Source organism: Ylistrum balloti, unplaced genomic scaffold, assembly GCF_031769215.1.
Source record: "Ylistrum balloti isolate Yb309-2 unplaced genomic scaffold, AGI_CSIRO_Ybal_v1 Utg369986, whole genome shotgun sequence".
In the NCBI taxonomy this organism is placed as follows: domain Eukaryota; kingdom Metazoa; phylum Mollusca; class Bivalvia; order Pectinida; family Pectinidae; genus Ylistrum; species Ylistrum balloti.
The window spans coordinates 64,908-136,996 of record NW_026782071.1 but is presented as its reverse complement, the minus strand read 5'-3'; the positions used below and the strand labels follow the sequence as shown (position 1 = coordinate 136,996).

The 72,089-nt window shown below is 35.9% G+C and overlaps 1 protein-coding gene across 2 annotated transcripts; it reads left to right on the top strand.

Annotated features, from left to right (window-relative positions):
* The first annotated feature begins 24,217 nt into the window (after window positions 1-24,217).
* Window positions 24,218-61,830, top strand: LOC132547870 (transcriptional regulator ATRX-like). 2 transcript variants are annotated; one of them, XM_060211677.1, is made up of 31 exons: window positions 24,218-24,298; window positions 26,922-26,950; window positions 27,568-27,701; window positions 28,036-28,125; window positions 29,053-29,180; window positions 31,041-31,221; window positions 31,703-33,445; window positions 34,274-34,630; window positions 35,562-35,698; window positions 36,053-36,110; window positions 36,391-36,583; window positions 36,847-37,069; window positions 37,321-37,515; window positions 38,882-39,035; window positions 40,020-40,129; window positions 41,778-41,927; window positions 42,570-42,747; window positions 43,231-43,368; window positions 43,958-44,133; window positions 45,417-45,650; window positions 46,622-46,815; window positions 47,286-47,350; window positions 48,027-48,201; window positions 49,218-49,431; window positions 50,054-50,178; window positions 50,499-50,676; window positions 51,136-51,321; window positions 53,126-53,309; window positions 54,425-54,591; window positions 55,949-56,053; window positions 59,532-61,830. In XM_060211677.1, the coding sequence occupies exons 2-31, from the start codon at window positions 26,922-26,924 to the stop codon at window positions 59,661-59,663; spliced, it is 6,333 nt and encodes a 2,110-aa protein (XP_060067660.1). In that variant the 5' UTR covers window positions 24,218-24,298; the 3' UTR covers window positions 59,664-61,830. The 2 variants fall into 2 exon arrangements, with proteins under 2 accessions (XP_060067660.1, XP_060067661.1); XM_060211678.1 differs by having other exon boundaries at window positions 24,277-24,298; window positions 26,903-26,950.
* Window positions 61,831-72,089: the final 10,259 nt, after the last annotated feature.

Sequence of the window (72,089 nt, the reverse complement as noted above, 5' to 3'; positions counted from 1 at the left end):
TGACGAGTCCTAGAAGGACGAAACAGCTGTATGATGTAACATCACTGACGAGACCTTGAAAGACGAAACAGCTGCATGATGTAACATCACTGACGAGTCCTAGAAGGACGAAACAGCTGTATGATGTAGCATCACTGACGAGTCCTAGAAGGACGAAACAGCTGTACGATGTAGTTTGTTTCATTATCTTACTCTACTGTGTCTAAGTCTATATTTGTATTGAAAAATGCAAGTCACGTGTGGCTTTTGTTTAACCTTTTCCCCGATTATTTTTGTTACATTAAAAGTTTAACAGACGTACAGGGGCGTTTTACAGATTCTATGAACCAACATTTTAACAATAAGAAAACTGCAATAGGCTCCAAACTGAAACAAAGAGGAAATTGTGCTTCAGAGACCAAAAATGAAATAATTGATATTAAGAGGAATTCTATGTCATCCTTCAATGGTTTTCATTTATTCATTTAAGTCGTTAATATTACAATAACAATTTGATTGATTTTCAGTTGAAGCTAAAGGATTGCTAGTGATATTATTTTGAGCTTGAAGGCATTGAACCTCTATTGTTTACCGAAGTGTATAACTTGGTTGTTTAAATACTTAGTTCTCATGAGCCTTACAAACAGCATTGTAGAAGCGGTATTAAGGCGACAACACTAAACAAGACAGGAAAGTATAAGACTATCGAACAAGAGACCCGATCTGTAACACGACTGCCAAGTCCAATCGGACAGCAAATATCAAACAGTTCAGTACATCATAGTAATAAATAAGCTTTATTTATTTTACAACAATTGCGAAGCAATTTTTTCCAACTTATATTTATCACTCTTGTTGGCTCGGATGGAAGCGCGTGAGGGGTCTTAGTGTGGAGGAAAACCCACGTGGTCGGGCAGGTGACCCCATACCTTTTCACATCCATTCCGGGAATTGAACCCCGTTCACACAAAACGCAAATACCAAAAAGTTCTTGTCGGAGAAATCTAGAGTACCCCGAGAAAACCCACGATTATACACTAAGATTATAACATTTTGACCTACCTAAAAAACTGAATTGATGAATAATGTTCCTAATTTTGTTTAATTCAGATTTTTCGCTAATCACTGGCCATTTCTAACCAGCTGTTGACCAACCGGGTCGAGAACGCTAAATTATCTCATGTTACTGGTTTTATCGGTGTGTGTTGATTTCATTAAATTTCATTAACAGTTACAAATAAATATATTAGAGACAAGTCCTAGCAACTTAGGACCTCTTCTCCATAAATACATTACAAATAAAATACTGCACGTGGCACATATTTATACTATAAACATGAAAATATGTCACTCGTAGTCGTACAGTTGTACGTTCAAATCATTTTGTCAAAGGGAGTAGAAGAAAGGATTATAGAAAGAACATAATTAGAAATGAAATATTGTTGCCATGAAAGTTGATAAGTGATCAGTTATTAGTTTCTAAGTACACTTGTCACTTGAAACAAGAATTATCGCCAAGATTAGCATCTGTGTAATCGGATGTCTTGGAAGACAGGATGTTAAATTCCACCCACATTGTAAAATGTTGTCAGCTTGCGTCACAGAAAGCGTGAGAATTGGCTGATGAACCGGGAAGGTTTGTTTGTCACAAGCTAACTGTTAGACTGTCAACAATGTGTCGAGACGCATGTACTTTAATCTACATACCGGATCGTATGTTCTGTGAAAATAAATTCTTTTCGTTGCATAAAATCTTAAGTAGAATCGCGAAAATTTGGGTCGTCGATTTTTTTTCTTTAACAATACGAACAGACAACATCACGACCCAGAAGAGAAATTTTATTAAGTTTTATTTTTCGTTCCAGCAAAACATATATTTTTCGGAGGCTCAATATTTGTTTGTTTGTTTGTTTGTTGTTGTTTTTTAAATCTTTTTTCGTGTACATGTAAATCGGTGGATTAAGATTACCATGTAATCACGAAAATACCTCTCTTAGAAAAAAAATCTACGAAAAAAACTGATTGAATACCTAAAATACAAATATGCACACTCCACAAGTATCATGTAAACAAGTCCCGAGTTGTGAGGTGCTAGCAAATAGTTCACATTCTTTCTTACACTGTTTCGTCAGTGCCATTAACCACAAGGTTAAACAACAATGCAATGTTGCACAGCTGCAGAAATATATGACATCATTCCTTGTGGTTTTGTACATCTGACTGACATGTCGTTCAGAAGCAGTTGTCCTCGAAATTAATTAAGACAGACGTAACAGATTACATGCTTGCGTGTGACCATCATATTTCTGTTAGCGTCATTACTTAACATGCTTCTACCACTGTTTATCAGTGTGTTATGTGAAATGTAAATAAATTGTAACGTTTACGTTAGAACGATCATGTCGGATTCTCACACGAAACACATTCGTCAGCAGAGTGACCTTTGTTCCAACTTTGTGAAGATGACCTCGAAAGTAAACAAGACCGGTACAATGTTTTTTAGAGCATAACCATGGCAGTATCCGCTGTGGCTTTGACGAAGTAGTACAAATGGGACAAATTCTGCTACAGATGTATTTATTCATCTGTCACACTCTGTTTACTTAGTTTGTGACGAGACAATGAGAAACCACTGACAGAAAATGATGGATTCATCAGGAAGTCTGTTTACATCTAAATAATCTATAAATCACGTCAGACATTGACTCAATATTCGTTAGAACTGTTCGTCAAGTTTACGAAATTTAGATATTAAGCATTATGGCTCATAGTAACGTAACAGATGTAACGTACTACGTAATATGGGCATATATTATCGCGCGAGATGTGTTCACTAGCCCGGCGGTCTACATAAATTGTATGTACATGATATATGTCACCTATCAACAAGTTGATATACAAACACTTCAGTAGACATCAGAATAAGTTTCCACCTGTTGTGGACTATTTACCTGTATGAATAGTAAATAATAACAGCGCACCTTCGAATGACGTCATCAATAGATAAATCGATATGCCTTCCCTATAAATAAATCATTGAAATTAACAATTTCTTTGGGAGGAATAAAATTACATAGAATCACATTGATATTATATAAGATTAATAGAATCTTTGACCATCTTTGGGGTGAGACAGGGGGATCTCAACCCTCGGGGAGATAATTAAGCTGTCAAACACTCGGCTTCTTAATAATCCCCCGAGGGTTGAGATCCCCCTGTCTCATCCCAAAGGGGGTGAATGATTATTTTTGTCTTATCCTGTTCCCCTGCTGATTGTAAAATACGAAATAGAATGTTCGTAAACAAAAACTCGTAGACAACGTATGAATATAGTGGTGAGGCCGTCTCAACCGCGTCACGCTTAATTGTGATATCCCGCACAAAATATAAAGCCCATTAACGGTACAGTAAACCATAAAAAGGCATAATATTAATTATAAAAAACAATATTAATGTGAAAGTATGGATGAGATGACTTCAATATATACACAAAATCAACACATATTATTAAATCGTTATTTTACAATGACGTCATTTATTACATGTCAAGTTCCACTTCCGGGTCAAGATAATGACGTCACATTATTGTTGAGAACGCGCAAGGAGCGTGTGTAGCTTGTCTCAACCCTAGGGTGAGATAGAAAATTCTCACATCGGTAAAAACTGTGGATATCCCAGTCCGGGGTAAGAGAATGGTTTATCTAAAGAATATCCTATGTACCTGCATTGTGCATGGTATAACTGACACTCGTTAAGACTCGCCTATCACCTAGCCGTCCGCGGTTCGATTCCCAGAACGGACGTGAAAAGTAAGGTGTCACCTGCCCGACCAAGCAAGTTTTCCCCGGGTACTCCGGTTTCCTTCCATATTAAGACTCCTCGCGCGCTTACATCCTTGCCAACAAGAGTGATTAGTAAAAGCTGAAATAACTTGTTTCGCAATTTTTGTAAAATATTTTTTTATATCTAAGCAAATTTAATATCTACTTTCGAATATGATATATCGTCTAGTAATTGTACGTAAATATGGTTTGCCACAAGTACAACACACGTGACAAGTTCAATTTAACAGTGACACATTTTTCCTGCCATAGTAATCTACGTTAATACATGTGTACACCTACGCAAACTCAACTGTTACAATAGGAAAAACCAGCTTAAATCAAACGTCTCTTGTTAAATCACTGACTTGAGATTCAAAGACAAATGATAATAGATAAAATATTTAGTTTGCATGTCACATGTATACAATCATTCACCAATCCTACACCATATAACGATTCCAAGAAAAGAGATGACTTCATAATTGTATGGTTTTTTTCTTTCTATCTGTGCGGACATTTAATAGCTGGTATTTTCGCGGTGACGTAACTTTCATTATTTGGCCATACATTAAAGTGACCGCGAAAGTCAAGCCCGTGAAATAATGCGACACCTGTGTAGAAGACATCCTTATACATCAGATCATGGACTTTTCATCCTTTGTTATATAAGAGAGATTTTCGCTACACTAAGATCGTTACTGATTTATTCTTCTCATTTTAAAAAGTCAGAATACGAAGACAAATAAAATGACATCCAATGCGATAACAACTTTTCGTAAATTTAAAAATTAATCCTATTTACGTGAAAGAATTTTTATTTTCTTCAATAAAGGAAGTCAGTTGCAAAGCGAAGTAGTTTGGTGTTGAGACCGTTTTGTGAAACAAAATGTCCTTCAAAATTTTAACGAAACCTGTTACTTTAATTCACAGCCATGTTAATTATGATACTGGTATCTAAGAATTATAACATTATGATACTGGTATCTAAGATTTATTACATTATGATACTGGTATCTAAGATTTATTACATTATGATACTGGTATCTATTACATTATGATTTATTACATTATGATACTGGTATCTAAGATTATTACATTATGATACTGGTTATCAAAGAATTATTACATTATGATACTGGTATCTAAGATTTATTACATCCTGATACTGGTATCTAAGATTATTACATTATGATACTGGTATCTAAGAATTATTACATTATGATACTGGTATCTAAGATTATTACATTATGATACAGGTATCTAAGATTTATTACATTATGATACTGGTATCTAAGATTTATTACATTCTGATACTGGTATCTAAGAATTATTACATTATGATACTGGTATCTAAGATTATTACATTATGATACAGGTTTATAAGTTACGCGGTAATCATTAACATTTCTCAAAGTGAACAAGAGGAGCTTTTGTTCGAGAAGAATACAATCACAAACATCCGCGGTATAAAATTATACCTGTAAATTGGTTTATTGGTGGGTTTAACGCCCTATGAATAACTAGGGTCAGTTTCAGGTGTGGTCTCCTTGTAGCAGCTGATGGCTACCTGACTGAACAGCATAGAGAACTTCCATTGCATGCCGGCTACCTGACTGAACAACATACAGAAGTTCCATCGCATGCCGGCTACCTGACTGAACAAAATACAGAAGTTCCATTTCATAACATCCAAACGCAACCGCGATAGACCGTTCCTTTTTCAGTTTCCTGTTGATCGTCAAACAACGCACCATAAATCTTCAGCTGAAGTTACGTTGACCATCGCTTTAACTGACTGAGCTATCGTGGCCCATGTGGAAAACACATCTGGTATATATATTGATGAAAAGTTTTTACTTCTGAAACATTCATAACTCGTGTCAGGTTTATAATTGGTATTGGTAGCTGTGGTGTTTTTTCGACTGGTTTCAATTTACCTGTTATTGAATTACAAGGCCCTTTACTGTGTGTTACAAACAACTTAGAGATCAAAACATTGATGTCTGTTCAAAACAATACCCCAGGTATACTTATAAAAGTCTTTGTATAATAGTAACGAATTAGGTCGGCTTTTATATAACGATGACAGGTTACAAATAGAACTCAGATTCTTCATCAAACCATATTACCAAAATGTCTGGTTCAGCTTTATTTAATCACAGACAGGTGGTGATACAAAGAAAGATATCACAGCGAGACCATAGAAATGTTGTACGTGTGTGTTGTGTAAGGTGAAGGTTGTTTTCTGTGAAGCACTGAAGATTTGTCTGTACTAAAACTACGGTGAGTTCAAACGGCACTGGCTACACGCCGTGAATATGGAACCGGTCAATGTATGTACATTACAGTATCTTATTTGACAGGTGCCGTATGCTAACATTAAATGTTTACTTCTCCAAGGCACGATATAATGGCGAAAGTCTCAGAAGTAGACCATCAGTTTTCGATGTAAATTTACCATCAGTATCCGGCACTATACAAACATATTTCCAATTGTCATTATTACCAGAATTTAAAATATTCTACCTCGACGTGTTACTGGTTATGTTCTCTGGAAAAAGTGATTTCGTTGTCGCAGTACTTACTTTTGAACGTGACATTTTTATCACATTAGAGATGACTGTCCATTCGAAAATGTAATTACGTGTCGATATAGTTAAAGCTACGTTGTGGTAACTTACATGCCTTTTACCTAGCCGTCCGGGGTTCGATACCCGAAACGGACGTGAAAAGCTATAGGGTCACCTGTCTGACACCATGGGTATTCCCCGGGTCTCTATTTTTTACGTTACTGCTTTGCACAAATTCCCAATTCCTATCAAATATTTATTGTACAATTCTAAATACAAAAGTAATTTGATGGTAATATAGATACGATACAAACATACATGACGCTTTCACAAAATAAGTAGAGGACGAGATTATACTGCATGTAAGCCCGACTCTCCCTAATTCTAATGTTTTATGAATTGACAATTTCTTCATATCGTCCTAAAGTTATTAATTGACAGAGTTTTCTTCTTCCATTAATTTAGTTTCATTTTATCGAGATACATTTCTCTATAATTATCATGTAGAGGCAGGTTATAGAAAACGAACATTTCGTTATCAAAAACATCGCATTTGTGTTGGTATGTTATGTATTCGACCAAGAGCTAGTACCGTGTTAACTTTCAATGGGAAATATCGTTTATTTAAAACAGCAGTTTTGCTATTGAATATCATAAATTCATAAATTCACCCATAAAATATTCACGTTTGGTGCTTTTAATGAGTATTTCGTCAGCTTTTTAATGTTTATATTATCGTTTACTTAAAAAATCTTCCACTACATTTGGTTAAGAGAAATCATGATGATGTTGTAGAAAATCGCATGGTTCAAGGAAAAAATAAGCCGATTATTCACGTAAAGTGATTCTCTGATTAAGTGTATGTCTCCTCTAGACATCCGTACAGTAAACATGTACACAAAAAATGGAGTTGAACGGGAGGAGCATTGTCTGAAACAGGTAGTATAGCAACACGACCGCCAGGGGGCGCTCCGTGTTCTTACAAAATTTTACAAACAGGTGAGTCATAAAAGTGCGCTGTAGCACGTTATGATTGGAAGATAACGGCTGATTAACCGATTTCTTACAGAAATTTATTTAAACGATATATATTGAATCTACAAATAAACATCTTAATGGCCCCTGTGATGTTACCATCACGTTTCCTAATACTTTTTCCAAATTACGTAATCATGAACTAACGATGATTTATAACAGTCATATGACAATATGATTAATACATCACATAATACTACACCACAGAGGGACTCGGTAAACAAACAAAAAATACACACAAAAAAAAACCAAAAAAAAAACCAAAGTAAATTATCATTTAACTAATATCACCTGATGTAAGTACAAGCAAGTACACACGATAAATTTAAACATAAATCATTCTGTATCCATATCACGGACATGCCTTTTAATGCAAACATTCGTAAAACTTTTTCTTTCTTTCATTATTTTCTTTCTTTCTTTCATTTAAAAAAATATATATCATACTTTTACCTCAGTAGGTTTGATTTTTTAACTACATGTATTTCTACAACTATCATGAAAGTTGTATCTCCTTCCACTGGTCATTCTGTGTTTTTTATTTGATTTTTTAAAATTTTCATGGTTTCTCCACAAACCATAAATGCACTGTTTAAATTGCAAGATGGAATTATTGCCAACATTGAAAAATATATATCAGCATTGTAAAAGTCATTTGGAGTGAATTATAATGTTAATTATAACAAACAGTGTTGGTGAATATTCGTCACGTTCGTAATGTCAGTAGAATAAAAAAAATAAGTGTGACGTTTCGATGACAGCATGGATAGAAGAACGTAATGTGCGAGATAGTAAGGAGTGTGACGAGATGAAAAGAAACCAAACTACTGAATGGTTGTATTGTAATCCTATGTACAGAAAGGATAGAAAAAAGTGTGACGAGATGGTAAATAGTGTGACGAGATGGTAAATAGTGTGACGAGATGGTAAATAGTGTGACGAGATGGTAAGGAATCAAACGACTTTAATTGGCTTTACTGTACTCCTGTGTACACTAAGATAGAAAACAGTGTGAGTGTGACGAGATGGTAAGGAATCAAACGACAGAATGGCTTTACCGTACTCCTGTGTACACTAAGATAGAAAATAGTGTGACGAGATGGTAAGGAGTGTGACGAGATGGTGAGGAATCAAACGACTGAATGGCTGTACTGTAATTCTATTTACAATAAAAATAGAAAATAGTGTGACGAGATCTTAAGGAGTGTGACGAGATGGTAAATAGTGTGACGAGATGGTAAACATATTATAGAAAAAGGTATAAAAGATTGTAAAAATGTGTTCTTGTCTATTAATACTTGGTTATAGATAATATTCTAATAACTCTTGTGAAGATTAAACATGATTAAATATGTCAAATTAATGAATAATGTCAAAATAGTAAGGAAATATTGTACTTTTATCATAAATATTACGGAAATATTGTACTTTTATCATAAATATTACGGAAATATTGTACTTTTATCATAAACATTACGGAAATATTGTACTTTTATCATAAATATTACGGAAATATTGTGCTTTTATCATGAATATTACGGAAATATTGTACTATGTTATAAATATTACGGAAATATTGTACTTTTATCATAATATTGTGCTTTCATCATAAATATTACGGAAATATTGTACTATGTTATAAATATTACGGAAATATTGTAATTCTGTTAGAAATATTACAGAAATGTTGTACTTCTACAAAATATGAACAAACCAATGATATACAAGGAAACCATTAAAATCAAGCACATTGACATAAAACCACGTGTTTCGGATATTTGATTCTTGTCAGCGCGACCCCATGACATTATTCTTCGAAAAAATCTCCGTCATTATGGAAACATTAATTCTGAGTAATAAAGCTGATACACGATGTACAACTAGTTTTGTTTACTTATACCGAGTTATAAAATCTATGGAGTAGTTAAGACAAACAGACGTTATATATCAGGGCAATTACCAAATAGATTCTAGTGATGTTACAGCTCTTCAAAATCATACATACATCTCGTTTTCACATTCAGTTCCAGCTGGTGAAACATTTAAGCTTAGGTCCATTACTCATTGGATGACAGAACACTTTTGTGTAAATATCATGTCTATTTCCTGACGAAGGAATTAGTCACGTGTCTGACTTCTGGTATCAGGATGAGTACATGTAACATTTATCAACAATTATCTACGACATCAGCAAAATGAATTTTGTTGTAAAATTGTTGATGATGGTATTATGAAATATCTGAATGTTTATCTGTTCTAGAGTTAATAACTACGTCGGCGGCATTTTAATATTTGAGTTCTGTGTTTTCACCTCCCTGAAAAATAGTTTATACGAAAAATAGGTAAATAAGACCAAACTCATCAGTCAACAATGATACTATATATTTTAGTAGATGTTCTTTTTACACAAAATGATCAAATATAGAAAGGTTTCAAATTAAAGATGAAACGATAAAGTACTTTGAGTCATACTGGACTCTGTAACTGGAGGCACTTATCAGATAGATGTAATTATTGGCACTTGTTAAATCACGAGCAATCTTTACTGTGTGCTAAGAACCAAATTTTGTCGAGTTCTACAAACTTGTGATATGCCGCTGAGTCAGAAGACTTTCACCTGTTATCGTCACTGTTAACACATCTCTCCTACGTTAGACTGGCTGTGAAAAGGGTGCGTTAACTGTGTATATAATGAAAACTTTCGTGAGGATGATAGTATTCTCACCACAACCACCACCTGAAGAGAATAGATCTGAAGACGTGTCTGTGACAGGCAAACATTTGAATTTTTAATTCAAGCTGATATAAGTATACATAAACGTATTTATATTCTTATTATCAAGATCAAGTGGGCAGTCAAAGAATGAAGATCAAACAGCCTTTCAGTTGTTGTCGTGTCAGTGTTAATGGCGAGAAGTTGAAAACGAAATCCGGCCATCTCTTCATGCAGACGAACATAAATGGGGAAATGGAAAACATGCCTGTATTCGTTCAGGTGTACAGAAACAGTTCAGAACATTATGCTGTAGTTTGTGAAAGTCAAGATAATTCTAAAAACTCTTTGTATCAAAGTCTTAAAAACTGCCAAGTGATGGTCAGTGAGGAAAGTGACCGAGACATTACGGTGGCCAGTGAGGACAGACAGGTAACATTTCGGACTTTGACATCCAAAGACGTGACGGACTGGAAGTCACTTCTCCTACCAGTATCACAGACTGGTGAACAAAGTACATAGACAACGATTTCCCAAAGTGCATGTGCCTCTTCTTAAGGAGATGTTGACGAGTAGGAATATTCAGTTTGTCGTCTTCGTGGTCGAAGGAGGACAGGTCCAAGGATTACCTGTGTAACCAGGTTACGTTGCTATGGTTATTGAAATTCCATAATTACAGAAATACCGAGCTTAAGTGATACCTTCCCAGAAAGACACAACAGGCGATAATTAATAGACTTCTTGTTTCATCAATTATTGTAAATACAGAAGGACGAAAGACTGTGTTTATAGAATTTGTATTTAAATTTGCCTTTGAGACTGTTGTGATGTTTTGCTGAAAGCTAGTGAACTTTGATAATTTCATGAGGTTTGCCGTAACCATGCATACTAGATATAAATCATAATGAATGATTATCAATTCTGAGAATTGTATGGAATTATGTTGTAAGGAAACTGCCAGTTTTTTTTATATTGATATAAGATTTTGCTATATTGTACTAGATTTATGATGAAAATTGTTATCTAAGAGGGTAGCTTTTTATAGCATCATCTGATTATAATGCATTTTTAAATTTGAATACTTTATGAAATAAAATTCTTTGAGTTATCATCTAAGTTTTGCCTGAGTTTGTGATGATATTCATCGTAAATGGAAAATTGATTTCCTTATTATTACTGGAAACATTTTATCATGGCGGTCTTGTACAGTCAGCTTAAAATTGTTTTTTATTCTGTGTTGCATATATTTGTTGCCAATACTAGAATTTGTGTCAATATGAAAAAAGTTGCGTATGTTGACACGTTAAAAATTTCCTGAAATGTAAATATTTCTAATTTAATCAAATATACAAAATTGCCATCAGAGGAGGTTGAAATATTAGCACTAGCACTGATCGCCAGTAAAAAAATCAATTTGCGAAAATGTTTTTTTCATTTTCAATTTTTTCAGTAACATTTCAGTGCAATCGCAAAAACTAAAAATTACCCGTAGCGCTGATATCATTTCGTTATATATTGCAGTTAGCACGCCCACCAAGTTATTGTAATCCAATAAGTAGGATAATCTGCGAATTATTACAACATACTTCAAATATGGCACCAAGTCTTGAGAGTGATTCACTACTTTAGTATCAGAACTTGATGTATGGGTGAACCCGACAAGCGTCATCAGCACCAACAAAGAAGACACACGTTACAAAGCACTGACAAGGAAGACAAGCGTCACAAAGCATAGACAAGCGTCACAAAGCATCAACAATGAAGACAAGCGTCACAAAGCACCAACAATGAAGACAAGCGTCACAAAGCACCAACAATGAATACAAGCGTCACAAAGCATTAACAATGAAAACAAGCGTCACAAAGCAACAACAATGAAGACAAGCGCCACAAAGCATCAACAATGAATACAAGCATCACAAAGCACCAACAATGAATACAAGCGTCACAAAGCACCAACAATGAAGACAAGCGTCACAAAACATAAACAATGCAGACAAGCGTCACAAAGCATCAACAATGAAGACAAGCGTCACAAAGCATCAACAATGCAGACAAGCGTCACAAAGCATCAACAATGAAGACAAGCGTCACAAAGCACCAACAATGAATACAAGCGTCACAAAGCATCAATAATGAAGACAAGCGTCACAAAACATCAACAATGCAGACAAGCGTCACAAAGCATCAACAATGAAGACAAGCGTCACAAAGCATCAATAATGAAAACAAGCGTCACAAAGCAACAACAATGAAGACAAGCGTCACAAAGCACCAACAATGATGACAAGCGTCACAAAGCAACAACAATGAATACAAGCGTCACAAACACCAACAATGAAGACAAGCGTCACAAAACATCAACAATGATGACAAGCGTCACAAAGCACCAACAATTTCATGAAGTATGAGGTATCCACACATCTGTGAAATCAAGTATTTATGTAATGTTAGGGATTTTTAGACCATAATCAATCAATATTGCATTGGTTCCAGACTAGACCTGACCTGGGTTTTTAGAAATGTTACTCCTTAACCAATTTCACTTGTAATAATTTCCCTTGGTCTTCACGGAGTAAGTACAAAGAGGGCGAATTTGCCATGACTCAGATGAAGAACGTCAACTTGCATAAACATTATCAATAGGTGAAGGGAAGCAACTCTTAAAATTATCAGAGAATTGCAAGTTCCTGGACTGACAAACGTTCTCGTTCTGTGAATACATATACTGGACAAAATAAGTTAAGGATCATAAATTGTGACCATAATATCTTTAAAAATTCAAATCATGTATTGCCGGTAATTGCACTCGTAGTTTCTCCAATATGTACCTAAAGTCATGTCAAAGGTGAAAGCACGTGCATCTGAAGGTCTTGCCGTTCCGCTCTAGTTAACTATGGTGGTGTGAAAAACTGACTGGTCTATTACTACAGAGGAATCTTGCAGGTTTTGATTCTGTTACTTCTAAGCTAAAAAAAGTTGAATTTGGAAACATTTAATCAATTTGTAACGAAAACTTGAAAAACTAATCATGCGAAGACATTTAAATGATATGGAAGCCGCGCGAGCTATAGGGCTCCTTCAAGCTGGTCAAACTCAACGAAATGTGGCGGCACAGCTTCATGTTTCTCAGAGCGTGATTAGTAGGCTATGGAATCGCTATCAACAGACAAATAACGTCCGTCAACGCCCCAGATCTGGACGACCACGCTGTACGACAGCCCGACAGGACAGATTAATTTGCATCACGGCACGACGTCAGCGGTTTTTGAGTGCTCCTGTCTTGAATCTTCAGTTTCAGCGTGCTACAAATCTAAGGATTTCATCCCAGACAATCAGAAACAGACTCCATGCCTCTAATTTACGAGCTAGAAGACCAGCAGTCCGACCAATTTTATCCAGAGGTCATCGACAATCCAGACATCAATGGGCCACTCATCATTTGAATTGGCAATTACGTCATTGGAGAAATGTTATGTTCACAGATGAGTCTAGGTTTTGTGTTGACTTCCATGACGGTAGGAGGAGGGTATGGAGAACCCAAGGAGAGCGCTATGCAGACTGCTGTGTTGTCCAGCATGATCGCTTTGGTGGTGGGTCAGTGATGGTTTGGGCAGGGATCAGTGTTGACTTCCATACAGACCTCTACATCATAGACAATGGATCTTTAACAGCTGTTCGATACAGGGACGAGATTCTACACCCTATAGTAAGGCCCATTGCAGGAGTTGTTGGCCATGATTTTATTCTGATGGATGATAATGCTCGTCCTCACCGTGCTCGTGTGGTCAACGACTATCTTCAACGTGAAGCAATCGTTCGCATGGACTGGCCAAGTCGTTCTCCTGATCTGAACCCTATCGAGCATGCTTGGGACACCTTGCAACGCCGGGTTTCAGCTCGACCTAATCCGCCACAGAACCGCCAACAGCTTATGATTGCTCTGCAAGAGGAATGGCAACGCATCCCACAGATCAGCCACCGACGACTAATAAGGAGCATGTGCAGATGTTGCAGGGCAGTTATTGATGTCAACGGAGGTCATACTGCCTATTAAACTGCCAATTGCAGTTTGATGAGTTTTCCTTGTCTACATGATTAACTTGCTCTACTTCCTCTTACACTTTGATTTCAAGGGTGCTGTTACTCAGGGTTATCTGCTCTTGGTAGCAATTACCACAAATGAATTTGTTTTGTGTAATTAAAGACTAAAATGAATGTTCTGTCATTAAAATTTAAAATATAATCATATTATTATTTGTATGTAAAACTGCACTGTTTCAAGTTTATGATCCTTAACTTATTTTGTTCAGTATATTTTCCATACTAAAAGAAATTCTTCAGAACTGGATAAAGCCACTGGAACCTATTGACTTATTTTCTTATATATCCTTCATGTGTATGTAAAAAAATTAAATTTTACCGTATATCACATGCACATCATGTAACAAAAGAGCTACAGGTAAAAAAGAATAGATCTATACAGGTAAGTAATCCAAGGATCACTTGCTGTAACCTGTAACACACATACCTTCACACCTCTCTTTCACATAAAAAAACCCAGTTAGCTTGCGGACAAAATAACATGTATACAATTAAATAAAACATATTAATGACCTTATTACATGTATTTGGATTTGTTAACGGAATGTTTCATACTGTTTGTGTACATATTCTGTGAAATACATCTTTTTTTCTACCCGCTGGATTGACGGTACTGGGAAACTGATACATGGATGATGTTTGTCCGATTCCTTACCATGTGAATGGATTATACACAATGAGTATTAATTACATAATTATCAATACCCCTGTGGTGACTACATAGTCACCACTTAATACCACACATGGTGTCTTGAAGTTTGATGATATGACAGTTAGTTGAGGATCAATTTTTTTGGGGGTTGAAGTTATCGGTAATAACCGTACAAAATAGTAAGATAATCCTTATATTTAAATTTTTTTTCTTTCCATTCCAAAGTTTACAGACACAGAACTTACAAACAATTGAGTTTGTCGGCTTAAAAATTACCATCGTGATACATCCGATTGGTTTCAATCTTTCTGGCACCACAATAACAAAACAAAAAAAATTCAGATTAATACTTTAATTATATTCATATATCCCTTTCAAAACCCTCGTATTTAGTATGTTGAAATATCGGGAAAAACATGAAAAATTTGACAAAGAATGGCATAAAGACTAAATTTCAAACGGAATTCCTTTCGCGTAGGCATTTTAGGTCCAGTCGATGCGTTGACTTTATGCGTGGATCCTTCATTCATAACTTCATATCACTACGCGCGAGAGAGAATATCATTATCGATGTATAATGATAATGACAAAGGTTATAGAGTCAGCTTCAACGGAAGCTCTTCATATCTCGGTTAATACGTGGAACGTGTCTATTTCTACACCTTGATTTGCGTGGTTTGTTTTTAATACCTAGTGTGTTGTGTTTCACAGCCCTCTACAAGTTTATCAACCATGGCTATGTTGAGAAAACTTATCCCTATTGTAATAAACAAAACAATCAATAAAATTCTAGAGTCGATGTTTATTTCATCTCCATTATGATATTTCGTATTTACTGACAAGATATCCCAGAGGGATCTTGGCACCCACCATTGTTTGGTTTTTATTTGTGCTGTGAATATGCTCTTAATCATACGTAATTTGAACATTCCTCTGAAGAAATAGTGATAATAAACTTTCTTCGTTGAAGTCGTCTGTCCGTCATTTTGTTATTTTGATCAGTCCCAAATCAAATGGTTACAACGAAGGACCAATGGGAACCTGAATATGAAGTTGGAGAAAGATCCCTGCAGAAATTCTTAAGAAATAGCGATAACAAACTTTAATTTTTAAAATCCAAGATAGCTGCCTATCGACCACTTTGTTTTTCATCCCAAAATCAAACGGGCACAACTATTGTGAAATTTCAGAAAGATCACTTCAGTAAATGTCAAGAAATCACGATAACAAAAATTCCTTTAAGACATATCTTCTGTAAGTATATTTATTTTTCTGTAGACTTAAATACCGCATTCTGGAGGGCCGCCGTCGTTCTGTTGTTATGAGGGGTTTCTTTTCCAGGAAACGTGAACAGCGGGACGAATACAAGGTTCGTTTCAGAATATTGCATTTATTTAAGCTATCAATAGGATTAGACAGCAGGCTAGAACCTATATAAGTCTTCTCCCAAGACAACATGGTACATACATACATATACATTACATACATACAAACCTTACATTACATACATACAGTCATAGATTTAATGTTGACAGACTAATCAATTTTCAATTATGGGAGACAACTCTGTTATTTTTATACTTTAATCTTATGATAATAAGAAGATGATTAACAATTCACCAGCTTTACAGTTTACTATGTCTTATGATATTAAATGTGCATTACATGTACTTTCTCTCCCATATAAAAGGGGTTTGGTCTAGAATGTGCATGAAATAAAAGTTAGTCCTCTCCCACTTCAGTGAGGGGAGCAAGTACACATAAAGCACATTTTTCTTACATAAAAGGATTATTATTCTAAATAAAAAGGATATTCAGACCAAGATAAAGAACTTTTCAGGGTTGTTTCCTTATTATAAGATGATAACTGAAATATTGTGAATTAATCAGAAAGAACATAAAAAATGGGGGAAAAGGGGGGAAAAGTAAATAACTATTAACCAGCATTCGTCTCCTGATACAAGTTGAATTTACTATACCTATTGAAGGATATCAATTTTTTCCAGTTATATTTTGTCTTAGTTTTAGATTTGTTCTATAATTTCAATCCATATCAAATATTAAACATTGGACATTAAAACCTTTCTGTACCATCAATATATACTTAACTACAACATCCAACAATGATTTATTGATGTGGGTGGTACAGACTGGGCAGCCATGCAAAACATAGTTTAGTTCCTAGTGGTTATGATTAGGGTTGTTTAGGGTTTGTAATAAACTTTGTCTAGGGTTAATATATCTAGGGCAGTCAAAAAAGAAATGTTGAGCTGTTTCACTTGGGGTACCACATGCACAAGATGGGTCATCATAAAGACGATCTTTATGTAGATCATGATATAGAGAGCTGGCTGAATCCCTTAGCTGACAGAGAATGATATTTAATTGTCTTGGTCCTCCTTCACTAAAAATGATGTTATTCTTACAAGCTTGAGGATTTGTCCTAAACAGAGTTTTTTCAAAGTACCTCACAGAGTGAATATCAGTTATGAGATTACTTATTTGATTAAATTCAGATATCATGTTTGGAAAGAAACTATCCATATAGCTTACTTTTCGATAAATAGGTTCATCAAAGATTCTGTTTTTTCGAAGTTGATATATTGACTCTTCAAAATTGTTGAATAATAGCTGGATAACATCAAATAAGTATTCAGGTGTTTCTTTATTTAGGACTTTGTACATTAAGACCATTTTGTGTTTTTTCCTTCTGTAATCTGATATCAATCCAGCTCTGAATAAAGTTTTTCATGTGAGGTACCTCTGGTAACCCAGTTATTAACCTTGTAGCCTCAAGATTTATATATTCTAATAGAGTTTTAGCATAAACTGGACAGTTATCCCAGACAACATCAGCATACTCTAAAACTGACCTAATATGGGATATATATAGTATTGAAAGGGACTTTCTGTTTGAATTATTTTTTAGACGTCTCAGAATATTCATTTTTTTACTTGCTTTTTTATACATAAAATCTATGTGCTTATTCCATTTGCTATCACTACTGAATACTAAACCAAGATGCTTGTGGTCGGAAGAGGTTGTGACTAGTTGATTGTTGAAATAAATATCTGGATGGTTTGGTATGGTTTTCCTTGTAAATATTATTGATTCTGTTTCAGATGGATTAAACTGAATATCCCATTGTTTAGCCAAATCTTTTATAGAATTTAAACCAATTCTAAGAGACTCAGCTGCTTCAACTGGATTATCATGACAACTTTAAACAGGGAGGTATCATCAGCAAACCACTTAATAGAGCAATTAACACAGTCAGAGATATCGTTTACAGTGTACAGTAAAAGAGTAAAGGTCCTAGAACTGAGCCCTGGGGGACTCCTGTATTAACGGATTTAAAGGTTGACGCAAAGCCTTCAATCACCACACGTTGTTTTCTATTAGATAAATTATTTTGTAGCCACTTTAAAACATTTCCTTTAATTCCATAAGATCCAAACTTGTATAATTACACCTCATGCCAGACTCTATCACATGCCTTGCTTATATCTCAAAATACAATCTCAACTCATCATCATCATCTTAGCTACTAATTATATTGTGATATGTGGAAAGCAGTTGGTCAATAGTTGAATACTTCGGCATAAATCCTGACTGATGATTTGATATAATTTCAGATAAAGAAAGATGGTTTAACAAATATTTAAATATAATCTTTTCTAACATCTTACTAAAACATGGGGTCACTGAAATAGGTCTGTAATTGGTTACATCATTTTCTATCCCCTTTCCTTTGTAGATAGCAGTGACGTTACAACATTTCCAACTGGAAGGTATAATGCCTGTCTCCAGGGTTTTATCAAAAAGTATAGTGAGAGGTAATTAGATAGAAGAAACAAGCATTTTAATTATTTTCGGAGAGAGATTATCAGGCCCTGGTGACTTCTTAACATTTAGTTTAAAAAAAGCTCATCTTTGACATCTTGTTAAAAAATAATGATATTGGCAATGTTCCAGGTCAGCAGAAGAAGCAGATAAAAGTGAAATAGTTATTCAGACATTCAGCTTTAGCAAAGGGATGACTTATATAGTATCCATTGTCACATAATGGTGGTAAAGAGAAAGATTTATTGTTGGTTTTGAACACTGAATTAGCCATTTTCTACCATTTACTGGGAGGGAGAGACTTGTCACTTAAACTATTCGCAAGGTTTTCATTATAACGTTGTGTCTTGTTTTTGTTTTATTAGATAAATTACATGGTTTCTTTTCTGTCTGAAATTTTCCCGATGCTGTGGTGATGGATTTGTTTTGGCCTTTTTGTGAGTTCGATTGTTTGATTCATCCAATGTTTGTCATTAGGACGAGTAGTAACTTTTTGGAGGGAATTAGGTCGAATAGTAACTTTTTGGAGGGGATAAGCTGCTGGATAAGATTATTTATAGAGTAAATAGGTCGAATAGTAACTTTTTGGAGGGGATAAGCTGCTGGATAAGATTATTTATAGAGTAAATAGGACGAATAGTAACTTTTTGGAGGGAATAAGCTGCTGGATAAGATTATTTATAGAGTAAATAGGTCGAATAGTAACTTTTTGGAGGGAATTAGGTCGAATAGTAACTTTTTGGGGGGAATAAGCTGCTGGATAAGATTATTTATAGAGTAAATAGGACGAATAGTAACTTTTTGGAGGGAATAAGCTGCTGGATAAGATTATTTATAGAGTAAATAGGTCGAATAGTAACTTTTTGGAGGGAATTAGGTCGAATAGTAACTTTTTGGGGGGAATGAGCTGCTGGATAAGATTATTTATAGAGTAAATAGGACGAATAGTAACTTTTTGGGGGGAATAAGCTGCTGGATAAGATTATTTATAGAGTAAATAGGTCGAATAGTAACTTTTTGGAGGGACTGCTGGATAAGATTATTTATAGAGTAAATAGGTCGAATAGTAACTTTTTGGAGGGAATAAGCTGCTGGATAAGATTATTTATAGAGTAAATAGGTCGAATAGTAACTTTTTGGAGGGAATAAGCTGCTGGATAAGATTATTTATAGAGTAAATAGGTCGAATAGTAACTTTTTGGAGGGAATAAGCTGCTGGATAAGATTATTTATAGAGTTGATAAGAAATTGATTAAGCTCTTCACCAGTCTTAGTATTTTTCATCCCAGTCTAATATTGCCAATTCATTGTTCATGCTATCAAAATCAGCGCTATCAAAGATATACTTTTCTGTATTGTAAGCATTACGTTTAAATATTGAGTACTGAATTTCAAATTATATCAATGAGTGATCATTGCAAATAGGCGGACCTACTGAAGTATTTCAAACTATATTAACATTATTTGTGAAGACAATATCTTAATAAGGTGGAGTGGTATGAGTCACACGTGTAGGTTCAGTAATTAAATTTATCAGATTACACTTCATCAATAGATGATTCTGATTATTCAGAAGAATACAAGGTTGTAAACTGCACTGAAGTGAATTTTGTTAAATGTACGTCCAGATCAAAGAAGAAATTATCGGATTTCTAGTTTTTTTTATATCGTCGTCGAGTTTGGTCCAACAGATCACTGGCAGACCTATGGGAACTAACTGTGCCTCTTTGTTGGTTGATCTGTTTTTGTTTTACATACGAGGATGAATTTATGGAAGTGATAATTAAAACAGGTCAGAAAGACGTTGCCAAGTTCTTCAGTTTCATGTTCAGATATACTGATGATGTCTTCGAATGACAAGAAATTTATTGACCATCTCCGTCATATATATCAACATAGTTGGAAATCAATTGATACATTTTCCCACCAAGCTGTATGATAAGCGTAATATTTTGAATCACCTTTCGTGAATTTTCCATTTCTATCTACTAACATTCTTACTTCACTAACTTATGGGTGTTTAATATTTGAATATTAACAAATTATAAGTTGACAACAAATGACAAGAATCGTTTTTTGTTGTTCAATAGGTTTGTACTCTACAAAATTGTGCAAAAGATACACAAATTAATAACACCTTTGATTACAAATTTAGAATTAGATTATAAATAAAACTAAATAATAAATCACACTTAGCCCTACAGCTGTTGTGTCCTTCCAGAATTCGTCAGTGATACTAAGGACCTAATATACAATAATACGATGTAGATTTCACAATTTTGTCTTGTCTTTTCAAATTTTCGGTTTCCATGATAAGTATCCGAAAACACTTTTTGATGTTTGATGGCTAAATTTTATTTTGCTTTATAAATGTGTAAGATTAAGCCGCCGAGATCATAACCCTCACCCACTCGCACTTTCAGTGGCAGACCACCAGGCCCCCGCTCAATGCCACCAGTTCATTCATTGGAATAGTGACACGGTTCAGAATATACATATGTGCTTGACGTGCTTCTAAGATTAAACACATGGAATTTATTGAATTACAGGGCTAGTGGGCCACCGCATCTAGACTGATATTTCTTTTGGTCACATTGCATTTTCTTCAGTCGTCTCCATCTAGGGGTTCTAGGGTCTTAGCAAGGACGAAATAGATTTATTTTGCATTTTAAGTTCATAGTTAGGCTCTGATGTATTGATTCCGATTATTCAGCAGAAGGTACAATTCACTAATGTGTCTTTGTACGATTTTCTAAAATTTTAGCCTACAACTGCCTCAATGGTCAGACACTGATGTTTGCGGCTGATCACGGCACTTTCGGCTAAGATTTTGTCTTTAAACATTAGTATGTTAGTTATATACTACATATATAGACCGTGGGTGTGGAATTAGTGTCATATATAATCAATATGATACACATATATGGACCGTGGGTGGGGAATTAGTGTCATATATAGTCAACAGGATACACATATATGGACCGTGGGTGGGGAATTAGTGTCATATATAGTCAACAGGATACACATATATAGACCGTGGGTGGGGAATTAGTGTCATATATAGTCAACAGGATACACATATATGGACCGTGGGTGGGGAATTCGTGTCATATATAGTCAATATGATACACATATATAGACCGTGGGTGGGGAATTAGTGTCATATATAGTCAACAGGATACACATATATGGACCGTGGGTGGGGAATTATTGTTATATATAGTCAATATGATACACATATATGGACCGTGGGTGTGGAATTAGTGTCATATATAGTCAATATGATACACATATATGGACCGTGGGTGGGGAATTAGTGTCATATATAGTCAACAGGATACACATATATGGACCGTGGGTGGGGAATTAGTGTCATATATAGTCAACAGGATACACATATATGGACCGTGGGTGGTCAATATGAAATTATGGACCGTGTCATATATATATAGTCAATATGATACACATATAAATTATTGTTATATATAGTCAATATGATACACATATATGGACCGTGGGTGGGGAATTAGTGTCATATGTAGTCAATATGATACACATATATAGACCGTGGGTGGGGAATTAGTGTCATATATAGTCAACAGGATACACATATATGGACCGTGGGTGGGGAATTAGTGTCATATATAGTCAACAGGATACACATATATGGACCGTGGGTGGGGAATTAGTGTCATATATAGTCAACAGGATACACATATATGGACCGTGGGTGGGGAATTAGTGTCATATATAGTCAACAGGATACACATATATGGACCCTGGGTGGGGAATTAGTGTCATATATAGTCAACAGGATACACATATATGGACCGTGGGTGGGGAATTAGTGTCCTATATAGTCAACAGGATACACATATATAGACCGTGGGTGGGGAATTAGTGTCATATATAGTCAACAGGATACACATATATGGACCGTGGGGGGAATTCGTGTCATATATTCCAACAGGATACACATATATAGACCGTGGGTGGGGAACATGATACACATATATAGACCGTGGGTGGGGAATTAGTGTCATATATAGTCAACAGGATACACATATATGGACCGTGGGTGGGGAATTATTGTTATATATAGTCAACATGATACACATATATGGACCGTGGGTGTGGAATTAGTGTCATATATAGTCAATATGATACACATATATGGACCGTGGGTGTGGAATTAGTGTCATATATAGTCAATATGATACACATATATGGACCGTGTGTCGGGAATTAGTCTCAAGTCTTCATGGTTGTCTATAGTTGTCTTCTCCCAGGTTCGTTTTAGTGATACTACATGATAAGTTTGGTAAACATTGAGAAATCACTCCCATGAAATAACTATGATATTTAGATATTAATGCTCGCTAACTATGTCAGAATATGTATTTACATGTCGAAAGATATCCTAATCTATTGTGTATTAGTAATTTCCTAATTCCCTAACCTTGTCTGTTTATCAGTTTGATGCCCTAACCTTACCTGTAGCTTTTAGTTACTGGTCAGAAAGAGATTTTCACAGTATACTTCGTCAAAAACTAAACAGAAGTCGTAGTTTAGTTTCCCAATTTCTCTGGTAAGCTAGTCTTTCCTGTATCAATCTTCTCCGTGTCACACTATACTTTATATATCACAATAAACATACCAACCGTTAGACACAAAAACAATACATGAAATAGCGAAAATGTAAAAAAAAATCCTGTTGTATTATTGTAAAATTAGTGGTTTAAAAAGAAGTACGATGACATAAGCATGAATTAGTTATAGTAAAACAGCATTGTGAGAGACAGGATATTCGGTCAATCTAGCTTTAGCCGACCACATTATAATTTAATCACCAAAGTAATCCACGTTAATGTGAACAATGCTATGTGATCAGAATGAATTTGAATAGTTAGAAATACAAGAATGTAGATCCTTGTTTTTCAGTGTCTCTGGTAGGAGAGATTGACATCTTTATTCTCGCTATATCACCGTTGTAAACATCATACAGTTGTAGGCCGCGCACAGCTGTTTATAAATCGACCAGTTGTTCTAAAAATAGATTGGGGGAAATCCTGAATATATGCCGGGGTTTTATGAAGAGTATATTACCAACCAGTGAGAAAAATGTTTCTCTGTGATCAAGTCAATCTATCACGTCTTTAGAAGCAAAACAAGATATCACTCCAGAGAACTGTAGAACTGTTATACATGTATTTCTCTACAGGCACAGAGGCTGCAATATTCCGTTATGTCGTCTGCTAGCGTAGCGACGTTGACAGCAACCCTGGACCTCCAAACGACGTTAAGGACCAGGTATGGCCAATATATTTATATCAAAAACATTTTCCCAATCAAGTGACCGTGACCTATTTTTTATGCAAATTATATGTTAATGACCCCTGACGTCATGAATAAATTATGCAAATTAGTTTATGATAACGAGGTCATCACGTGACCAAACGTCATCGTCTGTATGCCGCCATTTGCAGAGAACAACAGAGAAATGGCAAACTGAATAGAAGTCAGACTTTTCTCTATTTATTCATCAGGACGTAAAGTCTTGGTTCCTTAATAGCAACAGTAAGTATGCATTTCTTTGTTTGTCTGATATCGGTATCGTTCTGGCCGCTGGTTCCGAGCGCGGTCAGTTTCATTGCTTGGTCATTCCATTCGTGTTTAGCGCCATCCTTGTCCGAAAATAACTCGTGGGTGACTGACAATGCGGCGTGTGTGATATGTTTTGTTCCGAAATGTTATATTTCAATGACAAGTTGCATACTGATAGCTTATTATTTAATTTATCATGAAACATCTCTTATTTCCTTATGATCCTGATGCTTGTGGAAAATAAACACATGTCTCGCTGCGCACATGCACCTGTTTATAATCATCCTGATGGCCTTTTGCTCCTTGCCCATATAATTTGCTTCACATAAAGCCTATGATCTATATTATGTTGTTTCGATACACACTTCTCTCGACAGAAAGGAAGTACCAATAATGGACCATTTTTTTAATAAACCTGCATTTTCACCCGTATTTTCAAGTCTGGAAACTGCATTGTTAGCTTAAATTGAGATCTGGCAATGCGTTTCTAGACGATGTCGTTCAAATCGACTCGGAAGTTATCGTAGATGTAAATCAATACCTACAGATAGAAATCAAGCCTACTTTTTTCTTTAAAGTGTTTTGATGGAATTATTCGAAGACAGCAAAGATTTCATGCTTGTGTTGTGATGAAACTCTTTGGCCTAATTGAATTGATATTGCGTCTCATCAGGAGAACAGGTTTCCATTTATTGATCTTTGAATTTTATGCCACACATCCAAACATGCAATGTTTCTCCCTCCCTCCTGTCCCTTCCCCCACCTCTTTCCACCTATTCTGTCCCTTCCTCTCATTTCTGCCCCTCCACTTCAATAAGATCAGTCATGTACTGGACAGTAGCTCATAATTTGTTATGATCAATTAGCTTTATTACAGTGTATATTGTTTGAAGTGTTGTAATGATGACTTTCAAAAGTTTTACATCTGATTTAACTTCAAGATGGCTGCCATTCATAAAGGCATGCCTGTCTCCACACCCTAGGCATACATGTCTTAAAAGAAACCTTTCAAGTTTTCCATAACCAAACATTGTATTTATAGTTTTTGCATATAATAATATATATTACTTGTTTTCTGCATAAAAGAGTAAAATGTTTAATTTTTTTCACAATATACAGTTGATCCCAGTTATATTGAAATCCTTGAGTAATGGCAAAATACTTCAAATTATCTGGGTTTCAATATAACAGGGGACAAGCTTGTTAGACTTTGTTCACCATTCTATGAACATCTTATCAACATGTATGATGGTGTACAATACGGGTGAAATGCGTGTATATGCAAAAAACAAATTACAATATGACAGCACTCTTTGTTTGCATTTTTCTTACCATAACATTTTTCACCCTTCAAATGAAATCATTTTTCTAGTTCACATTTAAAAAACAAAGCAGTCTCATCCACATTAAAAATATCTTTCGTCTTGAATTTTAATATATCTGCCAGTTTGTTGTTTTTTCTTCCTTTTTTTACTTGTACTTAGATTGATTCTGAAACCTCTTGCAATACCTCTTTCAGCTTTTTCTTTTAGATCAACAGATCAAATTAGTTCGTACTTTTCATTGGAAGAAGCCATTACAACAACCGCTCTGTTTTCTATTCTGATGTAGACTAAGGCCTGTGTCCAAATAGCAAATACAACTTACTGCTTGATAAAATTTATTTCTGTTGTATCAGACATTTACCTGGCTATTGACATACTCGCCAAAGCTTACACCTTCAAATGCGGATCATACTGGCTTTCAAATTAAGCTGTGTGATAACGACAACTTTGTGTTGCGATATTACCAATTAAGAGAGTTCAAATTAAGCTGTATATAAAAACAAAGACAAAGAAGACATTTGGTCAGGGATTGAATTTTATTTCAAATTAAGCTTTTTGAGATATCGAAGTTCAAATTAAGTGGGTTTGACTGTATCTTGTATTGGTTGCATCTCGCAGTCCCAACATCCACTAATTAATGGTAATTTACCTTACAATTATGACCAAGCTCTGACCACTAATTAAAATTTACCTGATGGGCATTGAACTATGGGCATGTGTCAATTTCCATCACAGGTTACCAACCTTGCCACCAGATGGCATTGCATGAAGTAAACATCAGTATCAGATTAACTTGGCCTACCCGTGTGAATCTGCTTGTCAGATACATTTCAATTATTATTATTATTATTATGACATTTATTAACTGCTTGTCAACACACAAAAGGTCATTAGGGCCATCAACAGGTGAAAGTGATCTATTGTTTGTTAATAATGTATTGATAGGTCAGTAGGTGTACTCTTAATCATCTTGGAAACCCAGCATACCCACAGGTATTGTAATCAGTGTGTGAATCTCTGACATATAAAATATCTAGATAAAACTGTTCAACACAGGGATAAGATTCTAAGATCATAAATTAATGCAGATGCTCAGTGATACAGAAGATTTTGTCTTTTGTATTGTTATTGTAAGCAGATATTGTCACTTGTTCTCTGAAATGTACAATATTTCCAGAGATATGAAAAGATATTGACTGATATTTACAGTTTGATTGTAAAAATGGCACTGATGGTTAATAGTTTAATTTAGTATCATTCTTGCCTTTCAGATGTCCTCTCGAAGTGGGTCTTCTAGAAGGTTTGTATATTTGATGAGGGTTTGCTTAGATATCTTACAACTAGGGTCATTTTAGATTTATTGTAGTTCTTCTGTTTCTTAGCTTCCTAAGTAAATGTTAGGGAAGGCTTCCACACAATTTGATACCATACCAAATCTGTTTGATAAAGTATCAAGGTATCTAGATATTTAAAGATTTTGTGTCTATTTTGTTTTGATTATTGGTGTATAGCTGCAGTTTAAAGTTCAATAATAGTTATTCCTGGATAACCCAAACAAAATAGGAAAGTGAATCCACATATTTAGAGTTTTTCTTCATTAAAACACACTTTCATTTATATTGATTCCAATATTTACAGACACAAAATAATGTAAACATTCAGTTTGCAGGCAAAAAAATTCATTTCACAGAATAGCTTATTGTTTCAGTATTTGTAATGGACTTTATTTGCGGCAGCATTTGAAAACATGCAAAAATGAATGCCCATACTGATACAAGGAATTTACTTTGAAGTTATAATGTCATATCATCATGCGTAATGATAATGAGAATGGAAATAAAGATTATATAGAGACAATTACAACTGTAAATCTTTATGATTCATAATCAAAATGTACTGTAAAACTTGTATTACCAGAAAGCCACTAGTCACCCGTAAGGTGTTCGACAATTCCACAGACGAGGAAGAAGATGATGCTGCTAGGAATGATAGTCAAAAAGTAAATGGAGACTCCCAGTCAGAAGAGGATATTCCAGAGGAATTACCGGAAGGTATTCAATCATTTTTCATGTGCCTCACATAGGCATTTAAAATTGTGTGTACCATATTTGTTGTGATTATAAGTTGCACTGGTATATGAGCCTCATGTCTTGACAGCGAGGAAGAAAGTTTCGGCTTATGATACACTGACATACACTGTTTTTAATTTATGGTTAGAAAAAACAATGTGTTCTTCTAGACCATTGTGCCTTTTCTGGGAACTGAAATGCGTTTATCTTCATGCAAGGTCATATTATGAATTACACATGTTTAAATGTTACTCTGGATAAATAAAAGATATTATTAACACATTAAACTGAAAAATCAAATTTCTTTGTTCAACAGGCACAGTGGTTGTCAACCCAGAACCAGTCGAGGAGAAAAACCCAACCTTCAAGGGACCTGAATTTGTGTCGGGAAAGCGTAAAGTCACAGGTAATGACTGTGTGTATGAGGGTGCACTTTTGTTTTTGACATTCAATTGGCATGTAATTACGTAAAGGTTTGTTTTGTATATTAATTTTTCAGTTATTAATTCAAAGGTTAGAATCAACTACATCAAAACCCTTTTATTATTACTTCTGGTTTGTCTCAAGAAAACATTGAAAATGGAATTAAAATTGAATGAGAGATAACCATCAAAGCCTGGAAGTGAACTTGATCGATGTGATTGATTCTTAGAGAAGTTGTTTTGTAAAGATGATTGGAGTCGTCCTTTATTGACAGTGACATTGAAACTGATTAAGTGCAAAGTAGTATTTCACTGGTACATCTAGATTATATTTTGCTGTCAGTTTTCCCTCTCAAGTTATTGTATTTTTACTCCAGGCAGTCAAATGAGGCCATTGTTGGAAAAATTAAAAAATTAAGATGAAATAAATCACTTGAGGAATGTTGAAGAATTAGATATATTTCCTGAAGGAGGTCAGAGTTTACAGAAATCTTTGGTATGATACAGGATTTATCATATGATTAGGCTTGATCAGAGATTAAATTAATATAATTTAAGGTTATTTATTTCATTGATTTTGGGGACTCTGACATTTGTATTCACTTAGATTTTGAGACCCAACTACATCTCTTAGTATTGGAATTCATGAACATTTTGGAATTGGTGTTCTCGACTTGTCTTAAAAAGATTAATTTATCTTTCCCTTGTGTTGAAGGGGAAGTTATCACTCAACAATCAAAAGTGAAAGTTATATTTAGCAGCATGCCATATACAGCAATATCACATGAAGGTTTTCATCCCAGCTTTTTGAAGAGGCAATCATCCATGCTATACATGTACATGTTATCAAATTATTTGGCTAAAAAGTGTTTGTAAAGGAAAGTATTTGGAAAGTAACAATTTATTTGTAGGTAATGTCAGCATAGATGTTAGTGGTTTGATGTCTCGTGTGACCTGTACTGCCTGTCACAAACAGATCAACACTAACAAAAAAGGGTCAGCTCGACGACATCCTCTCCTCAAAGTCCTCATCTGTAAGGTAAGTCACAGCAATTTACAACATCATTTATACTGAAATAATCAGGGTTAAGTTATACGGAGTATGTCTGGCAATTTACATCTGTAGACTTTCTTCTGACTGAATTGTTTTAAAATGATATGTATATGAGCATAAAATTCTGACAAAAACTTCTTTCTCACATTTGTAGATGAAAATGAATTGTAATATGTAAAGAAATACCCTTTCCTACTGAGTATCATTTCTAGGAATTGTTCTTTTTTCTTCTTTTTAATTTTCATTCCTCCTTGTCATCTTGTTATGTTCATTCCTCCTTGTCATCTTGTAATTCACTGAATTAAGTTTGTTATCCCTAGAAGTACTAAATGGATCTCCCTCAGATTTCATATGTAGGTTTCACTTTGTCCCTAGTTGTGCCAAATTTGAATTTTGAACTGATGGAGGGGGACAAATGGCTGTCAGGCAGCAATCTCGGATTTTCACTTTGAAAGATTGTTATTATAGTTTGTAGAAAATAAATGCATAGATCCTTCTGAAATTTGAAGTGTAGGGCCCCTTGGTCCTTGGTTGCTCCCTTTTAATTTTGGGTCTGATCAGAAAAACAAAATGTCTGACAGGTGGCCATCTTGGATTTTGATTAGTGAAGATTGTTATCTGTTTTTCTTAAGAAGAACCAAATGAATCTCTCTCAAATTTCATACATATGTTTCCTTTCACCTCAAAATGGCTTCCAGGCAACCATCTTGGATTTAGCAGGTAAAGGTTATCATTGCTTTATCTGCAAATGAATGTTGAAATTTCATATCATTAAGAGCAAAAACAGAGAAGGGAACAGAAATGAGGAAAATGATCCAACTTTCAAAGAGCAAATAAAGATCAAACAATGGTGGGTGCCAATGTCCTGGGATCTCTTTTTTTTCTCTCTCTCTCTCTCCATCTCTCTTAGTTTGTTGGAAAATAAAAATATGGTGTCCAACAAATTATTTTACATCCATTTCCACTTAATTGGTGCATTGTCCATCTTAAGGTGTCACTTTTCATCAGAAATGCCTCTTGAAGTCTTGGTGCTGAAAGGTTGAGGTATTACCCAATGTACACTGTGCATTAATGTTGGCTGCTTTAATGTTGCTTATTAGATCAACCATAATTACATCAATTCCCCACTATTAACTGTTATCAACCACAACCGTAACATGTCTCACTGTCTTAAATTATGATCCTTGGAGCATTTCTAATATCTATTTTTTGTTCAATTTGAATACGATGCTTCAAAGGGAGACAACTTTGATATATTTTTATTATTTAATTTTTATTTATGTTATAAAAAAAGATACCTGAATACTAAAAATTTGCATTTCGCAACTGGTGATTTCTTCTCATTATTATACATAATCTGTTTTATGAAACAGTAACTGCTACCAAATTTTTCCAAAAATGGTTAGTCTAAATTTAAAAACTTACCTAAATGTTTTTCATTGCTTCCAATGATTTCCAATAATTCAATTTTCAGAGATGAATGAAAGAAAACTAAGCTTTTAACAATATTTTTGCTGTTTAAGAGAGCATTATCTCTGTTATACTAAATGTATTTTTTCCCTATAATAGAATGTTTTATGTAATTTAAATACATTTATGGTATTCTGACAAAAGGATTATTAAAATTATTTCATCACTTTGGAAAGCAATTTCTGCAGTCTCTGGTCCCTGAGAAATATCCTCTGGAAATGGTAACACTTCACAACATATAAGACTGAATTCACAGAAGAATGTCTTCTGAAAATAACAAGTAATTCTTTAGAGCCCCAATATATGTTTGAAATATTTACAATGACCTGTTTTGGCATGTAATAGTGGATCTGAGGGTGAGTTTTTTTGTTGTAGCGCTGTCGTACCTACTATGATAGTGGCCCTATACAGAAGGACAAGGATGGTCTAGATGAACAGTGTCGTTGGTGTGGTGAAGGAGGACGATTGTTTGGATGTGATTTCTGTCATAATGCATTCTGCAGATCCTGCATCATACACAACCTTGGTCGGTCAGAATTGATGCGTGTACAGAACGGTAAGCTGGGCGTGCATGCACGATGTGTTGCGATTGAATAAGTACCAGTTTTACCATTACAACTTTCGAGATGGATTTGTCTGACATTCTGATATGTTTGGTTAAAATCTGTTCAGTCTGCTAAAAATGTCCCATTGTTTTAGTGATGATAAACAAGGCATGAGAATTCCAATGATTGGTCTAGGTAGTTTTGCAGACGCTGTTAAATCAAGCTGTTATTTCTGAACATTTCACTTATGGGGAATTTTGTAAGAAAAAAAGTTTTGTGGAAAATTGAATTGCATTGAAAAGGTGCTCCAATAAGAAGAAAGTGTGAAATTATGTTTTCTAGTGCTGGCCAATTAGAGGTTTTCTGTGTGAACTGTGAGGAAAATTTCAAATACTGCTGTCTTTATCGGGGTACGCACAGAAAATACAAATGATTTCATGATTTTGGGTTTTTTTCAAGGTCTCTTGCTAAATGTGCTTTCTGGTTTTTTAGATGACAAATGGAAGTGTTATGTGTGTAATTCTAAGTCACTACGATCACAGCGTCATGAATGTGAGGCAGTACTTGAGCAAATCAAGAAGGAAGAACAAAAGGCAAAGAATGCCTTGGAACGGGAAAAGGAAAGGGAAAAAAATAAAGACAAGAAAGACACATCAAGTAAAAGCCCTGCTGTGAAATCTGGTGATATAGTCAAAACTGCCGCATCTTCAAAGTCTGTTGATACTAAACAGTCTAATGTGAAAACCACTACTAGTAGAAATGTGGAAGTTGTTGTCGTAGGACCAAAGACTCCTGTTCAGCCCAAGCCCTCCATGAAGATTGAACCACAACAAAAGGCACCAGTTCAACAACAGCTAAAGAACTTGCTAAATTTGGCTGGTGGTCAGCAATACAATGCACAGCAGAAAGCATCACCAGTAAAGAGGATTCAGCAGCAAAAACAGCAGCCCCGGCCGATGATGAGTCGAGTCGGGTTTATTTCTAGTCTTGATCCAACTTCTATAACTCTTCCAATGTTGATTAAAGAATTCAAAAAAAATATAACACCGACAACAATTCCCCAAGTTCTCAACAAACTAATGAGCATTACAAACTCTCTAACTCTGCTGATGTCGTCGATTAAAATGAACATAATGGACAATAATTTTAACAGGCCTGGTTATGAATCCCTCAATGCCATGACCATCCAGAGTCGAAAGACAGCTGTGGATTGTTTGGTCAGTGGATTGGAGCTCTTTCTTCAAGAATTACAAATTACCACAGTGGGTGAATATGTACAACCGCCTCCAGAGAGTGTTGACATAGCAGGAGCTAACGGTTCATCTGCAGACATGAATAATGCTGGTAATGGGGATGACTCAGAACCAGAGGTGGTAGAAATTGACTCGCCCGCTAAAACGCCAAAAAAGTCATCGCTAAAGATGACTATGATTAATAATGAGATTATTGTGGAATCAGATTCTGAGGAAGAGGTTACACCTGTAAAAATGGAAGTTTCTCAAACAGACAGTGTTGAAAAAGAAACCATAAAGGGAGAGCAGGAAATGGATGATAAGATATCCAAAGATGAAGGCATATCAGATGAGGCAGTAGAAGACAAACTGACAGTGGAAAAATCATCTAAAAAAGTAGACAAAGAAAAGATGGATAAAAAAACTGAAGTCAGCAAAGATATCAACAAAAAAAAGGCGGACAAAAAATCTAGAGAGGAAAGTCCCAAGAAACAGTCAAATGTCAAGAAGGAAGGTCCCAAGAAGGCCAAGAAATCGGGTACTGAAGACAGTGATAAAGTTGACTCTGAAAATACAGAGGCTCAACTAGAATTGTTGAAAGAACTGGCAGATGAGTTAATAAAAAATGGTAACAAGTCAGACTCTGAATCTGAAAATGATTCAGAAGGTGAGGATAACGAGGACAGTCAAAATATTGAGAATGGTGATGAAGATGAGACATCAAAAAAGGGTGCTAATGAAACTGAAGATGATAGTGACAGTAAAATTGTAAGTAGTGACGGGAGTAATGGTATTACTAATCCAGAGGAGAATTCTGCGGAGGATAAAGGAGATCAAAAGGAAAGTGATGATGAGAAAGAAGTGGAAAAAGAGAACAATGATGAGGAAGAGGAAGATAAAAATAGACCGGTTTCAAGTGCAAGCAGTAATGCTGAGAGTGATTCAGACAGTGAAGACAGTGATAATTCTGGACCAAGGAGACGACTAAGAAAAAGAAAGAAAGGTAAACATTCAGTCCTCTACAAAAGTTCTATGGATATTTATTTAACATTGTGTTTTCTAGTTCTGTATTTGCTATTTTATATTTTTATTACAAAAATTATGTTCAGGACTCACATTCACTAAGGAGTCTTCATAAATCTACTAAAAAGATGGCCAGGAAATAAAGCTCTTTACTTAAAAATTAATCTGAATGCTCATATTGATGGAAAAAGATTTCCAATGCCTGATGGAAAATTGATACTGATTTTGCTGTAGCTTTTCAAACAGCATTTCTATGAACTGTTGACTCAATATTTTCTGATTCTTTTTGAAAGCTGCATTGAAGCAAATTTAAATTCCTAGAAGTCAACTTTTTGCTCTTAATGTAAATTTTGGTGACCTGAAAAAACAATATTTAATCTCTATCTTGGCATTATACCATAAGTTCCTGTGGCCCATCACTTCCTTTTGATAAAGGATAACTTTTTGTGCCTCACGTTCAAGTTTGCTTATTTGAATTTTAAATGAGTTCCATCCGGCCTTTTAAATTGTTTTGATTTCTTAACAAATATATTTTCTTAGGTCAGTTTGGATTTCTCTATGGCTTTGTCAGGTCAGATATCAAGTTTACTAACTCAAGATTGAAAATTAGTTCCTTCACTGTTGGCAACCACTTTCATGGGTGTTTTTGTGTATAATTTATAAAGCAACATACATCATACAAAATATCATTGTCAGATATATAGGCATTGTTCATTATATAATTAATACATGCTAGCTTGCATTATATTATGTATTTGTAATTTCTTAACAAAATATCATTAATCTATGATTTTTTTTCTTGTACAAGATGAAAAACCAGAAAAGAAAGGAAAAGGGAGTTTGAAAATACGTTTGCGACTTCCTGGCAAGACTAAATCACAGAAAGAAAATGAAGACAAGAAGAGTGACAGGAGAAGTAGTCATTCCAAGACAGAAGAAGAGTCCCAAGAATCTGAAGAGGAAAACAAAGGAAAGAAAGGCAAGACCAAGAAAAAGGAAAAGGAATCAGATTCTGAAAATTTTGATTCTGATTTAGAGGATGAAATTGATAAGCTAGCAAAAGATCCCAAAATCCAAAAGAAGAAAAAGAAATCTGATGAAGAGGAAAAACCATCCAAAGAGAAAAAGAAAGATCTGAAAGGAGAAAAAGACAAGAAAACAAAAGGTAATTTAGATATTTTTAGGTAATCTGACCTGATAGGTCAACATGATCTATTGCCATCGTGCTTAATCCGTTGTCCTGCACCATGCATTATGCATAAACCTTTTTCTTTAAAACCCTACTCCTCTTTCATACCTTAATGGATTTCAACCAGGGCTTCAAAGGCAATCTTTTGCTCCACAACACTACTCCTCCTTAATGCCTGGGTATACATAGATTTCAACCAAATCTGGCCTGAAACATTTTTAGGGAGTGGCAATGATATCTAAACACATAAAGTGATCCTGAGATTGTACCGACCAAATCTTTTTTTTTTTTCAGCTCTCTCACTTTGGTTGAAAATCCAACATATTTCATCTTGAACATATTGTCTGAACTACTTCTCAAGTTTCATTCACCCCAATGACAAAAATATTTGGAGTTTGATTCGTTAAGGAAAAGAAAGAGATGATGTGTTATTTTTCAGCCTGATCAAAACTTCAACATAGTAACCACAGTAGTCATTTTGTAACATGGTTGCACAATTGTTTTTCATGTACAGAATTTACTACTTATGAGTTTCTGATACTTTGAAGGAATGTTTAAAATTTGAATTCATCAGGTTAGTCAGACCACCATCTGTAAATCCTTTGTCCATCCATTCATCGATTGTCAGATGACCGTTTAGGGCCATGGCCCTCTTGTCTTATTTCTCTTAGTTTGTAAAATATTTATTACATGTAGATACATTTTATAAAGATAGTGATCTGTGTCTTTCATATCACTGCCTGTTTTAGTTGTAGTCAGGTCTCAGTTGTACAAGAAACATTTGTAGGTTTTAATCTCATTTGCAAGTGAGATCAGCTATGAAGTAACATTACAGATGTCACTCAGATGAAAATTTGTCTTAAATAGGGCCACATTATTACTGTAAAAACTTTTGTTGAAATCATAGGCAAGAAGGAGGAGAAGGTTGACAGTGACAGTAGTGAAGGGACGGATAACTATGATCCAGAAGAGGCTCCAGACGAGGAAGAGGAGGAAGAACCTATGGAAGCTGTGGATCCGACATCAGACATCTCTGCTAGGGAGGTAGGTAAAATATACAGTCAGAAGAAAAGGGAAAACATCAGTGTTTTGTGAGATAACTTTGTTCCTTAAACTGGAACACTTGTACAGAATTTACTGTCTTACTGTTGTTGGGCAAAGTAATTATGTTAACACGGAAGGACTAGCAAGGTTGCTGCAAAGTTATTTGCTAGTTCTAACAGTGATCAGTAGTTCTAAACTCAAGAATCACTCCACAATAAGTTTTGAAGCGTTGAGTAGAGACAAGTTGTAAACTTTGGTGAACATCTAACATTACCTTGTATAAAAGGTCTGCTGCACAGATATATGCAACTCTTCCACTAAGGACATATCAATTAATGCTTTATGTCATTTCAGAATTCTTCTGATGAAGACAGCGAAAATAATGAAGACAGTGATGATAGCAGTGATTCAGGTAATAAAAACAAATTATTTTGTATTTGAGTTACATAAGCTGGCTGATGAACAAAAGAAGTTTTAAAGATAAAAATAGTCAGTTAATGGAAGGGAAGATCTTATCCTTCTCTGAGTGACTCCATACTTCTGTAAGTGAGATATCTGGATTTTAAAAGTGATAATTTGCAAATTGCTTAAAAAAGTTTAGAGTTGAAATAAAATTTTAGAGTAGGTACAGGGAACAGAAATGGGAAATATTTTTTGTTTGGCCTGATCAGTGTTTTACGCTTTGATTGTAGAAGTGATCATAAACAGTCCAAAGAAGAAGCGTGGAAAGGCCACATCCAAGAAAACAAAAAAATCAGAATCTGACCCTGATAGTGACTCAGATGCAGTTCCGAAAAAAAAGACTAGACTTCACACAAAACTGCTAGATGCTAAATTGTCGGAATCTGATGATTCTGACTTTGAATTGCCAAGGAAAGGAAAAGGGTTAGTTTCTATAATATATGTATACAATTGTGTACAATAATATTTCTTGTTGTCTATAACGACTGCAAATGTAACGAAATTAAACCCTCAGATGTACTTTTAACGATACAACACTCTGTTACATTTTGCGTAACATTTCAGGAGAAATATGTTTATCATCGATAAGTTTAAGAAAATTTTATGATGTAGTTTTTATCCAAATGTATTTAAAAGTTTTGAGGAGTTCAAGTTTAACATACCGAAACTGAACTTTTTATGAACAGAAAGAAAAGGAGAGCAAAGACGGACTCTTCGTCACAGGAATCAACTGAAGTGGACAGTGACGTGGCTTCAAAGAAAAAGTTACGGGGTAAAAAAGGTGCCAATCAGAAGGGGAAGGGTAAAAAAGGAAAAGGGACCAAGCGACGACGTATCAAGGTGGCTTCAGATTCGTCCGATGAAAAAATGAGTACTGAGGGAGAAGAAGAGATGAAAAATGAGAAAAAGGTTTGATGATTGAATAGCCTAGTGTTAGATTGTCAATTATGTGATCAGTTAACTGTGTGTTGAATAGAAAGTGAATTCATTCTCTGTGGTAGTAATGTTTTATTCATTGTAAATTTTATGTAAAATACTTCACTTTAAACCTAGGATATGAATATCATTTCCATAATAGCAAATTTGTTTAGTTAAAAGTAGTCAGTCACATAAAATTCTTTACATTATATTTCAACAAGCATTAATTTTTTCTTGTTTAGAAAAAGAAGAAAAAGAAAGGGGGATCTGACTCCGAAGAGGACTCTGATGAAGAAGGGGATGAAAATGGATCTCCAAGTAAGGGTAGGAAACAGATTCGCAAGATTAAGTCAGACAAGAAACTGACGGATTCCACACGCAAAGCTGTCAAAGCAGAGGAAGAACGACGTAAGAGAATTGCAGAGAAACAGAAGGAGGTAACAATTGTTTTTATGTTGTTGTACTGATCCAACTTCTGTTTAAAGGGTTCGTGTAGAAAACACCATGGATTGATTTTAAAATTGAAGCATTTTAAGTCAGCCTAATACACAGCTTAATGGTGTGTTTTAAATCTGATGAAATCTTACAGTTCTCTCTTGGTTAATATTCTTCCTTCCATGGCTGTGTATGGACCAGGACTTTTTCCACAAGAATTTGCAATTATGATAATATAACTGCATTTTTCTATGGGTATCTAATGAACTGTCAAGACACAATGTTTTGACAGTCATTATGACAATGTTGTTTTATATCTTTCTAAACCTTACTAAAAAAACTTTACTAAAGGTAGTCTAAATTCATTGGAAGTTAATACGTAAATATAAAAATACCAGTAACACTTTTCTTTTGTCCTATTTTGACTGTATTGCTGAACTACAAAATTTTAATCACTAGTCCGCTCTATTTTGAAAAGTGGTGCAGATTTTTATCTTGCAAAGGATAAATATTTTTGCTGCCATTAGTGGAGATGTGTAAACATGTGTCTGTCCCTGAAAAGGTTTGCAACTGATAAACCATATTGATACAAACATTTTTCTGCAAGGTTGTCCTGACAGAAATACAATCAGAAAGTTACTGAATGATGTTCAGTTATTTATTGGTAAAATCAGATGTTATAATCTCTATTAGATCTGACAGCCATGTCATGATACTTTTCTGCTTTCATTGTATTATGTTGTTAGAATATCAAAATATCAGAAAAATGCCCATTTATACTACAGTGTATGTTAATTTAGTACAGGTTTTATTCTTCTAAAGAGATCCAAGTATCCAGTTAAGCATGTTTGTCTGATGTTTAATCAGTCTTGTTTTGCAGCATATATCTTATTAGATAGAAATGTATATATAAGCTCTCTTTCAATATATTAAAATGTAATGTGTGAATGTGTGTGTATTTTTGTACAAATTATCTTCCTTTATATATGATCTACTTCACTTAAGTCGCCTTCGGTGAGAATTTACATAGGCTCTGCCTGTTGTACAATCCTATTGACTAAATTTGTTGAAATGAAAAAAGGTTTGCAACGTAATTGAAAAGCATGCCATGAAGATGGAAGAAAAGAAAATTTGGCTTATTTCCCATCATCAAATGATGAGCGCAATTGATGTTTTCAAGTCAGGGTCATTTTGTCATACCGTATTATCTGTTATCAGGTGTGTGTTTCACTTCCTAGTTTTATATAGTTTCAGTGAAACATCTTTAGAATGCAAATTCTGGCAAGTCCATCAGAAAAAGAAGCTCTAAAAACACATTATGTTGAATGTTAAAAATTATGATTAAACAAGTACCTGTCCTGTTTTCAGTTTAACAATGTTGTGGTTGAAGAGGATCCATCAGCACCAAACAAATGCCCTATCACAAAAAAGCTGGTATTTGAGTATGACAAGGAAACTAAGGAACCACTGATAGAAGTTGATGAAAGGTTAATCACCAAGCTGAAACCGCATCAAGTGGAAGGTTGGTTCATCAATCTGAACTTATTTTAGTCTGTTGAATTATCAGATTGGTTGATACTTAAAGGAATACATCTATGATTTGAAGATTTTCTTTTAACTTGATAAAGTGCTGCTAGGTAAACTGTTATTTGATGTCTGTTGAGAAAGGTTAAGTCTTCACTTCCTCATGTCTCATTCATGTTTGGGTGTAGGGGAATCAATTTTCTCCGCCCCTAATAGGGGAAATAGAATGAACTCTTTAAAATTCTTCTCCTCCTGTAGGAATGATTAGATTTTCCTCACGTTTGTCAGATACATCTTTTTAATGATGGTAAATCAGTTTTATATAAATGGTCAGTCTTGGCTCCCTGGGGCCAGATGGTCGGGGCCCAATAGGGAAAATCTATCAATTCTTTAAATTCAGTCTTGTTCTCTTGGAGAAACAGCAAATTCTTTAAAATCCTACTCCTTGTGTAGGAATAATTGAATTTTACCCTAATTTGGTCTTTAGCATGTTTGGGTGAAGGGAAATCAATTTTTTATAAATGGTGGGTCTTTGCCTTCCTGTGGCTGGAGGGAAGGGGCTCAGTAAGGGAAATGTTTTATATCTTTGAATGGTTCAGATTTCAATCCAATAACCATGTATAGCACTGCTGGGCATAAAGAGATAAATACAATAGTGATTTAAGAATTGACTCTGTACTTTGGCTCCACCCCTCTGTATTTAATTTCTGGGTTACATCTTTGAAACAGTTGAGATCTCCACCCCATAACCATATATAGCAATGATGGACATCAGGAGATAAATACATTCACGATGTAAGAACTGGCCTTTGGGTGTGGCGGGTTAAGGGCTTGGTAAAATTATTTTAAGAAATATTGTGCTACATTGGAATTGAGAGTATTATGGTTGAAAAGGATTTTGTAAATAAGAAACGACTTTGACACATTCATCCATGAAATTATTTTCAGTCTGTTTTCAGTTTTATCGTTCTATGTATTTCAGCGGCACAGTTCATGTGGGACTGCACTGTTGAGTCTGTGGAACGTATAAAGAAGGAGAAAGGAGCTGGCTGTATCCTAGCTCATTGTATGGGTTTGGGAAAGACTTTATCTGTAAGATTTCATATATATGTCTAGAGAGTTTTACACTTTTATCTGTAGCATATGTGCATAATTTCTACATTGAAAGCTGTTATATTTGAATGGTTCATTTAAAGTGATCTCTAAGTAACAGCTGTATTTAAGAATTTGCCATACTTTGATGATTATGGTCTGTAAATTTGATACTGACATAAGTTGGCATTCTAATAACATTTTCCTGTTGTAAACAATGGTATATATGGGTGACAAACATTGAAAATGTATAGAAAATCATGCTGTTGATGCCATGTATACTTTAATAATTCACGTGATCTAGAAATGATTATGAAAACATCAATTGATAAAAGAAGTATAACTTTCATGTAAAATAAGTCAAATCAAATGTTATATAGTAATGAAAGACATGTTGTGCAATGAGGAATTACATGTTGTGCAAGGATGAAGTACATGTTGTGCAATGAGGAATTACATGTTGTGCTACGAGGAAGTAAATCTGTGTTGATGAAGTACCTGTTGTCTGGTGATTAAGTACCTGTTATCTGGTGATGACGTACATGTTGTTTGGTGATGAAGTACATGTTTGGTGTCTAGTGATGAAGTACATGTTGTCTGGTGATGAAGTACCTGTTGTCTGGTGATGACGTACATGTTGTCTGGTGATGAAGTACATGTTGTTTAGTGATGAAGTACATGTTTGGTGTCTAGTGATGAAGTACATGTTGTCTGGTGATGAAGTACCTGTTGTCTGGTGATGACGTACATGTTGTCTGGTGATGAAGTACCTGTTATCTGGTGATGAAGTACATGTTGTTTAGTGATGAAGTACATGTTTGGTGTCTAGTGATGAAGTACATGTTTAGTGATGAAGTACACGTCTGGTGATGAAGTACCTGTTGTCTGGTGATGAAGTACCTGTTGGCTGGTGATGAAGTACCTGTTGGCTGGTGATTTGGTGATGAAGTACCTGTTGTCTGGTGATTTGGTGATGAAGTACATGTTGTCTGGTGATGAAGTACCTGTTGGCTGGTGATTTGGTGATGAAGTACCTGTTGTCTGGTGATTTGGTGATGAAGTACATGTTGTCTGGTGATTAAGTGCATGTTGTCTGGTGATGAAGTACCTGTTGTCTGGTGATGAAGTACATGTTGTCTGGTGATTAAGTGCATGTTGTCTGGTGATGAAGTACCTGTTGTCTGGTGATTTGGTGATGAAGTACATGTTGTCTGGTGATTAAGTACATGTTGTCTGGTGATGAAGTACCTGTTGTCTAGTGATTTGGTGATGAAGTACATGTTGTCTGGTGATTAAGTACATGTTGTCTGGTGATTAAGTGCATGTTGTCTGGTGATTAAGTACTGTTGTCTGGTGATGAAGTACCTGTTGTCTGGTGATGACGTACATGTTGTCTGGTGATGAAGTACCTGTTGTCTGGTGATAAGTACCTGTTGTCTGGTGATTAAGTACCTGTTGTCTGGTGATGAAGTACCTGATGTCTGGTGATGACATACATGTTGTCTGGTGATGAAGTACATGTTGTCTGGTGATGAAGTACATGTCTAGTGATGAAGTACCTGTTGTCTGGTGATGCCGTACATGTTGTCTGGTGATGACGTACCTGTTGTAAGATGATAAAGCACACCTTGTATGATAATGTTTTCAGGTGATAACATTTCTCCACACTGTGATGAATCACTCGGATCAGACTGGTATTTCCAAGGCTCTTGTTGTTGGCCCTCTCAATACAGTCCTCAACTGGCAACAGGAATTTCAAATATGGCTCAGTGGAGAACTGGGAGAGGAATTCTACGAGGTAAAGCTTGCCATGTTCACAGGAAAAAACACCTAACTGCTATCTGGATGATCGAGCAGATTACTGTCTGCATCAACTGATTGCTTTCACTTTGATAATTCATCTTTTCCTGATTTTATGAAATACTATGAATGATACCTTCACATTTATGGTATTCAAAGTTAAAACACAGGTTTAAATTAATTGTAAAAAAGTCTTGTGTTTTTCAGGATAATGAAATAGGCATGTTCCAAAATCTTTAACTTGTGTAACTAACTCCCAAAGTTTTGCACCTGAGTCTAAAATCTTATCTGAAGTACATTGAAAGATGGGCTGTAAACAGCATATTCTAAAATTTTTAACCTTGTTAACGAAACCAAGTTCATTGTAAGGTCGGATGGATGTAAATCCAGTCAACTACAATAATTGAACTACAGTGACAGCAGCTTAGTCTTGTGTTTATTGAGGATGTTTTTTAAAGTTGATGATATCAGTGTCATTTGTTGTGCTAAATACATTGATACTTTCTCCTACATTAGCAGTGTTTAAGTAACATTGCTTTAGTTGCAAACAATACTATAGAGCAAAAATTCCACAAGAAAAGGCAGTGATTTACATCTGATAAAAGATGATGTTTGCCTCACCATATGTTGTTTTTGTCAGGTGTTTGAGATCTCCAGTGTGAAACAGAATGTTGCTAGAGCTGACATGCTGAAACACTGGCACAAGAATGGAGGAGTTATGATAATGGGATATGAAATGTTCCGAAACCTTACACAAGGCAATCACTGTCGTAGCAAAAAGCTGAAACAAATATTTAGGGAAGCGTTGGTGGATCCAGGTAATTAGTTATGTATTTTTCAGGCCTCTGCAATTTGAGTAGGCTCAGTATAAAGGTTTTGTGTTTTCTTTAAATCTAGATATCAAAACTGCTTTTTTAGACATCACATTTCACTCCATCACTTTAATTAAAAAAATATTTATGACATAAATATCTGTAATATTGCAATATTACATCTTGTGACATTTGATACATTTCATGTAGACTCAAGATTTTTTTACTTTGTAAATCATCCTTTTATCAAGGAGGATACTGACAGCAAAACATTTCCAAATGAAAACCTAAATATTCAAAGTCAATTTTCTGGTCTTGAGAACCCACATCTGATGTGATTTTGGTAAAGCAGATAGAAAACATTACTTACGCTTCTTGGTTGTTCACAGTTGCTGTCTGTAATGCTTGTTTTGTCTCTATAGCAACAGAATGATAAAGGTTATGATTTACTTTCTAACAAAGTTTTGGGATTTGTTTCTTTATCATCAGGTCCAGATATTTGTGTGTGTGACGAGGGACACATCCTCAAGAACGATGCCTCAGCCATTTCTAAAGCCATGAACCAATTGGTGACACTAAGACGTATTGTGCTCACTGGAACTCCTCTTCAGAACAATCTGATTGAATGTACGTCATATCTGCAGCATAAGTAAAATACCAGAATATTTTAACTATGGGTTCACTTACAGATTGTTGATATTTGATAGATCTGTACCTCAAGGTCCTTACTACTATTGATAGTATATCTTTGTCACTTCAACAATGTTATTAATGTTTTCAAAGAATATTTTATGTTGTTATGGAAATTTAGAATTGTACAAATTAATTGAATTCAGTGTATTAAAATGAAATTTCTGTTGTGTTAGGTCCGTAGTTGTCATTTGTTGCTTTTTGAAACTAAGCTCAAAATTTAACAATAAAGCATAGGTAATAACTATGTACCTTGAGAGGAGGTATAGCTGTAACACATTTAGTGTCATTTGGTTGTGAAGATTAAGTTGGAATAATAATTATATTTTATTGTCACAAAATGATGAGAACTCATGATTATTTGTATTGTTTGATTATTTCATACACAACTTTGATAGTTTTATCTAGACTAGATAACTACAACTAATCATTGCTATATTAAACTCTATATTTAACAATCCTAAAAGTAGTTTCACTATTTCTTGTCTTTGCAGTATTTTCAGTAGATCTCCCTTGTATTTTTCAGACCATTGCATGGTTAACTTTGTGAAACCTAACCTTCTTGGTACTAGGAAGGAGTTCTGTAATAGATTTGTCAATCCCATCGTCAATGGACAGTGTACAGATTCGTCAGCTCATGATGTACGCCTTATGAAACGTCGTGCACACATTATCCATGAGAAACTTGCTGGTTGTGTCCAGGTAAGACACACACACCTCATCCACTTACCCTGTTAGACAACTCTCTGTCAAGTTTTTAGGGTCACCTGAGACGAAGTCTCAGGGTGATTTATTGAAATCCCCATTTGTGTGGCATCATGCATCATAAACTTTTTAACATTTTGACTTCATCTGGAAGACTCCTGCACCGATTTCAGTGAAATGTCACAAAAACCTTCCATGACCAAACTTGTCAATTATATGGTCCCCAACCCCCAGGGACTAAGAGGCAGGGTGAAAAAGGGTCGAAATGATTGAAACTTCAAAGAACTTCTCAAATCCCAGGTATGATGGAATCAAATACTCTTTATAAATGGAAAGGCCTTCATATGTTTACCAAATGTAAATTTCATTAACTCAAGGTCTCACATTTCCCCCTGGGGAGAGGGGTATACTTTACTATAGTTTATACAAAATTTATTTTCTACTGGAAATATTTCAAACATAGTTAGAATTATTAGTGTAAGCTGAAAATTTGATGAGATGCACATACTGACCTCGGCAGACCCCGAGAGGCTGATGGGTGGGGCCAAAAATGGGTCAAATTGGCTGAAATTTTGAAGATGTTCTGCAGTCCATGGATGGAAGAGTTTATAAAGGAAAATTCAACTTTTTAGAGTAATTCCTTTTAATTAAAACTTAGTTAGAAGTCTTAGCATGGGACAGCAGTTAATGTTAGTGTACATTTGCATTATGTGTACATTGTAGATAAAGTTAATTTTTTTAGCAAAATCATTTCTGAGACATGTTGCAAGAAGCAAAGTAATTCAGGTGACCATTAAGGCCCTTGGGCCTCTTGTTTGTTGGAATAGTGTGACCAGGTTCAGTGTTACCTGTTTTCCCCAAATCAAACAGTGATGCTGAGCAATACAAACTAAAAAATCAAGAGGCATTAGCACCAGGTGATGTTTACAGTCTAGTTTATACTACATTTGATGTTACGATCCAAGGTGTTTAGATTTGTATTTTATCAGGAATCTGAGATAACATAGGTCTGTGCTGTTGTGATTGTCCTTGGGCAAAACACTGCACTAATTGGTTAAGATGTCATGTCACTGGCCTCTTTTGTGTTACTAAATGTGATAACCATCCACTGTTGCTGTGGATGGGACAATGAGGGGCAGCTAAACTTGATCAAAAGAATGCTTTTTCATCAATAAACCAGGAATATCCATAGTTTGTTACAATATTGCAAATAAAAAATGTTTCTTTATGATGAAATATAGCTTTATATTTTCACTTCAATATGAAATTGTTTTTTACAGAGAAAGGACTACTCGGCTCTCACCAAATTCTTGTCACCCAAATTTGAGTATGTGATCTCAGTGCGGCTATCGAAGGTCCAAATTGAGCTGTATCAGAAATATCTTGACAAAACTGGAAGTGTTAACAGTGTAATGGGTAAGGGAGCAAAGCTGTTCTCAGACTACCAGGCCCTAATGAGGATCTGGACACATCCCTGGGTTCTCAAGATGGATGAAGTTCGACAAGAGAAAAAGGTTCATGTCAATTTCTGTTGATTTTTCTTTTTTCATTGTAAACACCTTTTATAATCAGGCACTTGATATATTGTTAAATTCACAAGCTAGACATTTGATACAGTATAGCAATTTGTTCATGAATTTAGCAAAAATATTGCATTTCTCAAGCAATAATTACTAAAACTTAAAGTCTGGAAAGGTTCTTGTTTTACATAGATTTGATTGGGGAAGCATTCATTAAGGGACGTAACTCTGTCTAGGTATATGTAACGTCATGTAAAAGTACGCATAAATTTGAATAAACTACAAAGCACTTTATGTATAGATGAGATTATGACTGTATATAAACTCAATAATCTTGTGTCTTATTCAAACTAAGGAAGAACACTTGAAACGAAAATTGTCCAGAAAACGGAAGGTATTTGAAATTAGAAATGGGAAAATCATGTTTTACTATATTAAATGTTCCATTTGATTAATTTTTTTTGCAAGCACAAATGTTTTGTTATGCTTTTGTTAATATCTTTCTTTTTTGTAAAAATATTCAGCAGTTTGTTACTGAGGTTTTACTATGTTCTTTGATATCATATTGGTGCAAAAAAAAATCCCAGTTTTATCATATCACATGTCTGATAATTTTGTGAATATTCAATATGCTCTTTGTGGTGGGTTAAACTTGAACAGGGTTTGAAAAATAAGCTTAAAGGATGAAAAAACGAAATAACCAAATCACAAACACCAGAACATAATTGCGCGGCTTCTTTGGTGGGATGAACGATGATTTTTTAGAATTTTTTTAATGCCAAACTTTTCTTTGGTTTTGTAGCAGAATGACAAAAAACTTTAAATGTCTGAAAAACCATCAAATGACATGTACTTGTAATAATACATTTGTCAGGAAATTTTCTTTATAACTTTTGAACATTTTGATGGCCATTATAATTTGGAATACTCATTGTACCAATTCTTTTCTCTCTGCTTACTCAAAGGCTAAATGGGATGATGAAGACTCATTTATCGAGGATGGTAGTATGAGTGAAGATGAATCAGGGTCAGAATTAAGCAAGTCCAATGACAGTGACAGCGATGTCGTGGCTATTAGTGATAACAGCAGCGACGAAGACAGTGGAGGTAGGAAGACAAGGAGCAGCAGGGAGGCAGGCAGCTCTAAAGATACAGATGAGTGAGTTGTCAATTTAAAGAACTGTATGGTTAGAGTATGGTGTGGCCAGTGATGGCAGCTGGAAAGTTACTGACAAGTTGATTGTAGATCATGTGGGTTTGTGGATAATGTAGCTCAATAAATCTACTTAAACAAATTTTAACAATTTGTGGACAAAGGATTTTGTTTGGCAAGAATATCCCAAAATTTGGAGTCATAGGATTTTGTTAAGAGTACCACATGAACTAATGATTGATATCATTGAAACACTAAATGTGTCCTTAAACAAAATCACTGAGGTACTTTCATGATATTTTTATTCCAATTTATAAGGAAAGTGAATGAATATAATCAGATTGTTAAACACAATCTATATTTTCTATGTGCACATTCTAATGGCTGTTTGTTCAGGAACCTTATGGATGAGGTCAGTATTGAAGTTTTTTCTGCAGATTCGGGGTGTTTTTGTTCATAATTGGTTTCTGTTGCAGAGTTGTTGTTAATTCAAAAGGAGAAGTGGTGAAGAAATGGACTACACGGTCAAGAGGTGGCGAGGGTAAGTGAGGGCAATAATTACTTCTGGTATGGGCAGAAAGGGTCAATGGTAGAGTCATTTTTACTGAAAGTAGTAACATATATGACAGTATCTCGGGCATTAAGTTGAAGATATATGTGAGTACTGTTGTAATATTTTCATTAATGATAAAAACACTTATTATCCGTGGATGAAAAGAGATGGTTCTGGATATTTGAAGTTTTTCATGATTAGGAAATGTTGTATTTGGCTATAGTTATGAACACTGGAGAATAAATCCATTCATTCTGTGGTAGATTGCTATTTCATTGCCCCGTATTAAGCTCACTCTTCACTTCGAGAAATAATTGTTTTGGCTACTCCTGCAATCAGATATGGTTTTATGAAACAATCTCAACACTGAAGATAAACTATTTATTCTATGATATGTAAATACCTGTTTATCAGTAAAATTTTGTTAATGTTGTGTACACTACTACATAAAAGGAATGTTTGATTTGTAGAAACTTGTACAAAATTTCTGTAATGAAATGAAATACAATGAATAAAACATTAGATTGAAGAATTATTGGTGTATTTGTAGATTTAGACCACAAAAGAATGCTCCAAGGAACATTTTACATAGTCCTGAGTGATATATTTAATAAATTGTATCATCAAACAATGATTTATGATTAAGTTGTTTTACTAATGTCAGGTTGTGAATGGGAAGGGATCATCAAGGCAGCGGAGGAAGAAGAGGATCGACCACTCACCACTGATTGGTGGGCTGATTATGTCACAGAGGAAGATGCTAATAGGATAGAGCTTAGTGGCAAATTGACGTTGCTGTTTGAGATTCTTCGTATGTCTGAGGAGATTGGTGACAAGGTGTAAGTACAGAAGACAATCTCTGTTGTGAAATCTGTGGCCATCATCATGTGGACTTCGACACATTCATTGAAATTGGGAGTATTTTAAAGTTAAAAGCTCAGGATCTTAGTTGGCGGTGGGACCTGGTTTATAAATACTCTAAAACTACACTAACTCAGACTTTACATATGTGATAATCTACTCCGAGTCTGTTCAAAGGTTGGTGACCAGTAAGAGTCTGTATGTTAAATTTCTTCCCACAGGTTGGTGTTCAGTCAGAGTCTGTATGTTAAATTTCTTCCCACAGGTTGGTGACCAATCAGAGTCTGTATGTTAAATTTCTCCCCACAGGTTGGTGACCAATCAGAGTCTGTATGTTAAATTTCTCCCCACAGGTTGGTGACCAATCAGAGTCTGTATGTTAAATTTCTCCCCACAGGTTGGTGACCAATCAGAGTCTGTATGTTAAATTTCTCCCCACAGGTTGGTGTTCAGTCAGAGTCTGTATGTTCAGTTGGTGACAGAGTCTGTATGTTAAATTTCTCCCCACAGGTTGGTGTTCAGTCAGAGTCTGTATGTTAAATTTCTCCCCACAGGTTGGTGTTCAGTCAGAGTCTGTATGTTAAATTTCTCCCCACAGGTTGGTGACCAATCAGAGTCTGTATGTTAAATTTCTCCCCACAGGTTGGTGACCAATCAGAGTCTGTATGTTAAATTTCTCCCCACAGGTTGGTGTTCAGTCAGAGTCTGTATGTTAAATTTCTCCCCACAGGTTGGTGTTCAGTCAGAGTCTGTATGTTAAATTTCTCCCCACAGGTTGGTGTTCAGTCAGAGTCTGTATGTTAAATTTCTCCCCACAGGTTGGTGTTCAGTCAGAGTCTGTATGTTAAATTTCTCCCCACAGGTTGGTGTTCAGTCAGAGTCTGTATGTTAAATTTCTCCCCACAGGTTGGTGTTCAGTCAGAGTCTGTATGTTAAATTTCTCCCCACAGGTTGGTGTTCAGTCAGAGTCTGTATGTTAAATTTCTCCCCACAGGTTGGTGTTCAGTCAGAGTTTGCTGTCTTTAGATCTTATTGAGGATTTCTTAGAATATATAGATAAGAAGCATCAAGAGGAAACAGAGGAAAAAGAAAAGAAAAGGAAAGAAGCTGAAGAAGAGGAAAAGAAAAAGAGTGATGAAGAGAAAGACGAGGAGGACAAAGAGGAAGAAACGAAAGATGAAGATAAAGCAAAACCTGAGGAGGATACAGTATGTATTTGAATTTATGACTGCCTACCTATCACTAGTGGGCTTTACATTTGTTGTCTCAAATACATGGCTTAAGGGCAGCATTAGTTGAAGGTCTGAGACATGTTGTTTGACACTATTTTACTGTGGATGTTTGTGTTTTCTCAAGAAGCTGGGAAAGGGACTTGTAAGTCATAGTTATTTCCTTTAGACTTTATCACAGTTGCTTAAGATAGCATGTAATGGGCTTCCTGCATGTTGTTTAGTAAGATAGCTACCAGCTACTGCTAGGTAACCTCACCAAGTTCCTGGCTGTTACAGAGTGGTAAACTCAGTATACATACAAACTGCTGGAAATTTGTGATGACAATTGTCAAGGGATCACCTTATAGCTTTCTGTCAGTGTTTCTTCTTTGTATAGCATGTTTCATTTTCACTTTGATTAAGAAAAGAGGAAGTAAATGTTTAACATGGTCAATATTTTTCAGCATGTTTTTAATAAGCTTTTATAGGACTTTTGCAAAGAATTCAAGTTTTGAACAAAATTCTTATAAAATTGAAAAGATGGCAAGCAACACCAAGATCCTTCTGTGAGTGACTTTATGTTGAATCCAGAATTTCTTTATAATAAATTCTTTTGAAGCCTGAAGAGAATGTGTTCGGAAAACAATGGACGAAAGGAGCTGACTATTTCCGTATGGATGGTTCAACGAGTGCCCAGCAGAGAAAAGATCTAGCAGCTGCCTTTAATGATCCAGAAAATTATAGGTAAAGCGTTAGTCTGACTACTCGCCTTAAAAAAGTCTGTCTGCTTTCATCTGGACCTTTACTGATTTTCAAAACTCAGTAAAATCATATTCTCTTGATTTTTAAGTTAAGATCTGACTGGTCTAAAGGTTTGCTTGTTTTCACACGAAAGAATTTCTCTGATTTTCATTGTGAATTGGAAAATCATTCTGTAGAGATGTTATTATTTATAGATTCTGTTAAATGTAAAAATCTGAAAAAATCTGCACTGACATCTTTACATCAATTGATCATAATGTGAACTCGCTATGTTTTAGACTAATAATATGTATTGTTTGCAGGGCAAGGCTGTTCATCATTTCCACAAAGGCTGGTGGTCTAGGAATCAATCTTGTCGCTGCTAACAGGGTCATTATATTTGATGCTTCCTGGAATCCTTCCAATGATGTACAGTCTGTGTTCCGTGTGTACAGATTCGGGCAAACTAAGCCTGTGTATATCTACAGATTCCTGGCACAGGTCAGAACTCACAAGACACTCGTATTCCTTACCTCTATTGTGTACTGTTATGGTTGTCGGTTTTGAGAGTCTCTGTTTCTTGCTATTTTTGAAGATAAAATGAATATAATGAAATTCAGATACGTCAAGAGTATGGGAAGACTTTTGCCTAGAACTTCTTTGGAATATGTCAGCAATCGACATATAAACTCATAACACAGAACTTTGGGAGAACGAGAGATGCAGGTTGAAGGTTATAGGGAAGTTCTATAGTCGTCATAATGATCTCAAGATTCTGTTGACATGTTGTTTTGTGTTGTCTTTATACAGTATATCTATGATTTAAACAGTGAATCCTTGAAAGTTTAATAGGCTTTAACAGGTAATACTATTTGTTCTCAACAATAGAAAGAGAAGAATAGAGGGAAATTTAAAATTTCATGATTTTGATGTCCACAAACTTCTGTTGTCTTCCTGCAGGGCACCATGGAGGAAAAGATTTATGAACGACAAGTAACAAAGCAGTCTCTGTCTCAACGTGTGGTGGACGAGCATCAAATAGAGCGTCATTTCAACTCTCATGACCTCCAGGTCCTGTACACCTTCAAACCTGACCGCTTAGATGATCCCAACAGGGAGGAAAGACCAACACCAGAATTACCTAAGGTATTCACTGACATTATCCTAGGTATCCACTGACATTACCCAAGGTATTCACTGACATTGTCCAAGGTATTCTCTGACATTACCCAAGGAATTCACTGACATTACACAAGGTATTCACTGACATTACACAAGGTATTCACTGACATTACCCAAGGTATTCACTGATGTTACCCAAGGTGTCTGACATTACCCAAGGTATTCACTGACGTTACCCAAGGTATTCTCTGACATTACCCAAGGTATTCCACTGACATTACCCAAGGTATTCACTGACATTACCCAAGGTGTCTGACATTACCCAAGGTATTCTCTGACATTACCCAAGGAATTCACTGACATTACACAAGGTATTCACTGACATTACACAAGGTATTCACTGACGTTACCCAAGGTATTCACTGATGTTACCCAAGGTGTCTGACATTACACAAGGTATTCACTGACGTTACCCAAGGTATTCACTGACATTACCCAAGGTATTCACTGACATTACCCAAGGTATTCACTGACATTACACAAGGTATTCACTGATGTTACCCAAAGTGTTCACTGACGTTACCCAAGGTATTCACTGACATTATTCAAGGTATTCACTGACATTACCCAAGGTATTCACTGACATTACCCAAGGTATTCACTGACATTGTCCAAGGTATTCACTGACATTACACAAGGTATTCACTGACATTATTCAAGGTATTCACTGACGTTACCCAAGGTATCCACTGATATTACCCAAGGTGTTCACTGACATTATTCAAGGTATCCACTGACATTACCCAAGGTATTCACTGATGTTACCCAAGGTGTCTAACATTACACAAGGTATTCACTGACGTTACCCAAGGTATTCACTGACATTACCCAAGGTATCCACTGACATTACCCAAGGTATTCACTGACATTACCCAAGGTATTCTCTGACATTACCCAAGGTATTCTCTGACATTACCCAAGGTATTCACTGACATTATCCTAGGTATCCACTGACATTACCCAAGGTATTCACTGACATTACCCAAGGAATTCACTGACATTACCCAAGGTATTCACTGACATTACACAAGGTATCCACTGACATTACCCAAGGTATCCACTGACATTATCCAAGGTATTCACTGACATTACACAAGGAATTCACTGACATTACAAAATATATTCACTGACATTACCCAAGGTATCCACTGACATTACCCAAGGTATTCACTGACATTTTCCAAGGTATTCACTGACATTACCCAAGGTATCCACTGACATTTCCCAAGGTATCCACTGACATTACACAAGGAATTCACTGACATTACCCAAGGTATTCACTGACATTATCGAAGGTATCCACTGACATTACCCAAGGTATTCACTGACATTACCCAAGGTATCCACTGACATTGTCCAAGGTATCCACTGACAAAAGTCATTAGATTTGTTTTTGTGGTATCTAATGCAGTATGTTGTTAGATAAATATTTTAGATTGTTATTTTTCATACATTAGACAAGAAAATTTCACACTAAGTGCTATATTTTTCTCATCTAATCTGTCCGGTACCTTAATGCAATTTTTATTGCAAAATGATTAAACCAGAAAACTTCAGTAGATCAATAAACTTGAAATTTCTAATGGTACATCTGATGTTTATTCAAGAAATTGTCATCTTTGTTCTTTGTAGTAGTATTAATACAACCACAAACACAAGTTTAAAAGCTTTTGTTACTTGTGACAGTGAATCGTATTTACCAGCTAATCTGTCAGGAAGAACTGTACATTTAGATATGTGGGTATAAAGTGTGTTCGTTCCTTTGTAGGATCACATGCTGGCTGAGATGCTACAGAGTCACAAGGACTGGATCTGCGCATATCATAAACATGATTCCTTGCTGGAGAATCAGATTGACGAGGAGCTTACAGAAGAGGAGAGGAAGGCAGCCTGGAAGGAGTTTGAAGATGAGAAGAAGGGCATTATGAACAATGTCCGCCAGCAGTTCATGGGTTAGTTCTTCTTCTGTGTTACTGCCATGATTCATTAGGAAGGTATCTAAATAACAAGGTCGCGATAGGTCAGTTGATTAGAGTGTTGATCCATGAAACCTCAGTTGATGATCCAAGGTGAGTGTTTCAAAACTCCTTATTTGTGGATATTTGTGTTTCTCAAGAAGCTGAGAAACAGACTGGTCTGCTGGCATGAATATGTCCTTGGAAAAGATACTTCACCCTAATCGTTTTTGACAGCATGGACAGGACTCTTGTATAATGTTAACTAGGGAAGCAAGCAGCTACTACTAGAGACCCCGCCTAAAATGACTGCTGTTTACCAACAATAAACCCAACAAATCACAAATTATCTAAGTAACACCGTTATAACTGTATTCTTCACGGTGGCAGGTAGTCTAATACCCAAAGGTGATTTAAATTACCAGTCTGTATTGAAAGTCCTACTACTTTCATACTACTGGAACTGTAAAAAAAAAGGGGGGGGTTACTTGAACATGTAACAGAGTCTAACCTTTTGAACTATCTTTGTTTGGGAAGTGAATAGGTGTAAGTCTTTTATAAAAGATTTTGTCAGAGAAAACTAACTTGACATGAGAAGATGTATAGTAAAAGCAGATTTCCTGTAAAGAACAAAACTATTTTGGGAAAATATCTATTTTCTGTAAAATTTTGTTAAAATCATTAAAATTTGCACCACTGATCCTTTACAGCAATATAAAGATAAATCGAATCTTATCTTCCTGAATTATTGAATACCAGATATGATATTTATCGACGGAAATATTGATCGGTGTATGATAAGTGTATCTTTAGGAAACTGTAAAATCAGATATTTTCAAGGGTTTTTTGTGTGTTTGTATCATTAGGTTAGAAGAACAGATTTACTAACTGACCAAACAAACCATGGATTGTTTTGTAGAGTACATCAGTAAATGGTTGAACGAGTTGGTTTAAAGGGGAAATGCATTTTGATCCAATAAATCATCCTAAATAATACAACTTTAAAATCTTTTAATCTTCTCAAAATCAATATAACTTCAGAAACTAAATTATCTTCTGAAATCACAAACCTGGAATAACATTAACCCATGCTGTTTTTTTATTATCATTAGGTATGAACAACATGCCAGGAATGCACCCAGGAATGGCTCCCAACATCAACATGAATATGTTAATGCAACAAGGTTTAAGACTTCCTCATATGGGTGGAATGCCAAGCTCCAATATGCCCTTTAACCAACAAAATCTTCTTCAGTTAGTCCAGGATATGAAGACGAGGGTATGTTGGTTGTGTCAGCATTAGTGAATTATTTTATATCTGGTCATAGAAGATATAGACTTCTCCTGACTTCAGTTAGTCCAGGATATGAAGACTAGGGTATGTTTGTGTCAGCATTAGTGAATTATTTTTATATCTGGTCATATAAGATATAGACTTCTCCTGACATCAGTTAGTCCAGGAATGTAGACTAGGGTATGTTTGTGTCAGTATTAGAGTGAAATGTTTAATATCTGGTCTTAGAAGATATAGACTTCTCCTGACATCAGTTAGTCCAGGAATGTAGACTATGGTATGTTGGTTGTGTCAGCATTAGTGAATTATTTTATATCTGGTCATATAAGATATAGACTTCTCCTGACATCAGTTAGTCCAGGAATGTAGACTATGGTATGTTGGTTGTGTCAGCATTAGAGTGAATATTTTTATATTTACTCGTCTATCTATGTGAACTACCTGACTGATGTATACAAGAATGTCCAGCGTGGGATTTAGTCAGTGTTAAAACTCACAGCAGAATATTATGTTGTATGATTTATAACAGTAACAGAAATTGTTTGTCATGATATTTTTCTTTTTTTTTAATGGTGCTTGTGTTACAAATATTTCTCAATTTGACATCACCGTATTTGTTGATTTGGAATGCTAACATCAATTTCTTAAGTCAAAGTGCTTCCTTTACTAAAAGACAGCAATGGTTTTCAGGGTGGTGAGTCAAGGTCAGGGCCAAATAATATAAATAGTACACTTACTGGTTTCTTAATACTACAGTGGAATAATTGTGTTGCAATCAGTAAATCTGTTTGATTTTGTCAGAATAAAATTTAAGGTCACATATTGTTTTATACATTTCAATACAGTTTTGGAAACTGTTATATATTTATTGAGTTATTGAGCTATATTATAAACACTGTTTTATACATTTCAATACAGTAGGGGTTATGAGTTGAGTTATTGAGCTATATTATTATAACACTGTTTTATACATTTCAATACAGAAGGGGTTATGAGTTGAGTTATTGAGCTATATTATTATACATTTCAATACAGTAGGGGTTATGAGTTGAGTGTTTATACATTTTTATACATTTCAATACAGTTGGAGTTATGAGTTGAGTTATTGAGCTATATTATAACACTGTTTTATACATTTCAATACAGAAGGGGTTATGAGTTGAGTTATTGAGCTATATTATAACACTGTTTTATACATTTCAATACAGAAGGGGTTATGAGTTGAGTTATTGAGCTATATTATTATAACACTGTTTTATACATTTCAATACAGTAGGGGTTATGAGTTGAGTTATTGAGCTATATTATTATAACATTTACACAGTTCTTTTTTTGGTTATAGTTCCCTCATCTGCCTGAAGATCAGCTGACTGCAAGAGTGCAGGGTGTCATACGTCACATCATCACTAATCAGTACATGCAACAGCAAGAAATGCAGAAACGACAGGTGAGATCATCACATAATCAGATACCTGTAACTGGACAGATCATAGAATCCTCCCCATAATCAGATACCTGTATCTAGACAGATCAGAGAATTTTCTCCATCAGATACCTGTAACTGGACAGATCATAGAATTCTCCCCATAGTCAGATACCTGTAACTGGACAGATCAGAGAATTCTCCCCATAGTCAGATACCTGTAACTGGACAGATCAGAGAATTCTCCCCATAATCAGACACCTGTAACTGGACAGATCAGAGAATCCTCCCCATAATCAGACACCTGTAACTGGACAGATCAGAGAATCCTCCCCATAATCAGATACCTGTATCTGGACAGATCAGAGAATCCTCTCCATAATCAGATACCTGTATCTGGACAGATCAAAGAATCCTTCCCATAATCAGACACCTGTATCTAGACAGATCAGAGAATCCTCTCCATAATCAAACACCTGTATCTAGACAGATCAAAGAATCCTCTCCATAATCAGACACCTGTAACTGGACAGATCAAAGAATCCTCCCCATAATCAGACACCTGTATCTAGACAGATCAGAGAATCCTCTCCATAATCAGACACCTGTATCTAGACATATCAGAGAATCCTCTCCATAATCAGATACCTGTAACTGGACAGATCAAATAATCCTCCCCATAATCAGATACCTGTAACTGGACAGATCAGGGAATCCTCTCCATAATCAGATACCTGTAACTGGACAGATCAGAGAATTTTCTCCATCATCAGATACCTGTAACTGGACAGATCAGAGAATCCTCTCCATAATCAGACACCTGTATCTGGACAGATCAAAGAATCCTCTCCATAATCAGATACCTGTATCTGGACAGATCAGAGAATCCTCCCCATAATCAGATACCTGTAACTGGACAGATCAGAGAATTTTCTCCATCATCAGATACCTGTATCTGGACAGATCAGAGAATCCTCCCCATAATCAGATACCTGTATCTGGACAGATCAAAGAATCCTCTCCATAATCAGATACCTGTATCTGGACATCTGACAGATCAAAGAATCCTTCCCATAATCAGACACCTGTATCTGGACAGATCAAAGAATCCTCTCCATAATCAGACACCTGTATCTGGACAGATCAAAGAATTTTCTCTCAGAATCCTCTCCATAATCAGATACCTGTAACTGGACAGATCAAATAATCCTCCCCATAATCAGATACCTGTAACTGGACAGATCAGAGAATTTTCTCCATCATCAGATACCTGTAACTGGACAGATCAAAGAATCCTCCCCATAATCAGATACCGGTATCTGGACAGATCAAAGAATCCTCTCCATAATCAGATACCTGTAACTGGACAGATCAAAGAATCCTCTCCATAATCAGATACCTGTATCTGGACAGATCAAAGAATCCTCTCCATAATCAGATACCTGTATCTGGACAGATCAAAGAATCCTTCCCATAATCAGACACCTGTATCTGGACAGATCAAAGAATCCTCCCCATAATCAGACACCTGTATCTGGACAGATCAAAGAATCCTCTCCATAATCAGATACCTGTATCTGGACAGATCAAAGAATCCTCCCCAGATACCTGTAACTGGACAGATCAAAGAATCCTCCCCATAATCAGACACCTGTATCTAGACAGATCAGAGAATCCTCTCCATAATCAGACACCTGTATCTGGACAGATCAGAGAATCCTCCCCATAATCAGATACCTGTATCTGGACAGATCAAAGAATCCTCCCCATAATCAGATACCTGTATCTGGACAGATCAAAGAATCCTCTCCATAATCAGACACCTGTATCTGGACAGATCAAAGAATCCTCTCCATAATCAGATACCTGTATCTGGACAGATCAAAGAATCCTCCCCATAATCAGATACCTGTATCTAGACAGATCAGAGAATCCTCCCCATAATCAGATACCTGTAACTGGACAGATCAAAGAATCCTCCCCATAATCAGACACCTGTATCTAGACAGATCAAAGAATCGTCTCCATAATGAAATACCTGTAACTGGACAGATCAAAGAATCCTCCCTGTAATCAGATATAACTATGTCTGGACAGTACAACAGTACAATAAATCCTCCCTGTAATCAGATATAACTATGTCTGGACAGTACAATAAATCCTCCCTGTAATCAGATATAACTATGTCTGGACAGTACAATAAATCCTCCCTGTAATCAGATATAACTATGTCTGGACAGTACAAAGAATCCTCCCTGTAATCAGATATAACTTCCCTCCCTGTAATCAGATATAACTATGTCTGGACAGTACAATAAATCCTCCCTGTAATCAGATACCTGTGTATGGACGGTACAAGAAATTTTTCCTGAATTGTATACATTTCGTACCGGTTCTGGCCACTACAAAGAATCCTCCCCAACGTATAGATGTTTTGTGTCTGTCCAAAGACAGCAAGCATAATCCTTCCCACTAATCAGATAACTGTATCTGGATAGTACCGAGAATCCTCCCTCTCTATAATGTACTTTATCAAAATGATTTCCTATCTGCTGGAACAAAAAAAATGGGAGGAAATATTTTAATTTGACATAGATAAATGTAGACAAATATGTATACTACCCTTCATAATTTGTAGAATTATAAAGTTACAGTGGGTTAATTTTAGAATTAATCAACACATTTTGACAACAAAAATATAGTTATATAAAATTGGTCTAGCATTGTGTTTCCATTGTTAACCTGAAAATGAAACCATAGTTCATGTACTTTGGGATTGAGGAGAAGTACAATTTTTTAATCTAATTTTGAGTCTTTATTAGATGTGTAATTGATTCCATTTGCTTTTGATAAGGAAACATTTATCTTTGGTTTATATGATAAAAAAAAACCAGTGTGGATAAATTAGTAATTCAAATCTTGAAAATGTATATACAAGGCCAGAGGTCTGCAAAATATGTTGTACATTGCTACCCTAAAGAACCTAATTAAAGATATGTATACCACTCAAAAATATATAGCTGTTGGCAATGGTTAAAATAATCTCCTGCCCCTGAAAAAATTTTTTTTTTTACTTGGAAAGATTATTAGAAACCACATAATTAAAAGGTAAAAGCCATACAGATAGCCTTGCCTAGTCCCTGATGTTTTTTTTTAATATTTAATGTATGTATTAAAGATTTTTTAACATAATATAACTATTCCTTAGGCACCTTTCTTCCTCTGTCCTTTCCTCCATCATTTCTTATCTATAACTGTCTTCTTTTTTCTCTCTTTAGAAACAGTGCAAAGCACTTTTTTTCCAACTCTTGAAATCATGATTCTGCTTTGCTTTAGTTATGTATGAAAAAGTCTAAGTATATGCAAAGAGATATGATATCTCATGTATTTGAAAATATGGGATATAAAAATGTGATTTTTTGTATGACTGTAAAAATTTCAAAGATGTTTTTAAAAATTACAAAAAAAAAGAAGTTGCATTGGTATCTGTTTTGCTTTGTAGCTGGAACAAAGAGAAATGCAGCATCAGCAACAGCTCCATCAGATCCAGGCCCAGATCCAGCGTCAGCAGCAGCAGCTGAATGCCCACCAGAGGATGGGGGGCCACCCTGGCCAAATGCCCAACAGGAGATAATCCTAGTGAATATAGGCAACAGATAAATGTTTCACACTGCTGTGCCATGGAGATAGAGGTCACAAGCAAGGAACACAGCAGATAATGGAAATGCTGTTCAACAAGGATATTTTATGACATCTGTCGGTCTGCTTGATTCGTATCTTGCTCAAGGAAGTGTGTAGTGACTCTGGTACTTTGTTATGAATATCAGAGTTTGAAAATTAAGTTATTTTTGTAACGTTGATGAGCAAACCTTAACAAGATATTGGTAAGCAGACTTTGATACATGACTTCAAACCAGTTGTGGCAATATTTTTGCTTTGTTCTAGTCTTTGTTTTTCTGCCTCTGAAAGTACTTTCAGTCATTAAAGGTTGAAATCTTTATTTCAGAAAATAAGATAATGAAAATCCTGTGATCATGAATACTAATCTAAAGAGATATAACAGCTTGTTAGTCGGACAATAAGGCTTTAATAAAATTTAAAATTTCTTTCTAGATCTAGTTGAAACCCTGCTAACATGTTTGATGGTATGCACAATTAAAGTTTGTTTAGAGCAAACAATTTGGCATTTCATGTTTAACTATATATTTCTTAAGGTTTACCCACCACAAGTCCTTTTTTGCCAAAAGTAGTGGAGGATAGGGGCTAGACCTGTATATTAGTATAGTTGTCACCGACTGTGTAATGAGAAACAAATATTTTGGTCTTAATATGATGAATTATTGTTATTAATGTCAGATTAAAATTTGTAATATCTTCAGAGAACCATTTCTAAACTTCATGTAAATTAATGTCTTTCATTCATTTAACCATATTACAGAGCACTTCTCATATATTTGTATGGTTTAAATGATTGAAGTCAACACTTCTAGATTATCCGGTTAAACTAGAATTTTGATGTTTGACTCTTATTAAAAGGTTTTTAAAGGAGCATCGCCAGAGAAGTGCAATTTGTGGCCACTGTTCAAGATTTCATGGTACATACAGTTTAATTCTAATAAAGTTCCAGAAGTATGTGTTAACATGCATTATGGAAAAGTGGTGTAATGGACATATTCTGCATGTGTAGTCTTTCCATTTCACTCTGTGCAAACCCTGATGATCCACTTAACTTCTGTGGCAACATGGTTTTATTTTTGAGAGCACATGGTTATAGTTTTTGTTGATGATCTTTACTAGAGCACAAGGTTGTGACCTGTGAAGAATGTAAGGGTACATTGACTGTACCTTAAAACTATTTATTGTACTGGTTTGGAGAAAGGGACCAGTCAAGTCCGTTTAGAGTTATGGTGAATTGTGTCCACTATTTATGTCCCCTTGTTTTTCTCTGTTGACTGTGATCAGATTGTTTGAAAGCATTTGCACATGTTAAAGCCGAGCATGGGAATGACGGGTGTGTCAATGTTAACTGTTGGTAAAGAATTGGAAAGGGAAGAGTGTTTTATTTTCTGTTCAAAGTTTGGTGAATTTAAGTAGAATTGATGTTGTAATATTAAGGTATCATTTCTTGTATGTGACTGTTGGTGCTTTGTTTTTTTTTTTTAGTGCTTTTGAAGTCACTGAGACTTTCAGTCACCCATGATTTGTTTGATTTATAAAACATTAGATTGCAGTGATGTAATAAATTTGGGATAGTATGAACGGGACGGGATATATAAAGATGTATCCTGTCCACTCTTAAGGAAAGGAAATCAAGGTCATGATATTAAAACTTGTTTGTCTAATAAAGAGCAAAAAAGGTTTTGTTCTTCTTTTTTTCTTCTTATGTATGGCTTTAATATTTATAGAATTCCTAACAGGAAATTATGTGTGAAGTTTTAATTTTAAATATTGGAAAGCAAAAACCGGTTTTATCATTCCTTCAATTTTGTTTAAGTAGCAAATCAAGACTTCCATTTGTTAAAGGCATCATGTATTCCTGATCATTTGACATTATTGTTTACACTATAAGATGTGCAATGATAGGAATTAAATTAGAAAAATATTGTTAGAATCAAGTTACACAATCACTTTGATTGCATGAACATTGATTTGAATTTAAATGTGATTTTAAAACCAATTTTTCTGGGTGGTTTCGTTTTAGTTTTAGGATTTGGATTGCGTTTACCATAAAACTAATTTAAATTTTTTTTTTTTTTTTTTTGCGCATGTTCATTGTATTTATATGCTTTTGATTATGTATAGTCCACAAATAAAATCGGTATCTAAAACACAAACAATTATCTTGTCATTCCTACATTACCTAGTTTAAGGTGTAATAGTAGAGTGATGGTGATAATCACATAACTAGCCTGTCTCAATGTTATAACACCCATAACATGATAGTTGCGGCTTTGTCCGTCATAATTTTTGTCCAGAGCATAACACAAAACTATAAGCGGTATCAACAGAAAATCTTGGGTAAATAGATCTCCACAAGGAGAAATGCATGGCACAAGAACCATCACTCGGTTTTGTATGATTTAGGAGTTATTGCCCTTTATTTTCATACTTAAATTTTGTCAGGAGCAATACACTATAACTATATGAGATATTAACATGAAACTTCATGGGTAGATAGATCTCAACAAGAATAATAACGGTCTTATTGCTCCTTGTTATTTTTTTTACTTAAAATTTGTCCCATAAGGGAAACATAAACTGTCTCTGATGGCCCTTATCGGTTATGACAAGTGTAATACAGTGTATAGGTAAAGCAGCTGGGAATAGCTAGCTGCTCTTTGTGACTTCATGACTTCATATTATGCCTCAATATTCTCGGCGGAAGCGCGAGCTATCTACCTCGCCCTTGAATATCTTTAAACAAAGTAATGAGAGTTGTTATCCATTCAGACTCTCTTTCTGTACTGTGAAGTCTTAGCAATAGAAATATCGGAAATGTCTTCATTCGTAACACATTAATACTACATCATGAACTTGCCTTTAATTTTCGTATTGCTTTTTGCTGGGTTCCTGAGTTTTAACAGTGACAGGAGGAATGGAATTAATATACAAATAATAAATTGCACCCCGTAAAACAACATCTGTGAATGGTCTCCATGCTATAGACGAGGTTGTCCTTGCCCGTCTTCGGATGGGCCATACACACCTTACACATTCATACATGTTGAAAGGCGAAGATAATTCTCGGTGTATAGGATTCACTGTTAATTTTTTTATAAGCAGAGGGTCTCGGAATGGTAGGCCCCACTGGGGGAAAAAAAATCGAAATTTCTGGTGGATATATACGATGAACGTGGTCGATAATTTCTGATTTAAAGACAAGACGTTATCAATATATCTGAAAGTGAAATTAAGCAATTTTGCAAAGTCTTTATGACCGGTCTTATAGTTCTTCGATAGAATGGGCAAACTAAAACAAATCGGCCAACAGAGAGACACGTTTCATTCCAGTAGGTATGCCTTTAGTCTGTTGCAAAATCTTAATCTAACTCAACAAAGATGTTGTCAACCAGAAATTCTATCATTTTTACGATATCGTCTGTACATTCTTTAGTTGGGACGTATTTTTCAGGGAATACGCTACAATATACAACCGCCGTTCACCACGGTAAAGAAAGCTTACAACAAGAGAACGTTTAGAATGGGGTATGGTGGTGTATAGAGTGGAAAAATCAAATATTCTTATAGAAGAAATTTGTTTTAAGAAGATTATTTAGAACTAGTTAGAGTTCTTTAGAATCCACGTACTATTAGTTCCATTCCCTGAGTAAAAAGTATAACAATATTACTGTAACCCAAATGGTAGTAAGTTTGGATAAAAGTTTGGTTGAACAGTTAGACGAGACAGCAATAAAACGTTGTTTATACAGATTCTTGTGAAGTTTAAGAATCCGATATAAATGGGGAAGGTCCGTACCCTTATCGTTAATAGGTATTCTAAATGACTGGTATACTGAAGCATGATTAGCCAATAATCCTTTTTGGGAAAGATTGCATAATGTATAGGTGGGGCTTCATTCGTTATCAAGAAAGCCTACCTCTTTGTATATACAAGACAGGTAGACAAGGATACTTTTATTGGAAGCTTCATCTGCAAACACAAAAATCATACCTTTAACATCAGGATCGAGGAAGAGAGTGAAGAAAACAAAGCAGAAGTGAATCTTAACGCAAAAAAAAAAACAGCACAAAACAAGACATTAAAGTCTACAGCAGTACAAGATATGACTGCTGTCACTGCGATAGAAACTTCGAAATCAAATATACTCAAAGTTCATGATAGTACGATGACACACAATGCCATGGACACATATGTCAGTCACCACATAAGTGCCAGTGATAGTCCTGTCACGCAGGTGATAGGTATAGTACTGTCACGGAGGTAACAGAGATAGCCCTGTCACGGAGGTGATATAGATAGTCCTGTCACGGAGGTGATATAGATATAGTCCTGTCACGGAGGTGATATATATAGTCCTGTCACGGAGGTGATATAGATATAGTCCTGTCACGGAGGTGATATAGATAGTCCTGTCACGGAGGTGATAGATAGTCTTGTCACGGAGGTGATATAGATATAGTCCTGTCACGGAGGTGATATAGATATAGTCCTGTCACGGAGGTGATATAGATATAGTCCTGTCACGGAGGTGATATAGAGATAGTCCTGTCACGGAGGTGATAGTCATATAGTCCTGTCACGGAGGTGATAGATAGTCTTGTCACGGAGGTAATATAGATATAGTCCTGTCACGGAGGTGATAGATATAGTCCTGTCACGCAGGTGATGATGTCACGGAGGTAATATAGTCCTGTCACGGAGGTGATATCCTGTCACGGATATAGTCCTGTCACGGAGGTGATATATAGTCCTGTCACGGAGGTGATATAGATATAGTCCTGTCACAGAGGTGATATATATAGTCCTGTCACGGAGGTGATAGTCCTGTCACGGAGGTGATAGTCCTGTCACGGAGGTGATACGTCCTGTCACGGAGGTGATATAGATATACACCTCTCACGGAGGTGAAAGTCATATACACAACACACAGGTTTATAGATATAGTCCTGTCACAGAAGTGATAGTCAGATAGTCCTGTCACGGAGGTGATATAGATAGTCCTGTCACGGAGGTGATAGATATAGTCCTGTCACGGAGGTGATATAGATATAGTCCTGTCACGGAGGTGATATAGATAGTCCTGTCACGGAGGTGATGTAGATATAGTCCTGTCACGGAGGTGATATAGAGATAGTCCTGTCACGGAGGTGATAGTCATATAGTCCTGTCACGGAGGTGATATAGATATAGTCTTGTCACGGTGTTGATATAGATAGTCCTGTCACGGAGGTGATAGATATAGTCCTGTCACGGAGGTGATATAGATATAGTCCTGTCACGGAGGTGATAGATATAGTCCTGTCACGGAGGTGATATAGATAGTCCTGTCACGCAGGTGATATAGAGATAGTCCTGTCACGGAGGTGATATAGATATAGTCCTGTCACGGAGGTGATAGATATAGTCCTGTCACGGATATAGGTCACGATATATATAGTCCTGTCATGATAGTATATAGTCCTGTCACGGAGGTGATATATATATGATATATATCCTGTCACGGAGGTGATATAGATCCTGGTGATATATATAGTCCTGTCAGATATAGTCCTGTCACGGAGGTGATATAGATATAGTCCTGTCACGGAGGTGATAGATATAGTCCTGTCACGGAGGTGATATAGATATAGTCCTGTCACGGAGGTGATATAGATATAGTCCTGTCACAGAGGTGATATATATAGTCCTGTCACGGAGGTGATAGTCATATAGTCCTGTCACGGAGGTGATATAGATATAGTCCTGTCACGGAGGTGATAGGTATAGTCCTGTCACGGAGGTGATAGATATAGCCCTGTCACGGAGGTGATATAGATATAGTCCTGTCACAGAAGTGATAGTCATATAGTCCTGTCACGGAGGTGATATAGATAGTCCTGTCACGGAGGTGAATATAGATATAGTCCTGTCACGGAGGTGATAGATATAGCCCTGTCACGGAGGTGATATAGATATAGTCCTGTCACAGAGGTGATATATATAGTCCTGTCACGGAGGTGATAGTCATATAGTCCTGTCACGGAGGTGATATAGATAGTCCTGTCACGGAGGTGATATAGATATAGTCCTGTCACGGAGGTGATATAGATATAGTCCTGTCACGGAGGTGATATAGATAGTCCTGTCACGGAGGTGATAGATATAGTCCTGTCACGGAGGTGATAGATATAGTCCTGTCACGGAGGTGATATAGATAGTCCTGTCACTGAGGTGATATAGATAGTCCTGTCACGGAGGTGATATAGATAGTCAAGTTACGGAGGTGATATAGATATAGTCCTGTCACGGAGGTGATATAGATAGTCCTGTCACTGAGGTGATATAGATAGTCCTGTCACGGAGGTGATATAGATAGTCCTGTCACGGAGGTGATAGATAGTCTTGTCACGGAGGTGAAAGATATAGTCTTGTCACTGAGGTGATATAGATAGTCCTGTCACGGAGGTGATATAGAGATAGTCCTGTCACGGAGGTGATATAGATAGTCCTGTTACGGAGGTGATATAGATAGCCCTGTCACGGAGGTGATATAGATAGCCCTGTCATGAGTTGGATCATAGAAACATGGTCTACTTTTAACCTTTATTGGGGATGCCAGTAACAGTGAAAATCAAGGCACTGGTGTCGCGATAACCTGCATGTTCACCAAACTGATGTTGACAGTTTGATTTTAAAAAACTGAATTGGAAGCTCTGGCAAAATCACATAATGTCGACATTGTGCACGTTTTGGAATCTTTGCCAAAAGGTAGACAACTGAGATTCTGAGATTTGAGTTTAACACTGAGGGTTATCGCCACTAAACGTAGGATCTACTTACTGATACGGGCGGAGGAAACCTCACCCATGTTATTAAAGGTCTTACGTCACAAGTGATCAGCATACTGTATCCGAATGTCTTATGTATCAGAATTGAGATCAACAAAACATGAATGGTTGCTATTTCATTGTATTTATCGCAGCCAGAATAGTGGACATGTTTGCCTTGAAGATCTAGCTTAAATTATGATTAATGAAAAGTATCAACAATTGCCCGTAAAAGAGAAGAATAATTACAGTTGATTTTAACATAAAGATATCAACTACGAAACCAAGTTCCACCCAGCGTCAGCATTTCTGGAAATAACATCGGATAATGATCTTACGGCACCAGCATGTGATGAAATGCTGCCATATATGTATGTAACCTTGTATAATTGTTTATGGAAGAGGACGTTCCTAAGTTGTTTAACTTGTGTCCAATTCCATTTGATTTTTGGTCAAATAAAATATGTTTAAACTAAAACCAGCACGGGACGCTCCCTACACGTACACGAGAATAAGAAAGTCCTTCCATTTCAGACTTGGTCTTCACGGTGACACTAAAAATATCAGTTTTTATCCTCCACTAGGGGAAAGCAACAGTATCTGTATAAATTTCACTGTAAATATCAGCATGGACGTCATGCCAACAGAAATTTCAACACGTGAAACAACGAAAGAATAAGATCTGAAACACACAGTTATCTGAATCCTAGGGAAACTTTACAGAGATTATCCACACAGAAATTAATTAAACGTACCAGTATGCACAGAGACTAACAGGAGATTGCATAACAACTTAAATGGCGGACGCAGCCATCAATGTCATCCGACAGAAGTGGAATAAATATCACCTTTGTAGAAATTATGCCAACAAAGATATTTCCATGCTTAGCCGGTGTGGAAGCTATCCGGGTTACACAGAAGTCTCAGAAACATGAAGTCCGAATGGTTCTTTCTGTCTATTCGCGGTTATATTTTGTTTTTTCTGACTGTCTATCCGCGATTTTATTTTGTCCTTTCTGACTGTCTATCTGCGGTTTTATTTTGTCCTTTCTGTCTGTCTATCCGCGGTTTTATTTTGTTTTTTTCTGACTGTCTATCCGCGATTTTATTTTGTCCTTTCTGACTGTCTATCTGCAGTTTTATTTTGTCCTTTCTGTCTGTCTATCCGCGGTTTTATTTTGTTTTTTCTGACTGTCTATCCGCGGTTTTATTTTGTCCTTTCTGTCTGTCTATCCGCGGTTTTATTTTGTTTTTTCTGACTGTCTATCCGCGGTTTTATTTTGTTTTTTCTGTCTGTCTATCCGCGGTTTTATTTTGTTTTTTTCTGACTGTCTATCCGCGGTTTTATTTTGTCCTTTCTATCCGTCTATCCGCGGTCTTATTTTGTTTTTTTTTTCTGTCCGTCTATCCGCGGTTTTATTTTGTTTTTTCTGTCTGTCTATCCGCGGTTTTATTTTGTTTTTTCTGTCTATCCGCGGTTTTATTTTGTTCTTTCTGTCTGTCTATCCGCGGTTTTATTTTGTTTTTTCTGTCCGTCTATCCGCGGTTTTATTTTGTCTTTTCTATCCGTCTATCCGCGGTTTTAGTTTGTCCTTTCTGACTGTCTATCTGCGGTTTTATTTTGTTTTTTCTGACTGTCTATCCGCGGTTTTATTTTGTCCTTTCTATCCGTCTGTCCGCGGTTTTATTTTGTTTTTTCTGTCCGTCTATCCGCGGTTTTATTTTGTTTTTTCTGTCTGTCTATCCGCGGTTTTATTTTGTTTTTTCTGACTGTCTATCCGCGGTTTTATTATTTTTTTTCTGACTGTCTATCCGCGGTTTTATTTTGTTCTGTCTATCCGCGGTTTTATTTTGTTTTTTTCTGTCTGTCTATCCGCGGTTTTATTTTGTTCTTTCTGTCTGTCTATCCGCGGTTTTATTTTGTTTTTTTCTGACTGTCGGTTTTATTTTGTTTTTTTCTGACTGTCTATCCGCGGGTTTATTTTTTTCTTTCTATCTGTCTATCCGCGGTTTTATTTTGTTTTTTTCTGACTGTCTATCCGCGGTTTTATTTTGTTTTTTCTGACTGTCTATCCGCGGTTTTATTTTTTTTTTTCTGACTGTCTATCCGCGGTTTTATTTTGTTTTTTCTGACTGTCTATCCGCGGTTTTATTTTGTTTTTTTATTTTGTTCTTTTGTTTTTTCTGTCTATCCGCGGTTTTATTTTGTTTTTTCTGTGTCTATCCGCGGTTTTATTTTGTTTTTTCTGTCTGTCTATCCGCGGTTTTATTTTGTTTTTTTCTGTCTGTCTATCCGCGGTTTTATTTTGTTTTTTCTTACTGTCTATCCGCGGTTTTATTTTGTTTTTTTTTATGATCCGCGGTTTTATTTTGTTCTTTCTGTCTGTCTATCCGCGGTTTTATTTTGTTTTTTCTGACTGTCTATCTGCGGTTTTATTTTGTTCTTTCTGTCTGTCTATCCGCGGTTTTATTTTGTTTTTTTCTGACTGTCTATCCGCGGTTTTATTTTGTTTTTTCTGTCTGTCTATCCGCGGTTTTATTTTGTTTTTTCTGACTGTCTATCCGCGGTTTTATTTTGTTTTTTTCTGACTGTCTATCCGCGGTTTTATTTTGTCCTTTCTGACTGTCTATCTGCGGTTTTATTTTGTCCTTTCTGTCTGTCTATCCCCGGTATTATTTTTTTTCTTTCTGACTGTCTATCCGAGGTTTTATTTTGTTTTTTCTGACTGTCTATCCGCGGTTTTATTTTGTCCTTTCTATCCGTCTGTCCGCGGTTTTATTTTGTTTTTTTTTCTGTCCGTCTATCCGCGGTTTTATTTTGTTTTTTCTGTCTGTCTATCCGCGGTTTTATTTTGTTTTTTCTGACTGTCTATCCGCGGTTTTATTTTGTTTTTTTCTGACTGTCTATCCGCGGTTTTATTTTGTTCTTTCTGTCTGTCTATCCGCGGTTTTATTTTGTTCTTTCTGTCTGTCTATCCGCGGTTTTATTTTGTTTTTTCTGACTGTCTATCCGCGGTTTTATTTTGTTTTTTCTGACTGTCTATCCGCGGTTTTATTTTGTTCTTTCTGTCTGTCTATCCGCGGTTTTATTTTGTTCTTTCTGTCTGTCTATCCGCGGTTTTATTTTGTTTTTTCTGACTGTCTATCCGCGGTTTTATTTTGATTTTTTTCTGACTCTCTATCCGCGGTTAAATTTAGCCTGTTTAGATTGATTCAGTTTTCGAGATCTCTTCACCTTGCGACTTTCTGGTTATTATCCTTTGGAGTTCCGCTTTGCCTGTTTAACCACCTGTTCTGCTTGGTACACTATGGTGACTTTGATGCCGTCTGGAGTTTTTCTCTGATCGTTCTTAGACAGATATTCATTGATGCAGATCATTCCCGGACCACAACTATTACCCCCTAGGTTATATCCTGATTGTATGTCCTAGAGTAGTTTTATGTCTCCACCAGCCAGTTCTCCTATAGAAAACGACCCACTGATCAATGTCTGGTATGTAAGGCTTATTCGTCGTAAAAAAAGGGTTATCGTTTTAAATGAAGTGTCAGGCATATAGGTTGACGTAAGAATGATGCTGATGCACTGTACCTGTATACCTATATCATTTATCTGTTGCAAAGTAATGCGTCGGTAATAGGGTTGTATTAATGTGTTGTCATTAGCAAACAATTGTCTCGTTATCAGTAATTGATTACTACTTACGATAGACAACTCGCACCAAATACACATCCACTGGACATTGTGTTATCTCGAGTGTGAAACTCGGTGAACGCAACCATCCATAAGCCATTCAGATAGAGTGGACGATTGTACTTTAAATGACCACGGGATGATATCGAGGTAGACGTCCAGACAGTGTGTATTACTTAGGTACAGGTAGAAGATAATGATAGCATCTAATCAACGGTCATCCTCGGGTACATATTGTTAAAATTGTTTTGGTCATCCCTCGAACTGAACCAAATATTCCACTGCGCAGGAAGTCCAATACACACGTTAGTGGTTAGGCATCTTTATACTACAGAGATTTGGGTACCAGGTACTACCACGGGGAGGAGATCGCATACTGAGAGGCTGATACCACCTGGCACCTCACACAGATGTAATACCAAGGGGAAAAGAAGAAACCTGGTACCACATACCGGTATACCGGGGCAAGTTGTACCCTCAGGGCAAGTGGAGACCGGGGTATCTGGTACCACATACCTACCGGTATACCGGGGCAAGTTGTACCCTCAGGGCAAGTGGAGACCGGGGTATCTGGTACCACATACCGGTATACCGGGGCAAGGTGTACCCTCAGGGCAAGTGGAGACCGGGGTATCTGGTACCACATACCGGTATACCGGGGCGAGTTGTACCCTCAGGGCAAGTGGAGACCGGGGTATCTGGTACCACATACCGGTATACCGGGGCGAGTTGTACCCTCAGGGCAAGTGGAGACCGGGGTATCTGGTACCACATACCGGTATACCGGGGCAAGGTGTACCCTCAGGGCAAGTGGAGACCGGGGTATCTGGTACCACATACCGGTATACCGGGACGAGTTGTACCCTCAGGGCAAGTGGAGACCGGGGTATCTGGTACCACATACCGGTATACCGGGGCAAGATGTACCCTCAGGGCAAGTGGAGACCGGGGTATCTGGTACCACATACCGGTATACCGGGGCGAGTTATACCCTCAGGGCAAGTGGAGACCGGGGTATCTGGTACCACATACCTGGATACCTGGCGAGTTGTACCCTAAGGGCAAGTGGAGACCGGGGTATCTGGTACCACATACCTGGATACCGGGCGAGTTATACCCTCAGTTTACTATTACTCAAAACTCTACACAGTTGTCAAAAATCTGCTTCTGAAAACGATATCACTGGCAGTTGAAATTCAACAAGGAAAAATGCAAGTAAATCCAGCAAGGTCCAATGACCCTTTAAGTATAAAATGGACCATACAAATATACTGATCCCCGAAAGAAACGCAAGTGCGAATTAAGATACGTTTTTGTAAGAAATCAAAATAGAAACTAAATTTTTACTGATGTATTGGAGAGTTGGCGTCAAAAAAGTAAACAAAATAGTCATATGAAATAACGCGTGGTCGATAACATATTCATATAAAAAAATAAGTGTAGGAGCTTTTGCGTAAGTAGTTGAAACGGTTGGACCGGTTGAATATGTAAGAAAAACGCCAGTTACCGATCAGAAGCTTGACTGCGCAATATTTGACACGTGCAGTTTGAGGGGTCTAGCCGTACCTGTCCGAAACTTATTTGCTTAATTTCAGTATAAAAAAAGTAGGGTTGGTGCACTCACATGTTTAGCTGGAGCAATGTGCTATAAAGTACGATTGAAATTGATGGTATCTTAATTTAAATTAATTAATTTGTGTTTAACAGGAAATGCCGATTCTGCGTATTTTAAATTTTACATATATCAGGTCCAGTACACGGTACAAGTGCGTTCATTTATAGTGGAATGATTCCAGACCACCTGAACCGTTTCAACCGAATTACGCGACTGCAGCCTAGGTTACAGGTAAAGAAACAAATTCTCGTATAGTATAGTCATTG

Bases quoted from the DNA above. Each gene is read 5' to 3' on its own strand.
- LOC132547870 (XM_060211677.1), top strand. From the start codon at position 26,922: ATGTCCTCTCGAAGTGGGTCTTCTAGAAG. The intron at 26,951-27,567 runs GTTTGTATATTT...TTGTATTACCAG, and splicing joins CGAAGTGGGTCTTCTAGAAG to AAAGCCACTAGTCACCCGTA. The intron at 39,036-40,019 runs GTTGGTTCATCA...TATGTATTTCAG, and splicing joins GAAACCGCATCAAGTGGAAG to CGGCACAGTTCATGTGGGAC.